Here is a 72,089-nt window from a genome sequence, read left to right on the forward strand (position 1 = left end):
ACAATTTCATGTAATTATTACACATACTTATTCAATATTCAAATGGTAGCAGAAAAAAGTTAGTGAACCCGTGGAATTAATAACAAATAACTTGTTCTTAATAATGACATGAAAAATCAGATTATTTTATGTTATTATTTTAGGCAAATTATATTTGTTATTAGGCGGCACAGTGATGTAGTGGCTAGCACCTCCAGGGTCCGGGTTCGATTTCCGGCCAGGCTTGATTCCTGTCTCTGTGTGCATGGAGTTTGCCTAAGATATGCAGGTTAGGCTAATAGGCTGTCCCAAATAGCCTGTAGTGTGTGTGTGTGTGTGTGTGTGTGTGTGTGTGCCCTGCGATGGATTGGCACCCTGTCCAGGGTGTACCCTGCCTCGTGCCCTAAGCCTCCTGGGATAGGCTCCAGGTCCCTTTGACCCTAAATACAGGATAAAGCGGTATAGAAGATGAGTGAGTTGGTGAGATATTTGTCATTACTCTTGACTTAGATGAAGATCAAATCACATTTTATGACAAATGAATACATAAAACAATGAAATTCTAAAAGGTTGACATACCTTTTCTTGCTCCTGTATAAAAATATCTACAAGAGTGCAGCTAGAATTACTGTGGTTTTAATGTGCCTAAATATATATTGTGGCGGGGGCGGGGTTTCGCTTGGGAACCATCATGCTTTGCGGGATGGGGCTGTTATGTGTTCACCCTGTTTGGAAAAGGTGTTTGGGTTATTGGTTTCGGCCAGGGATGTGTGTGTGTGTGAGATGTGTGTGTTTTAGCCTTCTCATGTGTGATTGTTGCGAGATTGTGCTACAACATAATAAAGTACTCCCAGCCATTTGCATTGGGCAGCAAATAAGCTCACTCGTCTCTCCACCATCCTTTACGGCGATAAAAACGCTACATTGGTGTCAGAAGTGGGATGGAGAGTTACGGGTTAGAGCGCACGCGGAGGGCATCCGGAAGATTCAGGCAGGCCGCCAAGTATCAGAACAATTAAGGAGGAGGAAAACCCTCCCTGACGGGGCCAGCGCAAGCAAAGGGCGACGACCTGAGCGGAGTGGAGGCGTGGAGGTTCCGGCCCTGGAACTCGGGGGGAAGTCCTACTGTGACGCAGCGCAGGCACCGGAGCAAGCTACAGCACCATGCGCCGTCAGCCAGCAAAGCGAACTGCGGCTGCCTTCCTACAACGGCGCCGTTGAGCCCCACGGAGTTCCTCGCTCAAGTGGAGCTAGCCGCCAAATTCGGGGGCTGGTCCCCGGCGGAAACAGCCGTCCGGGCGGCCCTCGCGCTGGAGGGCGCCGCGCTCCGCGCTCTGGAAGACGTCTGTGCTGATGAGCGGGAGGACTGGGCGAAGTTGCGGGAGGCGCTACACCTCCGGTTCAGCGCACCTCCGGTTCAGCGCGGGTGACCGTAGGGAGACAGCGTACCCCAGCAGCCGTTAAACTAGCTTCGGGGGGCGCCGAGGGGAACCCGCCTCCCGCAGCCATCTTTGTTTCCCCAACTGCCGGATTTAACTTCCGGTCGGGACGTGTCGGACATCGCGCGGGGGTCTATGTGGACTGTGGCCTGGACAACGTTTCGCTAAGGGCGCTCGTAGACACCGGATCTACAGTTTCGCTGCTGCGCAGGGGATTGTTGGAGCGAGGAGAGTGCGGTTGTGTGCTGCCGGAACCGGCTGTGAACATTCGCACTGTGTCGGGGAGTTATTTGAGGATACGGGCCTGTCGCACAGTGCGAATACAAGTAGGTGCAATCATTCTTTCTCACCCATTCTTTGTGGCGGACATCGAGGATGATTGTATCTTGGGGTTAGACATTTTGGAAAGGTGGGGTGCCATGTAAACATCCGGTAGCCGACCGAGCGAGAATAATGGCCGAGCTGATGCGGCGTAGCAGTGTGGGGCTAAATCAGACACAGACCGACACCGTGAAGTCCCTTTTGCACGAGTTCGCGGATATTTTCGCGGTAGATGAGCTCCTGTTCGGTTACATCCGCGACGACTCCCGTTAGCTAAACGAGCTAAAGCCGAGCAGAAGCTGCGTCAGATGGCCGACTCGGGCGTCATAGAGCCAGCATCCGGACCGTGGTCTTCACCCGTTGTACTTGTGCGTAAAAAGGACGAATCGTGGCGGTTTTGTGTGGACTACCGGTGGTTAAACGAGGTGACGCGCAAAGATTCTTATCCGTTACCGCGAATAGATGATGCGCTGGAACACGTTGCGGGCTTGGCGTGGTTTAGCTCGTTGGATTTGCGTAGCGGGTACTGGCAAGTAGAGCTCGCCCCGGAAGCACGACCCAAAACCGCGTTCTCGATCGGGCAAGGGCTATGGCAATTTCGGCGCATGCCGTTCGGCCTCTGCAACGCTCCAGCTACGTTCGAACGATTGATGGAGAGAGTATTGGATATCCCTCGAAACCGTTGTGTCGTCTACTTAGACAATTTACTGGTGCACGGCAAGGAATTTGCGGTCGCGCTAGCTAACCTACGGGAGGTATTTCTAGCTATCCGGCGGGCGAATTTGCGGCTCAATCCCAAAAATTGCCAGTTGTTGCGGCAAGAGACTCTCTTTCTGGGACACGTGATTAGCGCTCAAGGGATTGCCACCGATCCAGCCAAAATTGCTGCGGTACAAAATTGGCCTGAACCGTTAAATGTGTCGTAGCTACGCAACTTTCTCGGGTTAGCGTCGTACTATCGCCGGTTTGTGAGGAATTTTGCCACGATCGCCAGCCCGCTGCACGCGCTCACGAGAAAGAATCAGCCGTTTCGCTGGGACAGGGAGCACGCGCGTGCGTTCACTTGGTTATGGGAAGCTCTGGTTACGTCGCCCGTTCTCGAATATCCTGATATAGCTCGTACATTTATTCTCGACACGGACGCGAGCGATGTAGGGCTGGGGGCCGTCCTGTCACAGGTTTCGGAGGGCAAAGAGCGTGCTGTCGCTTACTTCAGCCGCGCGTTGTCTGGGCCGGAGAAGAATTACTGCGTCACGCGGCGCGAGCTGCTAGCGGTCGTCGCGGGCCTTAAGCATTTTAGGCCATATTTATACGGGCAATCCTTCTTGCTACGGACCGATCACGCTTCGCTGGTGTGGCTGCTCAGTTTTAAAGAGCCCGAGGGGCAGTTAGCGCGTTGGCTCGAGCGGTTGCAGGACTATAACTTTACCGTTCAGCACCGAGCGGGAAAATTGCATGCTAACGCCGATGCGTTATCCCGCCGGCCGTGCAGCAAAGAGCGTTGTCGACACTGCGAGCGGGTTGAAGAGCGTGTAGGTGGTCACGACATCGAACACACCCCGACCCCCGTGAATCAGAACATTTTCCCTGCGCAGTCCTCCGAAGCCCCCGTCAGTAATCGGCCATCCGAGCCGGCCTGCAGCCGAGTTACTGCGTCACCTAACCCATCGCCTGTGGTCGTTTCGCCTGTGCCACAGATGGACTGCGATCAGCTAATGGCCGAGCAGGAGAAGGACCCGGTGCTGCAGCGGGTATTAGGTTGGGTTAACGCGGGGCAGAGACCGGATTATGCCGCCGCTGCCCACCTGGGCCCAGAAGAAAAAGCTCTCCACTAGCAGTTTAACCGACTAGCGTTGCGGGGGGGTTTACTCTACCGCCAATGGGAACGGCCGTGTGGCGCTGGCGAATTTTTTCAGCTGCTGGTGCCGCGGACTTTGCGGGCATGTGTGCTGGGGGTGGTTCATGGGCATACAGGTTCGGGACACTTCGGGGTAACCAAAACACTGCGGCGGTTGCGTGCTCGGTTCTACTGGACGGGCTGTCATACTGATAGTGAACTTTTTGTTCACAGATGCGACGTCTGCATGGCAAAGAAGGGCCCTACCCAGCGCTCGCGAGCACCGTTGCAAGACTTCCGGGTGGGGGCGCCCATGGAACGTATGTGCGTGGACATTCTGGGGCCGTTTCCCATCTCTGATCGCGGGAATCGTTATTTGCTGGTGGCCATGGATTATTTCACCAAGTGTCCGGAGGCGTTTGTGTTCCTGATCAGAGCGCTTCCACCACGGCTCGAGTGCTGGTGGATGAGGTGTTCAGCCGATTCGGCGCCCCGGAGCAGTTGCACAGCGATCAGGGGCGTAACTTCGAGGCGGAGGTGTTTACGGCGGTGTGCGAGCGCCTCGGGGTGAAAAAGACCCGCACCATGCCCCTGCATCCACAAAGTGACGGCCTCGTGGAACGATTCAACCGAACACTCGCCGTGCTTACCAGCGACCGGCAGAAAGATTGGGACGAGCATTTGCCTCTCGTGCTTTGGGCTTATCGTACAGCAGTGCAGGAGTCCTCACAACTGACGCCAGCTGCGTTAATGTTCGGTCGCGAGTTGCGCACGCCTGTGGATCTGGTGTTCGGGCCCCCTCCACAAGTGGACTTACCCACGAAACCGGGTTTGGATTATTTTTGTTCTTTGAAAGACAAACTGTTCCGTATCCACGAGTTGGCGCGTAGACACTTGGCGGACGCCGGGGTTAAGCAGCGCCGCGTGTACGATACTCACAGCCGGGGGCGAGACTTTGCTACTGGGGAGCAGGTTTGGGTGTATTCCCCCGGAAGGAAAAGGGGGCTCTCGCCTAAGCTTATGTCGCACTGGGTGGGCCCCTGCACGGTCGTTGCACAGCTCTCTGATGTGGTCTACCGGGTGCGGTTGGCGGGGCGGTCGCGATTGGTCGTGCTCCACCGGGACCGTCTGGCTCCTTATCAGCCCCACGCCAGGGCATCGTCGGATTCTGTGGAGGCCAGTCCGCCTCAGGAGGAGGGCGACGGCCCCCTTTCCCCCGCACAAAGACTCCGGCGTTCCCAACGCCAGCGCCGCCCACCGTCACGCCTGCTAGACTGAGTGCGCCATGGTGACCGGGGACGGTCACAGCTTGGGTGGGGGCAGTGTGGGGGGGGGCAGGGTTTCGCTTGGGAACCATCATGCTTTGCGGGATGGGGCTGTTATGTGTTCACCCTGTTGGGAAAAGGTGTTTGGGTTAGTGGTTTCGGCCAGGGATGTGTGTGTGTGTGAGATGTGTGTGTTTTAGCCTTCTCGTGTGTGATTGTTGCGAGATTGTGCTACAACATAATGAAGTACTCCCAGCCATTTGCATTGGGCAGCAAATAAGCTCACTCGTCTCTCCACCATCCTTTACGGCGATAAAAACGCTACAATATTTACTGAAAACTCTTAATGTGTAGCAGCATCTTGTGACCACTAGGGCGGTGTAACAGCCAAACATTTACTTTCATGTCAGTATTATGTGGTGACCAAGTGCTGATGGCTAATCATTTTGTCTATCTTCTTACCGCTTCTAAGTTTGTTCTGTTTGGTCTGGAAACTGTTATGTTTCATCTGCTCACAATGTGTGATACACTAGAGCAGTATTTCCTTACTTACTCACTCACTCACTCATTCTCTGTACCACTTATCCTAAACAGGATAAAGAGTGAAGCCTATCCCAGGGTACTCAGGGAACTATAGAGAATTTATGAGCTATTGACAAGAAGAAGATGAGAAACACAGACACAACAATACAGATGAGCCGAAGCCTGCTATCAAATCAACTTGGTCTTAAATAAAGACTCGGCAATGCAACAGGCTGAATGCCTGCATGCCATGAAACGTTGGTGCAATTGTTTGTGTTAAAGGGACCCTGACTAAGTATTTAGTGCATAAATTAACATCACCTTTAAATGTTGGATATTTTCGTAATGTAAATCATTTTTGATTGACCTTACTTAATATTTTGAGATACAGGATTTTGTTTGTCAAATTTAGTTAGTCTTTTTTTTTTTTGTAAGCAGTCTAAGAGTACGAGTACAAAAGAAGTAAAGCACTGAAAGTTTGGCTTATGGCTGCTTACAGTTACCATCTTGATCTTCTATTGTAGGTTCAGACTAAGGAAAAAAATCTAAAACCTAGAGAAAGAGAGGGAAAAAATCAGAGAAAGAGTGTGTGTGAGAGAGAGGTTAAAGGTTCGAAACAGCTTTCAAGAACCAAAGAAATCAACCGTCAGTGCTCTGTTCCCATGCTCCTTCACAAAATAATGTTACAAATAGCACAAACTACAGTATATAAGCCATGCTAATTGTTCAACATCTTTGACAAACAAAAGTGCAAAATAGTATACAGGATAATTGAATGTTATGGGATTATTATGCCCAACTGTGCATTGTTTAATAATCAGATGTCTTTACGTTTGCTCAGAAATATACGGTTTCACCTAAGTGGTATCACCAATTCTCCAGTGCTCATATTTTTATATTTTATACTTGTATATTACAGTAGTTAATCAAACAGTATTTAGGTCTTACATGTAGACTACAGGAAATGTCTCTCCATTTTGCACACAAACAGGAAGCCCGAAGTCCTTTCACTTTCATCCGTGTTGCATCTGCAGATTGGTCCACCACTTCCTCCTCCTCCTCCTTCTGCTTAGAGATCCCTCCTCTCCTCATAGTCACAGCTATTTCTTATACCAGATATAAATAGTTATTCTCTCACGAGGCTCTCTGATCTTGAAAATGAGCCACTTAATAAATATAAAGCTTTGCATGCAAATAGAAAAACAAGACATTGTCACACATGAAATATGAAATAGATATATAGTGTAAGAAGGGTCAGATAAGGATAAAACTATAGGGGTGTGATATTCAGACTTCCACACAATGCATGTTAGATTGTTGATGATTGCACTAAATTTGCTACAATTAAAAAGGATATGATTAGATTCATTATGCTTTCATTTATATGTATCCAAGTTTCCGGAGAATCTGGAGTAGATCAACAGATAATTTGTGAATGATTAAACAATTAATAAGTGTAATAAAAAAGTGTAATAAAGTGTTAAATGTAAGTAATAGGCAAAGCATCTTGCTCAAAATATGTTTCAAATATTAATGCATTTTTGGATGCCAAATTTCTGTCTTTTAATGTAATAATTAGTTTATAATTGAACGAATTGCTCCTTATTTCCAAATTAGGTGAGCCCGGTTTCCCAAAAGCTTCTTATCGCTAGGTAGTTCTTAAGTTGTACCTTAACCTCTCTATTAACGTTATGGCGCGATTCCTGAAACGTTCACACTCTATAGTATATCTTAGGTAAGTCACAAGTTCATAAGGTTGGTTCTTAGCGTTGTTTCAGCTCAAGACGCTAGTCGCCACCACTGTGCAGCAGCCTTTATAAATCAGCGGTGTATGGAAGTACATTATGGCATGTAACAGACATAGAAATATATAGTGTAGGCCTGTTTAAAATTTTTATTTTATTTGATATAAACTTATAGAGTAAATTTATTTAGCCTATTTCATAATGTGACTAATGCATTAAAATGGCAATCACCTTTTAATATTGAACAGGTGGCAAACAATTTGGCACACAATACGGCTAAGATCGTATAAATGGGTAATCATGGTGGCATCCAGAAAGCAACAGATATGGCAGCGATACAGCGTGTTGTTGTGCTAAACTCATTTTTTTCTTTAGGCAAAACTTCAGCCCTTTTCATATTTTGCCGAAGGTCTATTTCAAAAATGTTTCGCCCACCAAGGCAACAGATTATGGAGCTTCTTGACCTGCTCAGACCTGCGCCTGCCAGGCCAACGCTTCGTACTTACGCTCTACGTCCCGATGTCCAGCTGCTTGCTGCTTTTTGTTTAAAATATGTTTCATTAATCATTAGCCATCATCCTTGACTGGATGGACACGTTTTATTTTATGATGAAATTTGATTTAGTTAAATGGGAAAATAAACTTGGTAGTTTCAAACACCGCATCCATTCATTTTTCTGAGTGATTGTAATGCTTAAAACCCCAACCACTGGCATGCTTCTCCTAAAGTTGTATAGAGCTACACATTCAAATATCTCTGTCAAAAGTTGAAGAAAAAGTATAGAAGACCGCCCCTGTTTGTCAATCAACTATGAATGTATACCAGGTTTGTTTCACCACCACTACAGGTTACATGAAAATATTAGCAACAGTTTGGTCATTTAATTTATATATTTGTCTATTATGGCATGCTATTAATTAGTTAACCCATGTCGAAATAAATGTTATTAAAAGAATTTTGTGCTTCATAGATTTGAAGTATCTGATATTGTTCTAGAATGTAGGAAATTAATAATAATAAAAAAAAAAACAGAGAGACCGGAATATGCATTGCCTTTTTGATACCTGTTAAAAGGAGGTAAATTCCATTAAAAATGTGTGCATGGATGTCACAAAGGCCCAAACAATTGTTATTTGTGCCATAATAAAACTACAGAAATGTAAAGAGACAAACATATTTTTTCATTTATTGTAAATTTAATGGAATGGAAGCAAACATTTTTATGCCTATTTCTTAAAACTTAAAAATTCAAACATGCCATTGGTCAAGTCATTGGTTTCAGTGGAAGTTTCTCAGTGGTTCTTTTTTAATGAGTATTCATTAGAAAGCCATGTTTATTAAATCAGCACATTTGTTTAAATTTGTACTACACATTCTTTATCAATGATAGACAATAAACAGTATAACTGTAAAATAAAGTATAACAGATGTTTACAATCATAGTTAATATTTAAACTGTCCTGCAATAAATTACTAGTTTAAATAGTTTGTTTAATCAAGTAATTTATTTGAATTATGCAATGCAGGTTGATTGGCATTCTAATAAAGAAGCATACATTTAGAATTATAAAGGGCATACTGTACACTCTATAACAGGAGTGTGAACTATATAGCATATGAAGTTTGCATATAAACACAAACATTTACTGTATTAAAGTATTTAAATCAAAGACAAGTTTATATTATAATTAAACAATAAGACAAGCTTAATTATATATATATAATATTAAATTATGATGTAATTTAACTTAATAAAAATCTGTATGTTTGTTAATATAATGATTGTTTCTGTAAAGATGCATTTATTATGTATCTCGGATATATAAAAAGTATATTTTTCATAAATATATAAAACACATTTTTCACCACTGGTCTTTACATTTTGAAGCTAATTAAATTTAATTTGAATTAACTTATGACTTATAGTATATTACGTATACTTCAGTGCAGCTTTAAATGCAGTGCACAATTGAACTTTACCTCACTTTTACCACAACATTTCTCCATGGTTTCTGCAAACAAAAAGAAAAAGAAACAAAAAAAAGGAATCAAAATTACAAATGTTATTAAATGCTGTTACAATCAATACTGCTAATATACTATATTATATAATACATTATAAATAGCCATTAATCTATATAATTCAATTTGATTTATATTAATGTTCAAGATAAATACATCTACAACACAGACAGAGGGAACAGTTTACGTTTTTTTTTTTTTTTCATTTTTTCATTTTAAAATATTACTGAACCTACTGTTTTTAGCCATTTAGCAACTTTTTTCACTGCTTCCTTGTTCTTTGAGCATTTATATAATCCGTGATCCTCATGAAATACGCAGTCAACTGCGATCATGTTCTCTCTTTGTACAGCTCTGCTGCTGTCTGGTACAATACACTCTTGATCAATTGTATGGTGGAGAACCACTAGAATTGCTGGTTTGGTATCTGGAAGTCAGAGAATTGAAGATGAGCGCTAGTGTTCATAGGTTTTCTAAAATCTAGGGTGGGAGTGAAGGTGCAGAAAAAAGGTGATACTGTACACTGGTATTTCAATATATTGTCACGGTGACAAATTTATAGTAATTCTTAAAAGAACTTAAATGATAAAGATACACAGGTCAGCATAAATGTTTATTAGCTTTTATTAACCTCCTATGTACTTAAACATAAAGTTTTTTTGTAAAATTGCTATACATTTTACATAAAATCTGGAAAGGGAGTTCCTGTACTCCTAATTTACTTATATTTTGGGAGATCTTCTGATTACCTGATATTTCCTTTAGCTGATGCAGAGCAGCTTCAATATCAGTTCCTGCTCGGGAAACCACAGGGCAGAAAACAAGGCAGAATTTGCCACTCCTTGCTTTATCTGCTTGTTTGAGTCTGAAATTCTTTTTATGGAGTGTTTTTAAAAATTTCTTGTGGGAATCTCGAGTGTTGCCAGTCTGGAAGGTGAAGTACCTTACTAAAAAAAGTTGAAATTATGTAGCATTTGATATATGTACAATATATTTAGCAAAATATATCTTTAGATAAACACATACAAAGATGTTTTGCTATAGACAATCAAAAGCATTTTACCTCTCCACGAGGGAAGTTTTATCCACCGTGTTGTTGACTTCTCTTCTTGGTCATTGTCATTTCTGTTTTGACGTGTTTCCTTTTCCTCAGGCATGGTGTTAATTTCTCCATCCTCAATACTATCCTTCTTTACTTCACTGCTTTGTTGTCTTAGTTTTCTGGTTTTCTCCTTCTCATCTTGACTTTTTTTCTTTTCAAACTCCACATCAGTTCCATCTTCTTTTATATTATTTACTTCTGATTCATCATTCTTCTCACCTTGACCTGCATTATTATCTAGCAGTTTTATGTTTGTCTCACCTTCTGCTAAACTATTACCTGTTAGGTCATTTTTATTTCCTTCAGGTTCTCTAGTATCTTGGTTCTGTTCATGACTCTTTTCTATAGGTTTCTCCACCTGGTCTTCACCTCGCTCGTCTCTTTCTTCATTTGATAGACATGGCTCCAAACATTCTTTGGGTTTTTCAGCTTCACTTTGATTTTGGTTTCCGTCCTCTACATGACTTTTCTTTGTTTCAAATTCCACATTTGGTCCATCTTCTTTGATATTATTTACTTCTGATTCATCATTCTTCTCACCTTGACATGCATTCTTATCTAGCAGTTTTATATTTGTTTCACATTTTGCTAAAGTATTACCCGTTAGCTCATTTTTGTTTTCTTCAGGTCCTTTAGTATCTTTGTCTTGTTTGTGACTCTTTTCTTGGTGTTCCTTCACCTTGTCTTCATCTTTCTCATCTCTTTCATTTATTTTAATGCACGGCTCCAAACACTCTTTGAGTTTTTCACTTTCACTTTGATCTTGGTTTCCGTCCTCTACATGACTTTTCTTCTTTTCAAATTCTCTTTTTATCATCTCATCCTTTTTTATATTATTTTCATCTGGTTTCTCGTCCTTCTCACTTTGACTTCCATTCTTTTCGACCATATCTATTGTAATCTCTTCTTCTTTTACACCATTTTCTGTCAGATCTTGCTCTAATGTGTTTTCTTTCTGTAACTCAGCTTGATCCTGGTTCAGTTCCTCTACAGTAAGCCTCATTTGTCCATCTTGGCTATTTCTCTGATCTTCCTCTGTTACTGTAATTGAAAATTAATTAACAAAAATCATTAGTGTTCAAAATAAATTTTCATTGAATTCTTTAAATTTATTCTGAAATTAGGAGTGATCTATAAGATCTATAATCAAGCTTAGTGGAAATCCAATGAGATTGTCCTCACCTATTAAACATTTCTATGATCAGTTTGAGTAAATCAGCTAAATACAGCAAATTAGACTACAAACCTGATTCCAAAAAGGTTGGGACACTACAAATTGTGAATAGAAACAGAATGCAATGAAGTGGAAGTTTCAAATTTAAATATTTTATTCAGAATAGAATATAGATAACATAACAAAAGTTGAAAGTGAGACATTTTGAAATGTCATGCCAAATACTGGCTCATTTTGGATTTCATGAGAGCTACACATTCCGAAAAAGTTGGGACAGGTAGCAATAAGAGGCCGGAAAAGTTAAATGTACATATAAGAATCAGCTGGAGATCAAATTTGCAACTTATTCTGTCAATTGGCAACATGATTGGGTATAAAAAGAGCCTCTCAGAGTTCCCCCAATGCTGCAGCGAAAAATATTGGTGCGATATCAGAAAGGAGTTCTGATAGTTATCATCACCTACAATGCATAATATCATCCAAAGATTCAGAGAATCTGGAAAACTCTCTGTGCGTAAGGGTCAGGGCTGGAAGACCATACTGGATGCCCGTGATCTTCGGGCCCTTCGACAGCACTGCATCACATACAGGAATGCTACTGTAATGGAAATCACAACATGGGCTCAGGAATACAGTACTTCCAGAAAACATTGTCGGTGAACACAATCTACAGTTGCTGGCTAAAACTCTACATAGGTCAAAAAAGAAGCCATATCTAAACATACAGAAGCGCAGGCGTTTTCTCTGGGTGAAGGCTCATTTAAAATGGACTGTGGCAAAGTGGAAAACTTTTCTATGGTCAGACGAATCAAGTTCATTTTGGGAAACTGGGACGCCATGTCATCTGGACTAAAGAGGACAAGGACAACCCAAGTTGTTATTAGCGCTCAGTTCACAAGCCTGCATCTCTGATGGTATGGGTGCGTGTGGCATGGGCATTTTACACATCTGAAAAAGCACCATCAATGCTGAAAGGTATATTCAAGTTCTAGAACAACATATGCTCCCATCCAGGCATCGTCTCTTTCAGGGAAGACATTTTTCAACATGGCAGTACTAGACCACATACTGCATCAATTACAACATCATGGCTGTATAGGAGATCCGGGTACTGAAATGGCCAGGCTGCAGTCTGCAGATCTTTCATCGATAGAAAACATTTGGCGCATCATAAAGAGGAAGATGTAACAAAGAATAGCAAAGATAGTTGAACAACTAGAAGCCTGTATTAGACAAGAATGGGACAACATTCCTATTCCTAAACTTGAGCAACCTGTCTCCTCAGTCCCCAGACGTTTGCAGACTGTTATAAAAAAAAGAGGGAATTCCACAGATGGCCTTGTCCCAACTTTTTTGAGATGTGTTGATGCCATGAAATTTAAAATCAACTCATTTTGCCCTAAAAATGATAGATTTTTTCAGTTTAAACATTTAATGTGTCATCTATGTTAAATTCTGAATAAAATATTGAAATTTGAAACAGCCACTTCATTTCATTTTGTTTTTATTTACAATTTGATGTGAATAATGTGTCCAAACTTTTGTACATTAAGAGGTATAAAAACACATTGAATCATTAAATAAAACTTAGACTTAGTGTTGTGAATGTTTTAGTTAATTAAACTTACGATTCCTTTTTATGTCAAGTTTTTCTTCTTCATAGGCAGTTGTGTGAGAATCAGGTTCATTCTCTGTAACTTCTGTTGTTTTCACATTTTCTTCAAGTTCAGCCATCTTTCCCAGATGATTTAAAATCGAATCTAGAATCAGTTTTTATAAATGCCATAACTTTAATCACATCCCTGCTATAAATTAGTATGTGGCATGACAAGAATATTTCACTTTATTAATTATATAAATATGTTTTATATACAGTAATCCCACACACTATGAAGTCAAAAAAGTGTCTAACCAGTCCACAGGAAATTTGTTGGGTTTCAGCAAATCTTTCAAAATGTCTAGAAAATATTTTTAAAAACATCTTTTTCATATTACTGAAAATATTTTCTTTAGATGTGTTTGTAAAGAAAAAAAGCCGTTACTTACCAGTTGTTTTTTATTTCCCGTCCCGTCTCTACTTAGTATTTTGAACAAACCGTTTTTCTTTCAATTGTGTTGTTTGACAAGTAACCACAAACTACTTTCACTTTCCTTCTTACAAAAGTCAAAGAAGCAGGAGGGAAAAACACAACGGCCTATAGCTGATCCTATAGCATTTTGTCTTAGTTAAATGTTAAAATCACATTCAAATTTTATCCTAATTTTAAAAGTTGTTAATAATCCACTTTACAATTCTGTATGTACATTTATATATATTTATATATATATATATATATATATATATATATATAAATAATACTGTACCTGTAAACTGTAGATCTATATCCAGTGAGTGGCAATTCTCTGGGCAAAAATAACTTCTTGATGCCAGAGGCTAGAGGAGAATGTCCAGACTGGTTCAAGCTGATAGGTAACAGTAACTCAAATAAGATCCTGTTACAACTAACAAATCATTCCTTAAAAGCAGATAAGCAACAGCAGCAGAAGACCACACCGGCTGCCCCACTTGTTAGCTGAGAACAGGAAACCGAGGCTACAGCTACCATGAGTTCACCAAAATCAGACAATCGTAGATTGGACAAACGTTGACAGGTCTGGACTGGAATTCAATTCTCACTGTAAAAATGGATCCAAACAAATGCATGCAAAGTGTACCTAATTAAGTGACCAGGGTGTGTATGTACAACTAGATGTTTGCACACACTCAGTCAACCTGAATTAACTCTTTCAGTTAAAATTGAGTAAATAGATTCAATGTAAATCCTCTGGAATTCGAATATATTGAAAAAAATCAGTAAAACTAGAAAAGTATTTTATACTATGTTTTATACGAAAAAATACTATTTAATATAAGCTATAATATACTTGTTACGTTCCACGTGTTTGTGTGTGTTCTGTTGTTTTTTCTTCTTCTCTTACCTCTCGCTCTTTTGCCTTTTGCGTTTTCTCACTTCACATCTAGGTCTGAGTTTATTGGCTGACTAGACTGTCAATCATCATTATGACATTATGACAATCTTCCAATCCTCCAACGTACTGAATGTATTTGAGGCCTCGATTTTAGTGTGTGTGCGCCTCGCCAGTGTACCTTGGTGCTTGGACAATGTGTCCACAAATCCAGTTTAATTTTAGTAGTCTCCAGAGACTTATTGCATTTTCTGGCATTAGTACTTTGTGTTGTGTGATTTAGATCAATGAAAAGAATGAATGAATGATGAATGAAATGTCTCTGATGAGCAAGCCAAGGATGACGGGGACAGTGGCGAGGAAAAACTCCCTGAGATGACAATAGGAAGAAACCTTTAAGAGGAACCAGACACAATACACAATCAGGGAACCCATCCTTATCGGTAGATTTGCTTTTTGTCTATTGATTAGTATCGACTTATGCGTGTGTTTACACTGAACGTGTTGGAGTTTAGTTTGGCCTATTACATTCAAAGTTCAACTTCAAGAAGCATTTCGGTGCTATAATTTCCTCAAGCATTTAATTACTATTAGGTAAATTCACTGTTAGATTAAGTGTTACACCTCCCTTGTACTTTTTGTTTCTGTAGCTTAAAGGTGTTTAGTTAGGGCGGCGTATGCGCTGAAGATTTGGTTTTTTATTTTCATATTTCTTTTGTTAGTTAGGCAGGTATTAGTTAAAAGAATTGTTTTGTTTATTTCTTTCTTTTGGGTGACATTAATTTTTCTCCTGTAATTATACAATTTTTACAAAGTGAGTAAAAGACCTCATCCTTGGTCTTGGTTTCACAACCCGCTTACAATTGTCTCACCTGTCATGATTCCTATGTCGGCGTGTGTGTGTGCGTGGCATAATTGCAGGAGGCGAGCTGGCGGTTCAATATCGGTTTTATTAAAGCAACACATAAAATAACTCCGACATAAATCATATAATAAGTTCGACAACTAAAGCTAGACGCCTGACTGCGCTCCAGTCAGGCTATTTATAATTAACTTAATTAGCTTACCTCGGTTCAGGTGAATTCCTACGTCACCTGACCGAGGTGCAGTCTGGGACATGAAGTCCAACTTAAACAAAAACTACAACATAACAAAAACAAACCCAGGCGCTTTGGCGCCCCTTAGGGGTTAACCATTACAGTACCCCCCCCTAAAAAACGCTCCTCCGGAGCGTTACCGGAGGACCCGGACTCCCTCCCCAGCGGTCCCAGTCTGCGAGATCCACTCTCGCGAGCAGGACCACAAAGCCTGCGTAATCCAAGCGGAAGCGACGCTCGGCGGCGGCTGAAGAGCTGGAGCGACGCTCGGCGGCGGCTGAGGAGCTGGAGCGACGCTCGGCGGCGGCTGAGGAGCTGGGCGGCGGCGGAGCTGGAGCGACGCTCGATGAGCTGGGCGGCGGCGGCGGAGCTGGAGCGACGCTCGATGAGCTGGGCGGCGGCGGCGGAGCTGGAGCGACGCTCGATGAGCTGGGCGGCGGCGGCGGAGCTGGAGCGACGCTCGATGAGCTGGGCGGCGGCGGCGGAGCTGGAGCGACGCTCGATGAGCTGGGCGGCGGCGGCGGAGCTGGAGCGACGCTCGCTGAGCTGGGCGGCGACGGCGGAGCTGGAGCGACGCTCGATGAGCTGGGCGGCGGCGGCGGAGCTGGAGCGACGCTCGATGAGCTGGGCGGCGGCGGCGGAGCTGGAGCAGCGGGCCGTCCTCGAAGCCCGGCTGATGAGCCGGAGCGTCGTTCGCTGCGTCCGGCGGCGGCTGAGGAACCGGCGCGATGTCCTCAAAGCCGGGAGGCGGAGGAAGAAGCGTGCCGTCCTCGTAGCCAGGCTGAGGGGAAAAAAAGAGGGAATTCCACAGATGGCCTTGTCCCAACTTTTTTGAGATGTGTTGATGCCATGAAATTTAAAATCAACTCATTTTGCCCTAAAAATGATAGATTTTTTCAGTTTAAACATTTAATGTGTCATCTATGTTAAATTCTGAATAAAATATTGAAATTTGAAACAGCCACTTCATTTCATTTTGTTTTTATTTACAATTTGATGTGAATAATGTGTCCAAACTTTTGTACATTAAGAGGTATAAAAACACATTGAATCATTAAATAAAACTTAGACTTAGTGTTGTGAATGTTTTAGTTAATTAAACTTACGATTCCTTTTTATGTCAAGTTTTTCTTCTTCATAGGCAGTTGTGTGAGAATCAGGTTCATTCTCTGTAACTTCTGTTGTTTTCACATTTTCTTCAAGTTCAGCCATCTTTCCCAGATGATTTAAAATCGAATCTAGAATCAGTTTTTATAAATGCCATAACTTTAATCACATCCCTGCTATAAATTAGTATGTGGCATGACAAGAATATTTCACTTTATTAATTATATAAATATGTTTTATATACAGTAATCCCACACACTATGAAGTCAAAAAAGTGTCTAACCAGTCCACAGGAAATTTGTTGGGTTTCAGCAAATCTTTCAAAATGTCTAGAAAATATTTTTAAAAACATCTTTTTCATATTACTGAAAATATTTTCTTTAGATGTGTTTGTAAAGAAAAAAAGCCGTTACTTACCAGTTGTTTTTTATTTCCCGTCCCGTCTCTACTTAGTATTTTGAACAAACCGTTTTTCTTTCAATTGTGTTGTTTGACAAGTAACCACAAACTACTTTCACTTTCCTTCTTACAAAAGTCAAAGAAGCAGGAGGGAAAAACACAACGGCCTATAGCTGATCCTATAGCATTTTGTCTTAGTTAAATGTTAAAATCACATTCAAATTTTATCCTAATTTTAAAAGTTGTTAATAATCCACTTTACAATTCTGTATGTACATTTATATATATTTATATATATATATATATATATATATATATATATAAATAATACTGTACCTGTAAACTGTAGATCTATATCCAGTGAGTGGCAATTCTCTGGGCAAAAATAACTTCTTGATGCCAGAGGCTAGAGGAGAATGTCCAGACTGGTTCAAGCTGATAGGTAACAGTAACTCAAATAAGATCCTGTTACAACTAACAAATCATTCCTTAAAAGCAGATAAGCAACAGCAGCAGAAGACCACACCGGCTGCCCCACTTGTTAGCTGAGAACAGGAAACCGAGGCTACAGCTACCATGAGTTCACCAAAATCAGACAATCGTAGATTGGACAAACGTTGACAGGTCTGGACTGGAATTCAATTCTCACTGTAAAAATGGATCCAAACAAATGCATGCAAAGTGTACCTAATTAAGTGACCAGGGTGTGTATGTACAACTAGATGTTTGCACACACTCAGTCAACCTGAATTAACTCTTTCAGTTAAAATTGAGTAAATAGATTCAATGTAAATCCTCTGGAATTCGAATATATTGAAAAAAATCAGTAAAACTAGAAAAGTATTTTATACTATGTTTTATACGAAAAAATACTATTTAATATAAGCTATAATATACTTGTTACGTTCCACGTGTTTGTGTGTGTTCTGTTGTTTTTTCTTCTTCTCTTACCTCTCGCTCTTTTGCCTTTTGCGTTTTCTCACTTCACATCTAGGTCTGAGTTTATTGGCTGACTAGACTGTCAATCATCATTATGACATTATGACAATCTTCCAATCCTCCAACGTACTGAATGTATTTGAGGCCTCGATTTTAGTGTGTGTGCGCCTCGCCAGTGTACCTTGGTGCTTGGACAATGTGTCCACAAATCCAGTTTAATTTTAGTAGTCTCCAGAGACTTATTGCATTTTCTGGCATTAGTACTTTGTGTTGTGTGATTTAGATCAATGAAAAGAATGAATGAATGATGAATGAAATGTCTCTGATGAGCAAGCCAAGGATGACGGGGACAGTGGCGAGGAAAAACTCCCTGAGATGACAATAGGAAGAAACCTTTAAGAGGAACCAGACACAATACACAATCAGGGAACCCATCCTTATCGGTAGATTTGCTTTTTGTCTATTGATTAGTATCGACTTATGCGTGTGTTTACACTGAACGTGTTGGAGTTTAGTTTGGCCTATTACATTCAAAGTTCAACTTCAAGAAGCATTTCGGTGCTATAATTTCCTCAAGCATTTAATTACTATTAGGTAAATTCACTGTTAGATTAAGTGTTACACCTCCCTTGTACTTTTTGTTTCTGTAGCTTAAAGGTGTTTAGTTAGGGCGGCGTATGCGCTGAAGATTTGGTTTTTTATTTTCATATTTCTTTTGTTAGTTAGGCAGGTATTAGTTAAAAGAATTGTTTTGTTTATTTCTTTCTTTTGGGTGACATTAATTTTTCTCCTGTAATTATACAATTTTTACAAAGTGAGTAAAAGACCTCATCCTTGGTCTTGGTTTCACAACCCGCTTACAATTGTCTCACCTGTCATGATTCCTATGTCGGCGTGTGTGTGTGCGTGGCATAATTGCAGGAGGCGAGCTGGCGGTTCAATATCGGTTTTATTAAAGCAACACATAAAATAACTCCGACATAAATCATATAATAAGTTCGACAACTAAAGCTAGACGCCTGACTGCGCTCCAGTCAGGCTATTTATAATTAACTTAATTAGCTTACCTCGGTTCAGGTGAATTCCTACGTCACCTGACCGAGGTGCAGTCTGGGACATGAAGTCCAACTTAAACAAAAACTACAACATAACAAAAACAAACCCAGGCGCTTTGGCGCCCCTTAGGGGTTAACCATTACAGTACCCCCCCCTAAAAAACGCTCCTCCGGAGCGTTACCGGAGGACCCGGACTCCCTCCCCAGCGGTCCCAGTCTGCGAGATCCACTCTCGCGAGCAGGACCACAAAGCCTGCGTAATCCAAGCGGAAGCGACGCTCGGCGGCGGCTGAAGAGCTGGAGCGACGCTCGGCGGCGGCTGAGGAGCTGGAGCGACGCTCGGCGGCAGCTGAGGAGCTGGGCGGCGGCGGAGCTGGAGCGACGCTCGATGAGCTGGGCGGCGGCGGCGGAGCTGGAGCGACGCTCGATGAGCTGGGCGGCGGCGGCGGAGCTGGAGCGACGCTCGATGAGCTGGGCGGCGGCGGCGGAGCTGGAGCGACGCTCGATGAGCTGGGCGGCGGCGGCGGAGCTGGAGCGACGCTCGATGAGCTGGGCGGCGGCGGCAGAGCTGGAGCGACGCTCGATGAGCTGGGCGGCGGCGGCGGAGCTGGAGCGACGCTCGATGAGCTGGGCGGCGACGGCGGAGCTGGAGCGACGCTCGATGAGCTGGGCGGCGGCGGCGGAGCTGGAGCGACGCTCGATGAGCTGGGCGGCGGCGGCGGAGCTGGAGCAGCGGGCCGTCCTCGAAGCCCGGCTGAGGAGCCGGAGCGTCGTTCGCTGCGTCCGGCGGCGGCTGAGGAACCGGCGCGATGTCCTCAAAGCCGGGAGGCGGAGGAAGAAGCGTGCGGTCCTCGTAGCCAGCCTGAGGGGCTGGCACAAAGTTTGTGCAGCTTGGAGGCGGCAGATCGGAAGTGCCGCGCACGAAGCTTGGCGGCTGTGGAGCGGGAGCGACGTCCCCCATGTCGGGCAGAGGCGGCGGCGGTGGAGGAAACGTGTCCTCGTCGCCGTGCAGCCGCGGCGCGTAGACCTCCGCGTCGACCACAGGCGGGGGCGGGAGGAGGAGCGCGTCGTCCAGATTAGAGAGAGGGAGAGTATCCGGAGCTACAGCGTGGCTCTCTCGAACCTGGACGAGCAGCATTTGGAGCTGCGCCACCTGCTCCCGCAGGTCTGAAATGCGCTCTGTTTTGCTGCGCCAAAAACGTGTAGTCATCCACCGTTAGATCCTCGCCACCATCCTGCCAGGCCTCCTCGGCCCGTGCCTCTAGGATGATGCTTGGGACCATGTAGCTCCCCGCTGCCTCACCTTTAAATGGCGTCCGCCGAATGGCGAGTCTGCAGCCTTCCCAGCTGTGCCGCGCTCTTGTCTCTCGCTGCTCCTCGCTGTCTTCCAGCCAGTCCGCCGGTTCGACGAGTCTGCAGCCCTCCCAGCTCTGCAAGAGCTCTCTCTCTCCTTGCTCCTTGCTGTCCTCCAGCCATTCCGCCAGCTCGGGCGAGATGGTAATAGCGCCCCCCCCCAAAAAACATCTGGGGGAGCGACCTCCGCTATGCCACTTTTACGGTCTGGCTTTCTGTCACGATTCCTATGTCGGCGTGTGTGTGTGCGTGGCATAATTGCAGGAGGCGAGCTGGCGGTTCAATATCGGTTTTATTAAAGCAACACATAAAAGAACTCCGACATAAATCATATAATAAGTTCGACAACTAAAGCTAGACGCCTGACTGCGCTCCAGTCAGGCTATTTATAATTAACTTAATTAGCTTACCGAGGTGCAGTCTGGGACATGAAGTCCAACTTAAACAAAAACTACAACATAACAAAAACAAACCCAGGCGCTTTGGCGCCCTCTAGGGGTTAACCATTACATCACCGAAATGTTGCGGTTTTTATCCGATTTAATATCAAGCATGTTACAATAATATTGGCAGTAAATTATTAATATCAGTGTAGCGAATAACAGGGCTCCCATAGAGTGAACAGTCAATGGATCACAGTCAATTGTGTCCACATTAAAATGTCTACATTTATCGGTGAACAATGCAACCGTCATTCGTTGTCTTTATTATGTAAACCCTACATATTAATGATGAAGAATGCCGGCAGCCATTCATTGTCATTATTACGTTAAAATCCTACATCAGAATGTGAGCATAAGTTAGAGTCCTATTATTATCTGATATCTGACTAAGAAGAAAAAATTTGAATTTAACACTTCCTTTTTTTTACTATTTAACTGTTAATAATGAGAAAACCGTAATAAAACAGTATTTATTATTGAAAACTAAACATGTTCACATTCTTGCCACTGTATGTGGTAAAAGTATTTTATCAGTGGTAAAAGCCCTTCTTATATTTATGTTTATAAGTACTTACATTCAGATGAGAGACACTGTCATGCACACTCAATCGGCGACCGGCACTAGGACCCGGAAGTAAAGCACGCGCGAACCAGGAAGTATAAGAGGAGTAAACAAACCACGATTTAACGCTCAGTCATTGAGTTTGGCCCATGTCGGTTCTGGCTGTCCGTCCACCAATTCGTGAGTACTCACTTTCTTGGGTTTTGCTTTCTGATATTGAGTGTGTGTTTATAGGACGCGGGTTAAATTTGTGTTTTTCCCTTGCTCCCCTTTTGTGAGAGTCCTTAAACTAAATCGCGTGGTTATCCTGCCTACTCGCTTTCTTCCGCGTTTGGGTTCACCATCCACGCTACATTGGGCTAATCGCTAAAGCTAAGTCATCTGGTCTCCTAGGTTAGTTCATCCTGACAGAATGACTGAGCCTAACGCGGTGAACCCAGCGGATTATGCGCATCTCTGCGACGTGGTTGACCAGCATGCTGAGCTAATCAATAAGCTAACCGGGGAGACTCTGACTCTACTCCAGAGCGTCCAAGACGTCACGGCCTTACGCCGCGAGATTGCGGAGCTCAGTCAGGAGAACGCGGATCTCTGGGCGGCTGTTGCTGGCGCGGCGAGCCGGCCTCCCACCGCATCATTCCTCCCCCCCCCCCCTTCTTCTGATGTTTTTCTCTCATTACCAGAGAAATGGAATGGCACGGACGGGAAGTGTACTGTGTTTCTAACAGCGCTCGATCTGGTGTTTGAGTTTAATTTCACCAAATACTCCACCGATCGGCTACGCATTGCTCTCCTCGTCTCGTTGCTATCTGGGCAGGCAGCAGAGTGGGCCACGGCAGTTCTTAAATCAGACTCAGACACCGCCCATTCGTATAATGAATTCACACGCCAACTCAGAATCACCTTTGAACACCCTGCGATCGAGGTGGAGACCGACACTAAGCTTTATCACCTGCGGCAGGGTGGATTGTGCGTGAGTTGCTACACCGCGGAGTTTAGAACCCTCGCTGTACAGACATCTTGGGGAGACACCGCGCTCCGGACATCCTACTACGAGGGGCTGGCGTCACGTATAAAAGACGAGCTTGCCGGACGAGAGCTTCCAGCCACGCTGGAGGGATTAATCCAGCTGGCCCTCCGCATTGATCAACGCCTCCTCTCTCGTCCGAAGCCAACCCCGAAGACCCAGCCGCCTGCTCCCACCTATCACCGTACTGCACCTCCACCACCGACCACTTTCACCACTGCTACTACTGGACCTGTCGGATCTCCACCTCCGGCTGTGGTTGACACCGGAGCCGGGGAACCCATGCAATTAGGACGCGAGCGCCGGTATCGAGAGGGGTTGTGTGCCTACTGTGGGTCCGCAGCACACCATTGGGCGATCTGCCCTGTCTGTCCGGGAAATGCGTGAGAGACTCACCGGGCTCCCTCCAAATCTCCACCACTACTGACACCACCACCTCTCGCCTTACTGTTCAGGTAATCTTCCAATTTGGCCACAAATGGGTCAGAAGTGCGGCGTTCATCGACTCCGGTGCCGCCGGCAACTTCATTGACTCAACTTATGGGGGTAATCGAGGCGTTATCCCAGCCAGTGCAAATCACTTCTGTCGATGGTCGGCCCCTGTCATCCAGCCCCATCACTCACCAGACTCAAACCATCACTCTCATCATAAACCAACACCATGAACCAATTCAATTCCATCTCACATCCATCTCCTCACGTCCCATCATCCTCGGATACCCCTGGCTGCTGCAGCACGACCCTCTCATTTCATGGACCAAAAACCGAATCCTCCAGTGGGGGCCAACCTGCACTGAACTTGGGGCGTGTTCCACGGAGTCCAAGGCCCCCGATGTCAACGCCATTCCTCCTGCCTATCATGACCTGGCTGCAGTTTTTTGTAAACGAAGAGCCACCCACCTTCCACCACATCACCCTTACGACCTGGCGATAGAGCTGCAGCCAGCATCTGCCAGGAGGCCGGGCCGGCAGGTGCACCGCCTGGACGACTCTATGTGCCCCAGCGTCAGATATCACAAGTCCTCCAGTGGGGCCACTCCTCACCCGTCGCAGGGCACCCCGGAACCCGGCGAACTCTACAATTTGTAAAACGGGCATTCTGGTGGCCCACCATAAGGAGAGACATTGAGGAGTTCGTTCAGGCGTGCCCGGTGTGCACCAGGGCCAAGGACCTAAACCAACCTACCCCTGAAGAGCTCCAACCACTGCCTGTTCCCTGACAGCCCTGGACGCACATCGCCCTAGACTTCATCCCGGGCCTGCCGGTTTCTGAAGGTAAGAACACCATTTTAACCATTGTCGACCGGTTCTCCAAAGCCGTACACCTGGTGCCCCTCACCGGACTCCCATCAGCCAAAGACACCGCCGAGCTGATATTGGAACACATAGTCCGCCTGCATGGGTACCCCAAGGACATCACCCCAGTTTACCGGCCGGTTCTGGAAGGCCTTCGGAACGGACCAACCAACAACTGGAGCGCTACCTGAGGTGTTTTGTTTCGGATCGCCAGCGCTCCTGGGCCCGCTATCTCAAATGGGCCGAGCTGTCTCACAATCTCCACGTCTCCTCGGCCACCAACCTAGGCCCATTTGAGGTATGTTATGGTTTGACGTACCATCGGCCCAACAGTTGGTCTGTAGGTGTCGACGGCTGTGGAACCAAGCAAACCTCGCCATCCAACGTGCCAATACCCCCTACATCGCCCAGCATCGCCGCCGACACCCTCCGGGACAATTGTACCACGTAGGTGACAAGGTATGGCTTTCCACAAAAAATCTCCATCTTCACACAGAATCACGCAAACTATCTCCCAGGTTCATCAGCCCATACTGCATCACCCACCGGATAAATCCTGTCACCTACCGGCTCCAGCTGCCTGCGGCGCTCTGGATCCATCCAGTTTTTCACACCTCCCAACTAAAACACTTCACCACCTCTTCAATGAAAACCCTCCCCCCCGCTCCTCCTCATCGACGGTGGTCCCGCTTAAACTGTGCGCTGGATCCTCGACTCGCGCCCTTGGGGCAGGGGCACCTAGTACCTGGTTGATTGGGAAGGCTACGGCCCTGGGGAACGGTCTTGGGTCCTGGCCCGGTTCATTCTCGCCCCTGAATTAATTCGAGACTACCGTCATCGGGTATCCTCCACCCCAGGACCGTCAGGAGCCGGTCCTGGACAGGGGGGTAGTGTCATGCACAGTCAATCGGCGACCGGCACTAGGACCCGGAAGTAAAGCGGTCGCGAACCAGGAAGTATAAGAGGAGTAAACAAACCACGATTCAACGCTCAGTCCCATGTTGGTTCTGGCTGTCTGTCCACTGATTCGTGAGTACTCACTTTCTTGGGTTTTGCTTTCTGATATTGAGTGTGTGTTTATAGGACGCGGGTTGAATTTGAGTTTTTCCCTTGCTCCCCTTTTGTGAGAGTCCTTAAACTAAATCGCGTGGTTATCCTGCCTACTCGCTTTCTTCTGCGTTTGGGTTCACCATCACATTGGGCTAATTGCTAAAGCTAAGTCATCTGGTCTCCTAGGTTAGTTCATCCTGACAGACACATGCTTACTGGCTTACATTTAATATCATTTATAGGTTTATATTATTCTATAGGGCTGATCTTTTTTTTTCCTAGGAGCATATAATTCAAAAGGTGCATTTTGGGTCCAGAAACATTAAAATTTTCCCATTTTTGTTATCAATATTATATTATTGACAAAAACAGATTAGACAATAAAACCTCTTGTGGCATTAAAAATAACCCCAAAAGCCTTATTCAGTACCTGCACAGCTAGATAAACGTTCAGCAACATTTCTTTAATTTACAAACAAACTAAAAATATATAATATTCACAATTCTGATTAATCAGAAGAACTAAGAGGAGATTAATTAGTATAAATTTATATTCTTGAGCTCCAGCTGAGGTAACAACTGCTTTAATATGAGTAATAAAATATAAAAATTCAACTGGTAAATTTTGTTGTTCTTTTATTAATAAAATGTTAGTGATGATCGGTTGCTGTCGGGAGTTGTTCAGTGCATCTCCAAAAGATCTTGAGAAACATCAGATATTCTTCAGACCATGGTCTTCTCTGAAGTCATCATTTATCATGTTTTACTCATTACACATCTATACTTATGCACATGAAGGGAAATAATACCAAAGTCACCTCTATTCAATTCAATTCAATTTCCATTCAATTTTATTTAGATAGTGCTTTTAACAATGTTCATTGGCTTAAAGCAGCTTCACAAAAATTAAAGAAGTTAAAAAAAAGAACATTTATGGAAGTGTGTAAGAAAAATGTGTCTAGATAATTATGAGAAGAATGAATAATGAATGATATGTCTCTGATGAGCCAAGGGTGACCGCGACAGTGGCAAGGAAAAACTCCCTGAGATGGCAATAGAAAGAAACCTTAAGAGGAACCAGACTCAATCAGGGAATCCATCCTCATCATTCTCTTTACTTAGTGATGGCCATTACTGATAGTAATGATTGAAAATAAACAATTTTAAATGTGTATTTACAAGAAAAAATAAATAAACCAGCAACATCAGGCTGCAGCACACCATCTGTCATTAATCTATTGACATTCACATATGTATTGTTAAATATCACATGCAATATTAATAAATTGTATTGTATGACTTAGTATAACTAATTCTTATTACATGTATATATATATACAGAATTTATCACAGTCCATTGCATTGTCCTCTGATAAAATCAAAATACAAGTATTTGGAAGGCACAAATTAATGTAAAGCACGTTCTAAAGTTCTAAAGTGCTAATACCAGCAGTATTAAGAACATTAGTCGTGAGAAAGGAGGCAAAAGTTATCTAATTAAATCATTATATATTATATATTGTATATTATATATATTATATATTATCATTGTCATTTATTAAATCTGTGTTTTATTAGCTTGGTCAGTGGTATTCTGAACGATTGTGAGAAGAATCAGAGATTCTTCTGCGTCTGGCAGATGGTCCAGGCAGGTCATGGTCTTCTTTAGATTCATCAGTCGTCATGTTTTCCTTTTTCTATTGTCATTTAGATGAAGAGAAATAAAGCAAATGTCAAATCTAAAGCATAACCTTAATCTTTTGTCTTTTGTATGTTTTGATTATTGATAAGTTTTTTCAATAACTTTACATTCATTCTGCAATTTTATGTATTCAGAATATTATGAGTTCAGCAAAAGCTGAGTTAAAGTTTAATGTGCATATTTTTTTCAGTGGTTTTCAGAAAACAAAAGATTCATATGCTTCTCATTGGCTTAATGCTCCTAAAGCTTGTAACATTTAACAATTGTTTTTAACAATTAGGTTTTAATTAAAGTTTCCAGCAGAAATTATTTTTCCATTTTAAATATATTGTTGAATACTAAGCCTTAAATGTAATACAGTGAAACCTCAGATTATGAGTAACGCGGTTTAGGAGTGTTCCGCAAGACGAGCAAAGATTTTTTATTAATTTTGACTTGGAAAACGAGCATTGTCTTGGAGCACCGAGTATCATGTATTACGCATGCGCTTCTTGATTTAATGCCGAGCGTCACGTGATCACAACTGAGCCAACGTTTTTTCTCTCTCTTGTGCTGGGTAATCATCTCTCCTGCTGGGTCTTAGTGCTCGTCTTTTACTGGTATAATCAACATTCATGTGTGTGTGTGTGTGTGTGTGTGTCTGTGTCTGTGTGTGTTTCTTTTTCTTGCGCTGCAGTGTGTGTGTTATGTGTGTGCGCGCGTATTTTGACACCGCGCAGGTTCACACACAAACACACACTCTCTCTCTCTCTCTCTCTCTCTCTCGCTCTTACTGTGTTTGAGTGTGTGTGTGTTTTTTCATTCTCTTGCGCTGCAGAGTGTGTGTGTTATGTGTGTGCGCGCGCGCATAATTTCACAGAGAATGCTGGTTCACTCTCTCTCTTACGCCTTTAATGTGGGTGTGTGTGTGTGTGTGAAACAGAGAGGGCCTGCTTCACTCACACACAACCGGCACGGTGTCAAATTACACGCATGCACACACATAACACACATTAAAGGCGTGAGAGAGAGAAAGCGCAGCGCAGGAGAGAGAAAAACACACACACAGCGCCTGTGCGCATAAATGGAAACACTTATCTGTCTTGATTTATTTTTACTTTTTTTAAAGATAACATGCAGGTTAATTTGTTTTATTTTTACTTTATATTTTTTATTAATTATTTTTATGTATTTATTTTTTGGGCTGTGGAATGAATAATTTTAATTTCCATTATTTCTTATGGGAAAATGTCCTTTGATTTACGAGTGTTTTGGAACACGAGCACGTATTCTTACATATATCTTACATAAGCTTTGCCCATATTGTATCACAACTTATTGGCTGTTGTTTTTAAAATTAATGAGCTCTGTGATTTTCACCCCTATTAAAAGATAAACATAGCCACAACTATTTTATGGCCATCATGTGGCCAGAAGAAGATTTGAAAAATTAATCTATAAGCTTCTCATCTACAGTCAGACAGACAATTTTTTGCCCAGTACTACATTTTTTTGTATATTTAGGAGCCTCTGTAAACTTCCACAATAAATAAATAAATAAATTATATTTTATGGAATTGTAGATTTTCAGGTTCAATTGAAGGGGTTCAACAAAATGCATTAACTGCCTAGGAAATATTGCCATTTTATATCTCTTCATTTTCTAAGGCTCAAAAGTAATTGGACAAACTAACAATCAAAAATGAATTTTAAATACTTGGATTCAAATCTTTTGTAGTCAATGACTGAATGCCTGAAGTATTTTTTTCTTCTATTTTTTTTATGATTTTTCATCTTTTCATGAGCTCATTTTTAAACATTTACGATGTTTGAAAAAAAATACACATTCAGTTGTTGCTTATTTTGGGTCTTCTTAAGCGAAATGAAGCTCCATTGGTTTGAGGTTAGACTGAGGTCTGAGTGCCTGACTCAGCCTTTTAACAATATTTCTTTGCCTTTTTTTGCTTTTGTGGTGCACGTTGAGTTATTATTAACCCATACTTTGATGGATTGTCACTTTTGCAGGATTTAATAACAAAAAGTAAAGTTCTATACACCTCAGAATTCATGAAGTTACAACAACAATGAACACCATTTACCAGTAGTTCCATCAGTAGCACTAGCACTCATAACACTGCCTCCACCAGGTTTGATGATTGTGTGGTACAGTATACATTGGATCATGAATTCTTTCTTAGCACTGTCTAATCTAGGCCCGGTTTCCCGATAATACACACTTTTAGTTTCTCGAACTGTCCCATATTAGTCTTCTTAAGTCACTGCCTCTTACAGTACGTCCAATGTTACAAGGCGCTGTCTACAGTGAAGGTCCTGAATTAGCTGACATCGGTTGCTCAGGAATTGCGGTTTCACACGGTGGCCGTACATGTTCATCATGATTCAGCGCGAGTTTTGGTGCTGTGGTTACGTTTCCATCTTACCATGCGAAAAATAATCTTGTTTAACATGTGGAAGCTCGTGGACCTTGCAGATCTTCACGGCATCTCACGGTGCCGAACACCGTATCTCACGGTGAGTCAAACCGCATAGGTGTTATAGGCGTATAAACCTCTACTTTGTCATCTCATCGTATTTATTCCATAAGTGCGCTATACAACCCCAGCCACTGCTATGCTTCACATTGTTTCTGAAGATGGCGAAGAGTGTTGTCGGCTGTGGATGGATGCGGGGTTTAAAACTCCCATGTTTATTTTCTCATTTAACTAAATCAAATTTCATCATAAAATAAAATGTGTCAAATGAAAAGGGCATTCAGTCATGAATTATGGCTAATTATCAATAAAACATATTTTAAACAAAAAGCAGCAAGCAGCTGGGCATCAGGACGTAGAGTGTAAGTACGACGCGTTGGTCTGGCAAGCGCAGGTCTGAGCAGGTCAAGAAGCTCCATAATCTGTTGCCTTGGAAGGCGAAAAAAAATTTAAATAGCCACTTCAGGCAAAATATAAACAGGGCTGAAGTTTTGCCTAAAGGAAAAAATTACATGGACCACACGGCTCCGCGGACGGCGCTGTCTTTAGTTTAGCACAACAACACGCTGTATCGCTGCTAAATTGTTTCAAAACGTTTCGGGAATCGCGCCATAACGTTAAGAGAGAGGTTAAGGTACAGCTTAAGAACTACTTAGCAATAAGAAGCTTTTGAAAAACCAGGCCCTGAACATTTACTTTTCTTGAGTGTTACCATTGGTTTGCAATCAACTGTAGACCTTTAATCTCCTTTATTTGTCCTAATATAATTAGAAAACAGGCCATTAAATTGCTTTGGTCAGTTGCACAACTACTTTTGAGCCTGTAAACATGAAGGTACTTTGTGAAAACATTCTGTACTTCAATCATACTTTGATTTCAAATCAGTTGTGGTGGTGGTGTACAGTGGCAAAATATGAAAATTGTGTCAATGCTCAAATATTTCTAGACTTGATTGTATCTATTCTCATGAGTCATCTTTCCATTTTGTTTGCATAAAATATGATTTTTAGGTCAACATCAGAAAACTTAAATTAATTAGTAGGGACAATAAACAGAGATTAATATTATAGTTCACTCTTGAAATGTCTTATATATACTATATTACATATATTGTTTTGGAAATGCTAGTGTTGCATCTCTACTTATTTTTTTTTTCCCTACTTTACACTACCTATTTTAACTGAGAAAAGGTTATTGGACTAGGGTTGAGAATTACTGCTCTAGACAACGTTCTGAGTATGATATTTGGCAAAATTTTAAGTCAGGATCACAGATTGTGGGCCGATGTGTTATCTCATAACCAGTCTTAAAGGTATATACAGTATTTGTGGCCATAGCTTACTAAAAACAAATCGACTTAGAGGCTTCAAAGTGGTTTAGGAAGTTTTCAGTTTACATTAAACATATTTCCTTTCTTTGTCTTTGGTAAAACCTGGTTACCAGAAAAAAATAAAAATAAATTATATTAGTAAATAGTATAGTGTACCAAATCAAGGGCAACAATAGGAATGTTCTGAAAAGCAAACGCACCTGGGTCTTAATCCAGTCTGAAACTAGGATGTAAGCCTCATTATTCTTGTTGCATTGCAATAATCCATGATCTTCATGGAACAGACAGTCAACTGCAATCAGATTATCTCTCTTTACAGTCGTGCTGCTGTCAGGTACAATTTCCTCTGAGTTAAATGTGTGATGAAGCACCATCAAAGCAACAGGTTTGGTTCCTTTTGAGAGAGACATTTGAGTTTAGTGAATTTATCATTTTTCTATAATTAAATTAGTCACTTCTATTTAGTCAAAATAAAAGTAAAGCTAAGTATTTTAAAATTGTGATTAATCATAATTGATCACAAATTATTACTCTAATTAACTAGATAAAATGTTTTATCCAATTGACAGTGCTAGGAAAAAACGCAAGGTCCCACTTCAAGACTTTCTACGTCAGTTGGAATTAATTCATGACATAATTTGTATCATATATCATAATTTACATCACATGGCATACTTTACTTATGGATAAATAGTAAAATATGTTTTAAATACACTTTTTAAGATTCACAAAGTACACAAATGAGTGTCATATCTTATTTCACTTATTATAATTATTATTATATTATTATTACTATTTATTTCCTTATTTATTTATTTATTTATTTACTTTTTTAATACTACTTACTTACTTTTTTTGACCGCATCTGGGGCGGAGTAACACACTCGAAGGAAAGCGCTAGCCGCTCCTTCCGCGAGCTCACAGACGCTCCTGATTGGCTGTAGAGCCGTAATTAATGTGGCAGCGCGAGTACCTCTCATCCCTCCCCCCTGAGAGAGCTCGGCCAATCAGCTCTCTCTAGACCTCCGGCTGTGAAAGGAAAACAGCATCACCCAGGGTTCGAACCAGCGATCCCCGGATGATAGGGCGAGCGCTTTACCACTGCGCCACTCGGAGGCCATAAACCTTTTTTTTAATAGTACAGTCCATTACATAATAACTGGATAAAAATAACAATGATAATGAGATCTTATGTCATTTAAAACCTACTCTCATGAACTTGAAGACTCAAGCAGATGCAAACAAGAATAAAAGAAAGGCAGGAATTACCACAAATTCAAACTAAACTAAAAGCAGCTACTGTGTTACATACAAATATATATATATATATATATATATATATATATATATATGTATATATATACAGGTCCTTTTAAAAAAATTAGCATATTGTGATAAAGTTCATTATTTTCTGTAATGTACTGATAAACATTAGACTTTCATGTATTTTAGATTCATTACACACAACTGAAGTAGTTTAAGCCTTTTAATTGTTTTAATATTGATGATTTTGGCATACAGTTCATAAAAACCCAAAATTCCTATTTCAAAAAATTAGCATATTTCATCCGACCAATAAAAGAAATGTGTTTTTAATACAAAAAAAGTCAACCTTCAAATAATTATGTTCAGTTATGCACTGAATAGCCTACTTGGTCGGGAATCCTTTTGCAGAAATGACTGCTTCAATGCGGCGTGGCATGGAGGCAATCAGCCTGTGGCACTGCTGAGGTGTTATGGAGGCCCAGGATGCTTCGATAGCGGCCTTAAGCTCATCCAGAGTGTTGGGTCTTGCGTCACTCAACTTTCTCTTTACAATATCCCACAGATTCTCTATGAGGTTCAGGTCAGGAGAGTTGGCAGGCCAATTGAGCACAGTAATACCATGGTCAGTAAACCATTTACTAGTGTTTTTGGCACTGTGAGCAGGTGCCAGGTCGTGCTGAAAAATGAAATCTACATCTCCAAAAAGCTTTTCAGCAGATGGAAGCATGAAGTGCTCCAAAATCTCCTGATAGCTAGCTGCTTTGACCCTGCCCTTGATAAAACACAGTGGACCAACACCAGCAGCTGACATGGCACCCCCAGACCATCACTGACTGTGGGTACTTGACACTGGACTTCAGGCATTTTGGCATTTCCCTCTTCCCAGTCTTCCTCCAGACTCTGGCACCTTGATTTCCGAATGACATTTAAAGTTTGCTTTCATCCGAAAGCTGCTTCTCTGTATCCCAGGTCAGGCGCTTCTGCCGCTGTTTCTGGTTCAAAAGTAGCTTGACCTGGGGAATGCGGCACCTGTAGCCCATTTCCTGCACACGCCTGTACACGGTGGCTCTGGATGTTTCTACTCCAGACTCAGTCCACTGCTTCCGCAGGTCCCCCAAGGTCTGGAATCGGTCCTTCTCCACAATCTTCCTCAGGGTCCGGTCAACCTCTTCTCGTTGTGCAGCGTTTTCTGCCACACTTTTTTTTTCCCACAGACTTCCCACTGAGGTGCCTTGATACAGCACTCTGGGAACAGCCCATTCGTTCAGAAATTTTTTTCTGTGTCTTACCGTCTTGCTTGAGGGTGTCAATGATGGCAGCAGTCAGGTCGGCAGTCTTACCCATGATTGCGGTTTTGAGTAATGAACCAGGCTTGGAGTTTTTTAAAGCCTCAGGAATCTTTTGCAGGTGTTTAGAGTTAATTAGTTGATTCAGATGATTAGGTCAATAGCTCGTTTAGAGAACCTTTTCATGATATGCTAATTTTTAGAGATAGGAATTTTGGGTTTTCATGAGCTGTATGCCAAAATCATCAATATTAAAACAATAAAAGGCTTGAACTACTTCAGTTGTGTGTAATGTAATGTTTATCAGTACATTACAGAAAATAATGAACTTTATCACAATATGCTAATTTTTTTAAAAGGACCTGTGTATATATATATATATATATATATATATATATATATATATATATATATATACATTCTTGATTCTACAAATATGGTAAAAAACTAAAACTACTAAACTTTAGTAGAATAATAAGTATTTTTACCTGATAGGGTATTAAGCTTCTTCATTGCTGCTTCAATGTCAGTTCCAGCTCGTGAAACCACAGGGCAGAAAACCAGAATAAAATCACACTCCTCCAAATCCTGCACCTTCTGCAGACCTGGTACTAGTTCTTGAAGGTTCCTCTCTATGTCCGCATCATGTCCTAATGTGTTTCCAGTGTTTCGGCTGAAATGTTTTATAGGATGATGCTTTAACAGCTGGTTAGCAGTATGGTCCTGATCTAATGAAAAATTTGTTGAAGAGTACAGAAATAGATTTAACAAATGAAAAAAATTATAGTGGGTGTAACACTTTATACTGTAATAGAGTCCACCAGTGGATTGTTTTTTGTATCCCACCCATGTTAAATGTACAAATGTGTTTCTTAAATGTAATATTGAAAAAAAAAATCTTTGTAAAATACTAACTGTTTGTTAAGGGCTAAATGTTACAAATCATGGAATCATCTACATGATTTATTATGTTAATTTATTAACATTTGCCATTTACACTGAATTTAAACTGATTGCAATTAAGTGTGTGTTGTGTGTCCTTGTCTATAGCAAATTATGAAAATATTTTACACCTGAATATATGTTTAACAAAATTTTATGCTTTCTTTCTTTACTTATTATGAATAATGACAAATATATTCAAAAATTAAGAACAAACTTAACTGAAAATGGTAAATAATTCACCCCCCACTTAAAAGAAAAATGCTGCAGCACTTAATAAACAGCCATTTTTTTTAAAGTCAGTTTTTATTTCAAAATCCCGTTTTTCAAGATGGCCTATTTATTTCATAATGCGACTTTTTAGCAGAATGAGTCATTCTGTCAATCAAGAGCGATAGGGCGGAGCCAGCTGTGTGATTTGTTGCTCCTTTATTCAGACTTAAGTAATAGAAGTATGAAGTATCCATTTAGGTTTAATGGTGCAATACATATTCTATGCAGGAGGTGGCAGTACAGTGTCTACTGGTAAATTATCCCTCTCTATCTGATCTGCTAAAATGAGCAGAACTGACTGAAGTTCACACGAGTCCGCCATCATCCATGACTTTTGACTTAGCACACAACTTACTAGTAAAAAAAATATAACGCAATACAGAAATAAATGCTTTTTAAGCATAGTGTGGCGTGGGCGGGGTTTCGCTTGGGAACCATCATGCTTTGCGGGATGGACTGTTATGTGTTCACCCTGTGGGAAAAGGTGTTTGGGTTAGTGGCTTCGGCCAGGGTATGTGTGTATGGTTTAGGTGTGTTAGTAATGGTGGGAAGTGTTTGTGTGTTCCATATCTGCGGTGTGCTAAATAAAATACTCCCAGCCATTTGCATTGGGCAGCAAATAAGCTCACTCGTCTCTCCACCATCCTTACCGGCGTAAAAACGCTACATTGGTGTCAGAAGTGGGATGGAGAGTCGCGGGTTAGAGCGCACCCCGGAGGAAATCCGGCGGATCCAAATAGGCCGCCGAGTAGCAGAGCGGCTGAGGAGGAAGAAGACCCTCCCTGATGGGGCCAGGGTGGCCCTCTCGTTGGAGGGAGACGCGCTGCGGGCGCTGGAAGACATCCGGGCTGATGAGCAGGAGGACTGGGTGAAGCTGCAGCAGTCGCTCTGTTTTCGCTTCGGCGCAGGTGACCGTAACGAGGCCGCGGGCGAGGAGCTGGCAACCCGCGTGCGGAGCGCCTCCGAGCCATTGGGGGCATTCGCCATGGACCCGAGAGCTCTCGCGCGCATAGGCTACCCGGAGTTCGGGCCCGCCCAGCAGGAGGAGCTAGCGCGCCGTGCTTTCCTGCGGGGAGTCCGGCCGTGGCGGCTTCGGGAGCACATCCGGCTAGCGGCACCGGCTTCCCTGGCTGAGTCGCTGCGCGAGGCTGAGCGCGCCGAACCCATCATGGCGGAACGCCACGGCGAAAGAGCCGAGCGCCCTCCCGTGGCTCGGGGCCGCTCGGTAGGTAAACCTGGCCGGGGACAGGGCTACCCGTCGCGGCTAGGCCTCGACACCGCTCCCGAGAGTTCACGACGACGCCGAGGCCAGGGGCCGCCGGATTACCGCTGCAATCTTCTCAGGCCTGAGGACAACGTACCCCAGCAGCCGTTAAACTAGCTTCGGGGGGCGCCGAGGGGAAGCCGCCTCCCACAGCTTTCCTTGTTTCCCCGACTGCCGGTCTCAATCTCCGGTCAGGACGTGTAGGAAATCGCGCGGGGGTTTACGTTCAGTGTGGCCTGGACAACGTTTCGCTACGAGCGCTCGTGGACACCGGCTCTACCGTTTCGCTGCTGCGCTGGGGAGTACTGGCACAGGGTGATCGCGATCGTTTGCTGCCGGCCCCAGCCGCGAACATTCGCACCGTGTCGGGGAGTTATCTGGAGATACAGGCCTGTCGCACAGTGCGAATACAAGTAGGTGCAATCATTCTTTTTCATCCATTCTTTGTGGCCGACATTGAGGATGATTGTATCTTGGGGTTGGATATTTTGGAAAGGTGGGGTGCCGTACTGAATCTCGATGACGGAACGTTGCGTGGTAGCTTCGGGTTAGCCAGGTTGCTAGTGCCCAAAGCGCAGCCGGACAGGTTAGTAAAGCGAACCCGGGGGGTGGAACTTCCGGTGGGTGGAACTTCCGGTGGGCGCACCATGTAAACATCCGGTAGCAGACCGAACGAGAATAATGGCCGAGCTTATGCAGCGTAGCAGCGTAGGCCTAAATCAGACGCAGACCGATGCCGTGAAGTCCCTTTTGCATGAGTTCGCGGACATTTTCGCGGTAGATGAGCACGAGTGCACTCATACCAATTTGGTGCAGCACAGTATCGATACGGGTAACGCCGCTCCTGTTCGGTTACACCCGAGACGCCTCCCGTTAGCTAAGCGAGCCATAGCGGAGCAGAAGCTGCGTGAGATGGCCGACTCGGGCGTCATAGAGCCAGCGTCCGGACCGTGGTCTTCACCCGTTGTACTGGTGCGTAAAAAGGACGAATCGTGGCGGTTTTGTGTGGACTACCGGCGGTTAAACGAGGTGACGCGCAAAGATTCTTATCCGTTACCGCGAATAGATGATGCGCTGAAATACGTTGCGGGCTCGGCGTGGTTTAGCTCGTTGGATTTGCGTAGCGGGTACTGGCAAGTAGAGCTTGCCCCGGAAGCACGACCCAAAACCGTGTTCTCGATCGGGCAAGGGCTATGGCAATTCCGGCGCATGCCGTTCGGTCTATGTAACGCTCCGGCTACGTTCGAACGGCTGATGGAGAAGGTGTTAGCCGATATTCCTCGCAACCGTTGTGTCGTCTACCTGGACGATTTACTGGTGCACGGCAGGGAGTTTGAGGTCGCTCTAGCTAACCTACGGGATGTATTTTTGGCTATCTGGCGGGCGAATTTGCGACTCAACCCCAAAAAGTGTCAGCTGTTGCGGCGAGAGACCGGTTTCCTAGGACATGTAATTAGTGCTGGAGGGATTGCCACCGATCCGGCAAAAATTGCAGCGGTACAGAATTGGCCTGAACCACGAAATGTGTCCCAGCTACGCACTTTCCTCGGGTTAGCTTCTTACTATCGCCGGTTCGTGAAGGATTTTGCCACGATCGCCAGTCCGTTGCACGGCCTCACTAAAAAGAATCAGCCGTTTCGTTGGGACACGGTGCATGCGCGTGCTTTCACTCGGCTACGAGAAGCTCTGGTCACGTCCCCCGTTCTCGGATATCCTGACGCGTCTCGTATGTTTATCCTCGACACGGACGCAAGCGATGTAGGGCTGGGGGCTGTCCTGTCTCAGGTTTCCGAGGGTAAAGAGCGTGCAATCGCCTACTTCAGCCGCGCGTTGTCTAGACCGGAGAAAAATTACTGCGTCACGCGGCGCGAGCTGTTAGCGGTCGTGGCGGCCCTTAAGCATTTTAGGCCGTATTTATACGGGCAATCCTTCTCGCTGCGGACCGATCACGCGTCGTTGGTGTGGCTGCTCAGTTTTAAAGAGCCCGAGGGGCAGTTGGCGCGATGGCTCGAGCGGTTGCAGGATTATAACTTTACCGTTCAGCACCGAGCGGGTAAATTGCATGCTAACGCCGATGCGTTATCCCGCCGGCCGTGCAGCAAAGAGCGTTGTCGACACTGCGAGCGGGTTGAAGAGCGTGTGGGCGGTCACGACATCGAACACTCCCCGACCCCCGTGAATCAGAACATTCTCCCTGCGCAGTCTCCCGAAGCCCCCGTCGGTAATCGGCCGTCCGAGCTGGCGTGCAGCCGGACTACTGCGTCACCTAAACCATCGCCTGTGGTCGTTTCGCCTGTGCCACAGATGGACTGCGAGCAGCTAATGGTCGAGCAGGAGAAGGACCCGGCGCTGCAGCGGGTATTGGGTTGGGTTAAGGCGGGCCAGAGACCGGATTATGCCGCCGTTGCCCACCTGCGACCAGAGGAAAAAGCTCTCCACTCGCAGTTTAACCGACTGGCGTTGCGGGGGGGTTTACTCTACCGCCAATGGGAACGGCCATGTGGCGCTGGCGAATCTTTTCAGCTGCTGGTGCCGCGGACTTTGCGGGCATGTGTGCTGGGGATGGTTCATGGGCATGCAGGTGCGGGACACTTCGGGGTAACTAAAACACTGCAGCGGTTGCGTGCTCGGTTCTACTGGCCGGGCTGTCATACTGATAGTGAACTTTTTGTTCACAGATGCGACGTCTGCACGGCAAAGAAGGGCCCTACCCAGCGCTCACGAGCACCCTTGCAAGACTTTCGGGTGGGGGCGCCCATGGAACGTATGGGCGTGGACATTCTGGGGCCGTTCCCCATCTCCGATCGCGGGAATCGGTATGTGCTGGTGGCAATGGATTATTTCACCAAGTGGCCGGAGGCGTTTGCTGTTCCTGATCAGAGCGCTTCCACCACGGCTCGAGTGCTGGTGGATGAGGTGTTCAGCCGATTCGGCGTCCTGGAGCAGTTGCACAGCGATCAGGGGCGTAACTTCGAGGCGGAGGTGTTTGCGGCGGTGTGCGAGCGCCTCGGGGTGAAAAAGACCCGCACCACGCCCCTGCATCCACAAAGTGACGGCCTCGTGGAACGCTTCAACCGAACACTCACCACCCAACTCGCCGTGCTTACCAGCGACCGGCAGAAGGATTGTTAATGTGTTAATGTTCGGTCGCGAGTTGCGCACGCCTGTGGATCTGGTGTTCGGGCCCCCTCCGCAAGTGGATTTACCCACGAAACCCGGTTTGGATTTTTTTTTTTTGTTGAAAGACAAACTGTGCCGTGTCCACGAGTTGGCGCGTAGACACTTGGCGGACGCCGGGGTTAAGCAGCGCCGCGTGTATGATACTCACAGCCGGGGGCGGAACTTTGCTACTGGGGAGCAAGTTTGGGTGTATTCCCCTGGAAGGAAAAGGGGGCTTTCACCTAAGCTTATGTCGCACTGGGTGGGCCCCTGCACGGTCGTTGCACAGCTCTCTGAGGTGGTCTACCGGGTGCGGTTGACGGGGCGGTCGCGATTGGTCGTGCTTCACAGGGACCGTCTGGCTCCTTATCAGCCCCACGCCAGGGCATCGTCGGATTCTGGGGAGGCCAGTCCGCCTCAGGAGGAGGGCGACAGCCCCCCTTCCCCCGCAAAGAGACTCCGGCGTTCCCAACGCCAGCGCCGACCACCGTCACGCCTGTTAGACTGAGGCGCCATGGTGACCGGGGACGGTCACAGGTTGGGTGGGGGCAGTGTGGCGTGGGCGGGGTTTCGCTTGGGAACCATCATGCTTTGCGGGATGGACTGTTATGTGTTCACCCTGTTGGGAAAAGGTGTTTGGGTTAGTGGCTTCGGCCAGGGTATGTGTGTATGGTTTAGGTGTGTTAGTAATGGTGGGAAGTGTTTTTGTGTTCCATATCTGCGGTGTGCTAAATAAAATACTCCCAGCCATTTGCATTGGGCAGCAAATAAGCTCACTCGTCTCTCCACCATCCTTACCGGCGTAAAAACGCTACAATATTATTTGAAGTATCACTGAACATACACTACTGTTCAAAAGTTCCATGATGGTTCCTGATTTTTATTTCTTTCTACATTATAAAGGAATGCTAAGACGTCCAAAAAATGCATTAATCTCCTTTGAACAGTTGATATTGAGATGTGTCTGCTACTTATGCTCTGTAAAAACTTTATAACGCCTCTAATCTGAGGTGCTGTTAATTGGTCATTTTTAAGTCGGATAACTCTAAATGAACTTCTCGTCTGCGGCAGAGGTAGGTTTTGGTCTCGCCCTCCTGGGGCATAATCTGTTCATTTAAAGAATTTCACAGCAGCTGCTTTTAAAGCGTTTTCTTCCTGTCACGTAAATTTTCAGCTCCACCTTTTCTTTTTATAAAATTTTCATCCATGGCAATTATTCATTCTTTGCTGTATCGAGAAAGGATCCAAATCTCTCCTTCAATAAATTTAAAAGTGAAAGGGGGCGTGGTTTCAGAACACGTACGGAATAGAATTACAATACATTCACATGCAAACAAACTGTGCCGGTGCTGTGTCGAAGTTGGTTCCCCTATCAGGATGCGTTTTTTTAGCCCCACCCCCGTGAAAAGGGCACAGGGAACGCGCATTTAAGAGAAGGCTCGCCCGCGAAGGGTTATACGAGGACCACTGAGATTCTACGGAGCGCGGTAAAGGCCAAAAAGGAAATTGTTAGCGTTTTTTAATCCCCTGACGAGCTCTAGCCATCAGGATGTGTTTCCCTTGTTATCTTGGACATATTTAGAATGATGAACCTCGGCTGAGTCACTTGTAGGCTGTAAACATGTCAGTACATGCGTTGTATTGCTTATATTTAATCACTGGTATACACTACCCATGATTTGTTTATGCTATAAAAAAAAATACAGTATATATTTAATATAAAGAAATGGACCACTACGAGTGTTGATTTCTTTCATATGCAGTTTGGGTTTATTCAAATAGATGTGACCTAGTAAATTGACATCACGCGGATAAAATGCTTATTATCTCGCATAATGATAATAATAATTATTATTATTATTATTATTATTATTATTATTAATGTCTTGAGACTGTATCTGACGGGTCTCTATTTTGGCATTATGGTTTTGCTAAAAAGGCATATTTGATATGAAATATCAGACAAAATACTGACATGTTTACAGCCTACAAGTGACTCAGCCGAGGTTCATCATTCTAAATATGTCCAAGATAACAAGGGAAACACATCCTGATGGCTAGAGTTCGTCAGGGATTAAAAAACACTAACTGTCCTTTTTATTCTTTACCGCGCTCTGTAGAATCTCAGTGGTCCGCGCATAACCCTCCGCGGGCGAGCCTTCTCCTAAATGCGCGTTCCCTGTGCCCTTTTTACGGGGGTGGGGCTAAAAAAACGCATCCTGATGGGGGAACCAACTTCGACACAGCACCGCTTTGTGCCGGATAGCCGGGGAAAAAGAGCTCAGAGCCAACAATAGCTTTCAGCACCAAACCTTTATCAGCCTTCTTCAGCATCACAAAAATATAATACAAAACATAAAGTAAAAGTAAAGAAAAGGGTAAAACAATATAGCGTTTAGGGGGGGAGCAGCACACCTGAGCTTCTGCTCTGTTCTCTCCTTCTCACATGCACACCTCCTCAGCGGACACGCGCAGCAACTCATAAAGGGCAACATACAGTGGCTTGCAAAAGTATTCAGCCCCCTTGAACTTTTCCACATTTTGTCACATTACAGCCACAAACATAAATCAATTTTATTGGAATTTCACATGAAAGACCAATACAAAGTGGTGTACACTTGAGAAGTGGAACGAAAATCATACATGATTCCAAACATTTTTTACAAATAAATAACTGAAAAGTGGGGTGTGCGTAATTATTTAGCCCCCTGAGTCAAAACTTGGTAGAACCACCTTTTGCTGCAATTCCAGCTGCCAGTCTTTTAGGGTATGTCTGGGCCATTCTAACACATGGATATATTTTGTTTTAAAACTACACAACCATATTTGACAGTGGGGATGGTGTGTTCAAAGTGATGTGCAGTGTTAGTTTTCCGCCACACATAGCGTTTTGCATTTTGGCCAAAAAGTTCCATTTTGGTCTCATCTGACCAGAGCACATTCTTCCACATGTTTGCTGTGTCCCCCACACATGGCTTGTGGCAAACTGCAAACGGGACTTCTTATGGTTTTCTGTTAACAATGGCTTTCTTCTTGCCACTTTTCCATAAGGGCCAACTTTGTGCAGTGCACGACTAATAGTCACTTGAGCTGAAGATCTCTGCAGTTCGTCCAGAGTCACCATGGGCCTCTTGGCTGCATTTCTGATCAGCGCTCTCCTTGTTCGGCCAGTAAGTTTGGGTGGATGGCCTTGTCTTGGTGGGTTTCCAGTTGTACTCCTTCCATTTCTGAATGATCACTTGAACAGCGCTCCGTGGGATGTTCAAGGCTTTGGAAATCTTTTTGTAGATTTCTCAATAACTTCATCCCTGACCTGTCTGGTGTGTTCTTTGGACTTCATGGTGTTGCTGCTCCCAATATTCTCTTAAACAACCTCTGAGGCCGTCACAGAGCAGCTGTATTTGTACTGACATTAGATTACACAGAGGTATACTCTATTTGGTCATTAGCACTCATCAAGGAATGTCTATGGAGACATCATTAGAACATCACCCTACTTTTCTAATATCGTTATTAGAAACACCTGTTAATTTTCTCATTAATGCAATTATCTAATCAACCAATCACATGGCAAAATGTGAGTGCACTCAGGGGCTGAATAATTACGCACACCCTACTTTGCAGTTATTTATTTGTAAAAAATGTTTGGAATCATGTATGATTTTCGTTCCACTTCAGCAAAAAACAGCACATTCCAGGGTGGCCTTTTATTGTGGGCAGTATAAGGTACACCTGTGCACTACTCATGATGTCAGATCAGCATCTTGATGTTGCACACCTGTGAGGTGGGATGGATTATCTCAGCAAAGCAGAAGTGCTCACTATCACACATTTAGACTGATTTGTGAACAATGTTTGAGAGAAATGGTAATATTGTGTATCTGGAATGAATTTTAGATCTTTAAGTCCATCTCATGAAAAATCGGAGCAGAAACAAAGGTGTTGCGTTTATATTTTTGTTGAGTGTACGTAAATAAATGTAAGAACCTAAATATAAGAACTACTGTGTGGAAATCGGCTGCTTCAAAAGTAAACACATTTTTACATTTCAACATTTTAATTATTAATAAGATATTTAGCGGCGGCACGGTGATGTAGTGGTTGGCACTGTCGCCTTGCACTTCCAGTATCTGGGTTCAATTCCCGGCCAGGCTCGATTCCCGCCTCTGTTTGCATGGAGTTTGCATGTTCTCCCCGTGCTTGGTGGGTTTCCTCCGGGTACTCCGGTTTCCTCCCACAGTCCAAAGACATGTTGGAAAGGTTTATTGACGTTATCAAAGTGCCCGTAGTGTGTAAATCACTTTAGTCTAGTTTAAGCTGCTGTAAGATAGGCGCTCTCTAAGAGAATTCTAAGAAGCTTTGTGAATACGGGCCCAGATCTCAACTCAACTGAAATGTTGTGGCAAGACTTTAAGAGAGCTCTGCATAAGCAAATGCTCAAAAACCTCAAATACCTGTATGCAATGTTCTAAAGAATAATCAATCAAAATGACATGAGAGACAGAGAGAGAGAGAGAAAGATATTTATATATTATAGTATATAGTATATGTTACATATAATTAGAGCTAATTATTTAACAAAAAAATCTAATCTAATTAACAACAACAAAATAAATAGATGTAATAATTATGGTTTCTATTACATTGTTCATAATAAATGGTGTAAAATGTAACTTACTTAGATGTTTATTTGGTACATTTTCCTGTAAAATATATAGTCAGCAAATTTTAGCAAGCTCACTGCTAATACATGTAGACATTTTCATCAAAACATTTTGCTCGTTCTATCATTTTTTATTGTACTACTGTATAAATCAATAAAGCTACACTGTATTGATAATCAAAATCAACATGGGGCACCTTTAGAAAAAAGTAAAGACAAAAAAAATCTTACCAGAAAAGAAGAGAACTGGTTTTTAACTTTGGACAGTGTTTCATCTGCGGAAATACATGTTTATTAGGAAAAAAAAAGAATAATCATTACATTAGTAAATATTATAGTACACCAAATCAAGTGCAACGATATTAGAAAAGTAGGGTGATGTTCGAATGATGCACTGATGATTCCTCAAGTGGGTTGTTTTTGTGTCCTACTAATATTTATTATATTAACAAATACAATATGTGCGTAAAATAAAGTTTTAAAAGAAATTTTAAAGACAGATTGCATCTCTATTACAATTGGCTGTGTTAATGTTTGAGATATGCAACAATGACTCAATTGTTAAAAGTAATATACAAATAAAATTGAATAAAATTAAATTAAAGCATTAATAAAATCTAAAATAAAAATATTTCTTAAAATCCCTTAGAATAAATAACTCATACTATCATAAGAATTATATTAATTTATTATTAGTATATATACTCAGCAAAAAAAGAAATGTCCCTTTTTCAGGACTGTGTATTTTAACAATAATGTTTTAAAATCCAATAAACTTTACAGATTTTCATTGTAAAGGGTTTAAACAATGTTTTCCATGCATGTTCAATTAACCATAATCAATGAATTAACATGCACCTGTGGAATGGTCGTTAAGACCTTAACAGCTTACAAAAAGTAGGCATTTAAGGTCACTTCTAAAAACGCAGGACACTAAAGAGACTTGTCTACTGACTGTGAAAAACACCCAAAGAAAGATGCCCAGGGTCCCTGCTCATCTGCGTGAACGTGCATTAGGCATGCTGCAGGGAGGCATGAGGACTGCTGATGTGGCTAGGGCGATAAATCGCCATGTCCGCACTGTGAGACGCCTAAGACGGCGCTACAGGGAGACAGGAAGGACAGCTGATCATCCTTGCAGTGGAAGACCACGTGTAACAACACTTGCACAGGGTTAGCACTGTCGCCTTGCACTTCCAGTATCTGGGTTCAATTCCCGGCCAGGCTTGATTCCCGCCTGTTTGCATGGAGTTTGCATGTGCTCCCCGTGCTTGGTGGGTTTCCTCCGGGTACTCCGGTTTCCTCCCACAGTCCAAAGACATGTTGGAAAGGTTTATTGACGTTATCAAAGTGCCCGTAGTGTGTAAATCACTTTAGTCTAGTTTAAGCTGCTGTAAGATAGGCGCTCTCTAAGAGAATTCTAAGAAGCTTTGTGAATACGGGCCCAGATCTCAACTCAACTCAAAAACCTCAAATACCTGTATGCAATGTTCTAAAGAATAATCAATCAAAATGACATGAGAGACAGAGAGAGAGAGAAAGATATTTATATATTATAGTATATAGTATATATATGTAATTAGAGCTAATTATTTAACAAAAAAATCTAATTAACACCAACAATATCAATAGATGTAATAATTATGGTTTGTATTACATTGTTCATAATAAATGGTGTAAAATGTAACTTACTTAGATGTTTATTTGGTACATTTTCCTGTAAAATATATAGTCAGCAAATTTTAGCAAGCTCACTGCTAACACATGTAGACATTTTCATCAAAACATTTTGCTCGCTCTATCATTTTTTATTGTACTACTGTATAAATCAATAAAGCTACACTGTATTGATAATCAAAATCAACATGGGGCACCTTTAGAAAAAAGTAAAGAGAAAAAAAATCTTACCAGATAAGAAGAGAACTCGTTTTTAACTTTGGACAGTGTTTCATCTGCGGAAATACATGTTTATTAGGAAAGAAAAAGAATAATCATTACATTAGTAAATATTATAGTACACCAAATCAAGTGCAACGATATTAGAAAAGTAGGGTGATGTTCGAATGATGCACTGATGATTCCTCAAGTGGGTTGTTTTTGTGTCCCACTTATATTTATTATATTTACAAATACAACATGTGTGTAAAATTAAGTTTTAAAAGAAATTTTAAAGACAGATTGCATCTCTATTAAAATTGGCTGTGTTAATGTTTGAGATATGCAACAATGACTCAATTGTTAAAAGTAATATACAAATAAAATTGAATAAAATTAAATTAAAGCATTAATAAAAGCTAAAATAAAAATATTCATTAAAATCCCTTAGAATAAATAACTCATACTATCATAAGAATTATATTAATTTATTAGTAGTGTATATATATACTCAGCAAAAAAAAAAAAAAGTCCCTTTTTCAGGACTGTGTATTTTAACAATAATGTTTTAAAAATCCAAATAACTTTACAGATCTTCATTGTAAAGGGTTTAAACAATGTTTTCCATGCATGTTCAATTAACTATATTCAATTAATTAACATGCACCTGTAGCGCAGCCACATAAAGGGCTTTTTATAGGGGGGAAAAAGATGGCTAAAGCTTATAAAGGTAAAGCAGCTATGCCCTGTTAAGGTGTCCTTTAGGGTTGTTTTACCCCAAGCAATAGGAGGTTGTCCCGAAAAGAGGCTCTCGCGAGAATTTGCTAACAGGTAGCGAGAGGTCGGCACTGACACATAAGGTCACCTGGTCCGCCTTTAAAGCACTGCCGCGAAGAAGCGGGAAGGGGAGAGAGATGAGGAGTAAACAGCGCTGTATTTTTGTTAAGAGAGAGTGGAGATCGTGACACATTGGATTACCGTTTTTCTGGATTAATCGTTGTCGGACATTTCCACTACCATCTTATTCCGTTGTCGTGCTCCCGGAACATTTTATTATTGCCGGTGAGACCGACTCATCACTCTCAACACACACACGTTTTCAATAATCCGGACTTTGGACATTTATCTTATTCACTCGCGCACACATACACACACACACAAACGCGTAATTAGATTTGTGAGCGTTACACACCTGTGGAATGGTCGTTAAGACCTTAACAGCTTACAAAAAGTAGGCACTTAAGGTCACTTCTAAAAACGCAGGACACTAAAGAGACTTGTCTACTGACTGTGAAAAACACCCAAAGAAAGATGCCCAGGGTCCCTGCTCATCTGCGTGAACGTGCATTAGGCATGCTGCAGGGAGGCATGAGGACTGCTGATGTGGCTAGGGCGATAAATCGCCATGTCCGCACTGTGAGACGCCTAAGACGGCGCTACAGGGAGACAGGAAGGACAGCTGATCATCCTTGCAGTGGAAGACCACGTGTAACAACACTTGCACAGGATCGGTACATCCGAATATCACACCTGCGTGACAGGTACAGGATGGCCACAACAACTGCCCGAGTCACACCAGGAACACACAATCCCTCCATCATTGCTCAGACTGTCCGCAATAGGCTGAGAAAGGCAGGACTGAGGGCTTGTAGGCCTGTTGTAAGGCAGGTCCATACCAGACATCACCAGCAACGACGCCACCTATGGGCACAAACCCACCTTTGCTGGACCAACCAATATTATAGTTTCCGTCATTTTTAAAATAAATTTACGTACTGAGTGGCCTGGCCACATTGACCAGCAGCCCCCTGGGAAAACGCCCAGTGCTCCAGATGGCCAGTCTGCCAATGCCTAGCACGTTATTGCTAGCTGTAGCATCGGTCCGCGGAGCAGGTATCTAGGGAAACTAATCAATCTGAAAGGATCAGCCAATAGGCGCGCAGGTCCAACCCACTGGCACTGATTGACAGAACGACTCATTAGAAATATTCTCCAAACACTAAACATGAAGCCAAAAGTAAACACTGCTCTTCTGTCCAATTTTAGTTTTCTTGTTTTATTACCTCCGTCCATCTCTCTTGGATTGTTGACTACATACCATCCAAAAGTGTAACTTAAACAGAATGTCCTGCAATCATGTAAATTAGTAAAAGTTGAGCCATTTTGCTCCCATCAAGCTGAAATGGACCACAAGTAATAAAATGTAATAAATAAATATGTAAATAAATGTAAGAATGTAAATATAATAACTACTGTGTGAAAATAGGTTGCTTCAAAAGTAGACACATTTTCACTATTAATAAGATATTTAGCGGCGGCACGGTGATGTAGTGGTTAGCACTGTCGCCTTGCACTTTCAGTATCTGGGTTCAATTCCCGGCCAGGCTCGATTCCCACCTCTGTGTGCATGGAGTTTGCATATGCTCCTAGTGCTTGGTGGGTTTCCTCCGGGTACTCCGGTTTCCTCCCACAGTCCAAAGACATGTTGGAAAGGTTTATTGACGTTATCAAAGTGCCCGTAGTGTGTAAATCACTTTAGTCTAGTTTAAGCTGCTGTAAGATAGGCGCTCTCTAAGAGAATTCTAAGAAGCTTTGTGAATACGGGCCCAGATCTCAACTCAACTCAAAAACCTCAAATACCTGTATGCAATGTTCTAAAGAATAATCAATCAAAATGACATGAGAGACGGAGAGAGAGAGAGAAAGATATTTATATATTATAGTATATAGTATATGTTACAAATAATTAGAGCTAATTATTTAACAAAAAATCTAATTAACAACAACAATATCAATAGATGTAATAATTATGGTTTGTATTACATTGTTCATAATAAATGGTGTAAAATGTAACTTACTTAGATGTTTATTTGGTACATTTTCCTGTAAAATATATAGTCAGCAAATTTTAGCAAGCTCACTGCTAATACATGTAGACATTTTCATCAAAACATTTTGCTCGTTCTATCATTTTTTATTGTACTACTGTATAAATCAATAAAGCTACACTGTATTGATAATCAAAATCAACATGGGGCACCTTTAGAAAAAAGTAAAGACAAAAAAAATCTTACCAGAAAAGAAGAGAACTGGTTTTTAACTTTGGACAGTGTTTCATCTGCGGAAATACATGTTTATTAGGGAAAAAAAAGAATAATCATTACATTAGTAAATATTATAGTACATCAAATCAAGTGCAACGATATTAGAAAAGTAGGGTGATGTTCGAATGATGCACTGATGATTCCTCAAGTGGGTTGTTTTTGTGTCCCACTAATATTTATTACATTTACAAATACAACATGTGTGTAAAATAAAGTTTTAAAAGAAATTTTAAAGACAGATTGCATCTCTATTACAATTGGCTGTGTTAATGACTCAATTGTTAAAAGCAATATACAAATAAAATTGAATAAAATTGAATTAAAGCATTAATAAAAGCTAAAATAAAAATATTAATTAAAATCCCTTAGAATAAATAACTCATACTATCATAAGAATTATATTAATTTATTAGTAGTGTATATATATACTCAGCAAAAAAAAAAAAAAAGTCCCTTTTTCAGGACTGTGTATTTTAACAATAATGTTTTAACAATCCAAATAACTTTACAGATCTTTATTGTAAAGGGTTTAAACAATGTTTTCCATGCATGTTTAATTAACCATAATCAATTAATTAACATGCACCTGTAGTGCAGCCACATAAAGGGCTTTTTATAGGGGGGAAAAGATGGCTAAAGCTTATAAAGGTAAAGCAGCTGTGCTCCGTTAAGGTGTCCTTTAGGGTTGTTTTACCCCAAGAAATAGGAGGTTGTCCCGAAAAGAGGCTCTCACGAGAATTCGCTAACAGGTAGCGAGAGGTCGGCACTGACGCATAAGGTCACCTGGTCCGCCTTTAAAGCGCTGCCACAAAGAAGCGGGAAGGGGAGAGAGATGAGGAGTAAACAGCGCTGTATTTTTGTTAAGAGAGAATGGAGACCGTGACACATTGGATTACGGTTTTGCTGGATTAATCGTTGTCAGACATTTCCACTACCATCCTACTCCGTTGTTGTGCTCCCGGAACATTTCATTATTGCCGGTGAGACCGACTCATCACTCTCAACACGCCCACCATACACAGGTTACAGGCCTACACACCTGCTTCATCACACTCTCCTGCTCTCCATACACCCAGTACGCCAATCACTACAGCTACAGAAAGAATACAACATCAAAGAAGTCACATAACCTATGACGTCCCTCCTGGAGTTCCAGCCCCTTCATCTACCCAGCTTTCCTCCTCAGTTTCACCAACTACTTCCTCCTTTTATGCTCGACCACCCATCCGCCTGGAGTTTCCCTCCTTCGGCGACGCCTCAGAGACAGCAGACGTTCTTAACTTCATTGAGCAATGTGAGAACTATCTGGAGATCAGGCCACTGCCCAACCCTGAGCTGATAGGAACCCTCAGCACAGTGCTACGAGGACCGGCTCTGAGCTGGTAAAAGGCAGGAAAAGGCAAAGTCAAGGATTGGGAGTCTTTCAAACAGGCATTCCTGGCCGCGTTCTTACCCGATGCCTACTTGACCGAAGTGGAAGACAAGTTAAGGTCTCTGGTAAAACAGCCGGACCAACACCTAAGGGACTTCGCCTATGACTAACGGGCACTCTGTCTAAAGTGGAAGCCTGATATCTCGGAGCAAGAGCTGGTAAGCAGAGTGCTGAACAACATCAACCCCAGAGTACAGTAGCTGGCTGTCTCAGAGGCACAGTAAACACCGTGGAATAGCTGGTGAAGGTGGGGTCGATGGTAGAGAAGGACTGCATGGGAGCTAAAGATTACTGGAAAAAGGTGGAGAGTCAGCACAGCAAGGAGAAGAACAAGAAGCAAGCTACAGAGCGACCTCCATCGAAACATCTCGCTGGACTTTCCATTGCACAGCACAGGGGGGGCTGAACACACTGCTGAGGCTCCTAGCCTGGTGGCCCAGCGTGCGCAAGGATGTCTGGCATTATATCAGAACATGTGAGGCAAACTGATTTGGCCAAAGCCGCCCCCTCACTCCTCGGCCCAGCAACATTGAGTCAGCTAAGCTAGCGCAGCCACATAAAGGCCTTTTTATAGGGGGGAAAAAGATGGCTAAAGCTTATAAAGGTAAAGCAGCTATGCCCTGTTAAGGTGTCCTTTAGGGTTGTTTTACCCCAAGCAATAGGAGGTTGTCCCGAAAAGAGGCACTCACAAAAATTCGCTAACAGGTAGCGAGAGGTCGGCACTGACGCAGGTGGTCACCTGGTCCGCCTTTAAAGCGCTGCCGCGAAGAAGCGGGAAGGGGAGAGAGATGAGGAGTAAACAGCACTGTATTTTTGTTAAGAGAGAGTGGAGACCGTGACACATTGGATTACCGTTTTGCTGGATTAATCGTTGTCAGACATTTCCACTACCATCCTACTCCGTTGTTGTGCTCCCGGAACATTTCATTATTGCCGGTGAGACCGACTCATCACTCTCAACACACACACGCTTTTAATAATCCGGTCTGTGGACATTTATCTCATTCACTCGCACATACATACACACACACACCCACACAAACGTGTAATTATATTTGTGTATATTTTGTAAATATTGGTTTTTGGTGCACCTTTTGTTTGTTTTTTCACTTAATACATTGTGGGGTTTTGCTTTGAACTGTTGTGTCGCGTCTTTCCTTGTCCTACGTTGCGAAGTTAGATTCTAGAACCCGTATTAGTGTGACTATCTTAAACATAAAATCTGAGCGTTACACACCTGTGGAATGGTCGTTAAGACCTTAACAGCTTACAGAAAGTAGTCATTTAAGGTCACAGTTCTAAAAACGCAGGACACTAAAGAGACTTGTCTACCGACTGTGAAAAACACCCAAAGAAAGATGCCCAGGGTCCCTGCTCATCTGCGTGAACATGCATTAGGCATGCTGCAAGGAGGCATGAGGACTGCTGATGTGGCTAGGGCAATAAATTGCCATGTCCGCACTGTAAGACAGCACTACAGGGAGACAGAAAAGACAGCTGATCATCCTCGCAGTGGAAGACCACATGTAACAACACCTGCACAGGATCGGTACATCCGAATATCACACCTGCGTGACAGGTACAGGATGGCCACAACAACTGCCCGAGTCACACCAGGAACACACAATCCCTCCATCAATGCTCAGACTGTCCGCAATAGGCTGAGAGAGGCTGGACTGAGGGCTTGTAGGCCTGTTGTAAGGCAGGTCCTTACCAGACGTCACCAGCAACGACACCACCTATGGGCACAAACCCACCTTCGCTGGACCAGACAGGAGTGCTATTCACTGATGAGTCACGGTTTTGTCTCACCAGGGGTGATGGACGGATTCGTGTTTATCGTCGAAGGAATGAGCGTTACACCAAGGCCTGTACCCTGGAGCGGGATCGATTTTCTAGGTATGGGGTCTGTCATGGTCTAGGGCGGTATATCACATCACCATCGGACTGAGCTTGTTGTCATTGCAGGCAATCTCTATGCCTTGCGGTACAGGGAAGACATCCTCCTCCCTCATGTGGTACCCTTTATGCATGCTCATCCGAACATGATCCTCCAGCAGGACAATGCCACCAGCCATACTGCTCGTTCTGTGCGTGAGTTTCTGCATGACAGCAATGTCAGTGTTCTGCCATGGCTAGCGAAGAGCCCGGATCTCAATCCCATTGAGCACGTTCAATCCCATTGAGCACGTCTAGGACCTGTTGGTTCGCAGGGTGAGGGCTAGGGCCATTCCCCCCAGAAATGTCCAGGAACTTGCAGGTGCCTTGGTGGAAGAGTGGGGTAACATCTCACAGCAAAAACTGACAAATCTGGTCCAGTCCATGAGGAGGAGATGCACTGCAGTACTTCAAGCAGCTGGTGGCCACACCAGATACTGACTGGTACTTTTGATTTTGAGCCTCCCTCCCTTCCCTTCCCTACATTGTGAAACATTTTTAGTTTATGTCTTATGGTATTGACTCTTTTAGTGTTCATACAAATATTTACACATTAAGTTTACTGAAAGTAAAAACAGTTGAAAGTTAGAGGACGTTTCTTTTTTTGCTGAGTATATATATATACAGTGGTGTGAAAAAATATTTGCCCCCTTCCTGATTTCTTATTCTTTTGCATGTTTGTCACACAAAATGTTTCTGATCATCAAACACATTTAACTATTAGTCAAAGATAACACAAGTAAACACAAAATGCAGTTTTTAAATGATGGTTTTTATTATTTAGGGAGAAAAAAAATCCAAACCTACATGGCCCTGTGTAAAAAAGTAATTGCCCCCTGAACCTCATAACTGGTTGGGCCACCTTTAGTAGCTATAACTGCAATCAAGCATTTGCGATAACTTGCAACGAGTCTTTTACAGCGCTCTGGAGGAATTTTGGCCCACTCACCTTTGCAGAATTGTTGTAATTCAGCTTTATTTGAGGGTTTTCTAGCATGAACCGCCTTTTTAAGGTCATGCCACAAGGTCCATCTCAATAGGATTCAGGTCAGGACTTTGACTAGGCCACTCCAAAGTCTTCATTTTGTTTTTCTTCAGCCATTCAGAGGTGGATTTGCTGGTGTGTTTTGGGTCATTGTCCTGCTGCAGCACCCAAGATCGCTTCAGCTTGAGTTGACGAACAGATGGCCGGACATTCTCCTTCAGGATTTTTTGGTAGACAGTAGAATTCATGGTTCCATCTATTACAGCAAGCCTTCCAGGTCCTGAAGCAGCAAAACAACCCCAGACCATCACACTACTACCACCATATTTTACTGTTGGTATGATGTTCTTTTTCTGAAATGCTGTGTTACTTTTTTGCCAGATGTAACGGGACACGCACCTTCCAAAAAGTTAAACTTTTGTCTCGTCGGTCCACAAGATATTTTCCCAAAAGTCTTGGCAATCATTGAGATGTTTTTTAGCAAAATTGAGACAAGCCTTAATGTTCTTTTTGCTTAAAAGTGGTTTGCGCCTTGGAAATCTGCCATGCAGGCCGTTTTTGCCCAGTCTCTTTCTTATGGTGGAGTCGTGAACACTGACCTTAATTGAGGCAAGTGAGGCCTGCAGTTCTTTAGATGTTGTCCTGGGGTCTTTTGTGGCCTCTCGGATGAGTTGTCTCTGCGCTCTTGGGGTAATTTTGGTCGGCCGGCCACTCCTGGGAAGGTTCACCACTGTTCCATGTTTTTGCCATTTGTGGATAATGGCTCTCACTGTGGTTTGCTGGAGTCCCAAAGCTTTAGAAATGGCTTTATAACCTTTACCAGACTGATAGATCTCAATTTCTTTTGTTCTCATTTGTTCCTGAATTTCTTTGGATCTTGGCATGATGTCTAGCTTTTGAGGTGTTTTTGGTCTACTTCTCTGTGTCAGGTAGCTCCTATTTAAGTGATTTCTTAATTGAAACAGGTGTGGCAGTAATCAGGCCTGGGGGTGACTACAGAAATTGAACTCACACACTTCACACAGGGCCATGTAGATTTGGAGTTTTTTTTTCTCCCTTAATAACGTAAACCTTCATTTAAAAACTGCATTTTGTGTTCAATTATGTTATCTTTGACTAATAGTTAACGGTTTTTGATGAGCAGAAACATTTAAGTGTGACAAACATGCAAAAGAATAAGAAATCAAATAGGGGCAAATAGTTTTTCACACCACTGTGTGTATATATATATATATACTACCGTTCAAAGGTTTGGGGTCACTTGCAAATTTCTTTGTTTTTGTTTAGTGATTTATTTTTATTTTAAAACAGTTAGTTGGTATTTTAGGACACAGAGATCAGCCCTTCTGTAATAGTTCTTGCAAGAACAGTATTGTCAAGTACATTTGCAAAATCCGTCAAGACTTTGGTAGCAAAACCTACCTCTGCCGCAGAAAAGAAGTTCATTCAGAGTTATCAGCCTAAAAAATGACCAATTAACAGCACCTCAGATTAGAGGCGTTATGAAGTCTTTGCAGGGCATAAGTAGTAGACACATCTCACTAGTAACTTCAAAGGAGTTTCTTACAATGTAGAAAGAAATAAAAAATAAATAAATAAAATTCAGGAACGATCATGAAGTTAGAAAGTGACCCCAAACTTTTGAACGGTAGTTGTATATATATATATATATATATATATATATATATATATACACAGTGGAACCTCGGATTTACGAGTGTTCCGCAAGACGAGCAAAGATTTTTAATAAAATTTAACTGAAAAACGAGCCTTGTCTTGGTTTACGAGCACCGAGTATTATGTTTTACGCATGCGCTTCTTGTTTTGACGCCAAGCGTCACGTGATCACAGCTGAGCCAACGTTTTTTCTCTCTCTTGCGCTGCGCAATCGTCTCCCCTGCTGGGTCTTAGTGCTCGTCTCTTACTGGTATAATCAACATTTATGGATTTACTAAATTCCTTTGTGGTTAAACAAAATATACAGTAAATGGAGCAACTGACCGCTGTAATCATACGCTAGATTTAATTATATCCCATTATATAGATGTCTCTAATATAGATCATCACTTCCTGATATATACTCTACCTGTAGAACAAATTAGCTGTGTCTCCCTATGTTATCGATTTGTTAGAAATATGAATCGGACTACTAAATACAGATTCACAAGTAATCTGCCGGATCTGTCCCAATTTCTTATTAGACCCCTAAATGCATACGATCTGGATGAAGTGACTAACAGCATGGGCACAATTTTTACCAGTACATTAGACACTGTTGCTCCCATCAGATTAAAAATAAGTCAGAGATAAAACACTTGCACCATGGTACATTAGTCATACTCGCGCCCTAAAGAGAGCAACGCGTAACCTCGAGCGAAAATGGAGAAAAACTAAATTAGAAGTTTTTTGAATTGCGTTTAAAGACAGTATGTGCAGCTATAGACAGGCTCTAAAAACTGCTAGGACCGAGAATCTTAGCCAACTGATAGCAAGAAACCAAAACAATCCCAGGTTCTTATTTAGTACAGTGGCTCGCCTAACAAAACCTAAGATGCCCGCAGAGAATATCCCATCACAATTTAGAAGTGAAGACTTTATGGACTTTTATAATGAAAAAATCGATTGTATCAGGAAGAAAATAACGGAGGTTCAACCCTCTAATAGCATCTAATGATCCAGTTCAGCCTAAAGCTTCACATTTAGTTTTTCAATGCTTTACAGGTATAGGACAGAAAGAGCTGTATAAACTTCAACGCTAAATCAACAACGTGCCTGTTAGACCCAATCCCAACCAGATTTTTAAAAGAAGTGATGCATACGGTTGGAAAACAACTTCTAAACATTATTAATTTCTCATTATATCTAGGTCACGTCCCTAAACCATTCAAGTTGACAGTTATTGAGCCGCTTCCTAAAAAATCTAATTTGGACACGAATGAAATAACAAATTACAGACTAATTTCAAACCTTCCCTTCATATAAAAAATATTAGAAAAAGTAGTATCAGCTCAAATATGCACATTCTTGCAGGAAAACAACATCCTTGAAGAATTTCAGTCAGGTTTCAGGCCCCATCATAGTACAGAAACTGCACTAGTTAAAATTGCTAATGACTTGTTTTTAGCTTCGGACCAAGGCTGCATCTCAATACTAGTCTTACTTGATCTTAGTGCTGCATTCGACACTATAGATCATAATATTCTCATAGATCGCTTACAAAATCACATAGGTATTCAGGGACAGGCATTAAAATGGTTTAGATCATACCTGTCTGATAGATACCATTTTGTAGATCTAAATGGAGAACAGTCTGGTGTAATGCCAGTGAAATATGGGGTCCCATAAGGGTCAGTTTTAGGACCTCTGCTGTTCTCAATATACATGCTTCCCTTGCGTAACATCATTAGAAGACATGGGATTAGTTTCCATTGTTATGCTAATGATACCCTATTTTATATATATATATCTCAACAAAACCAGACGAAATACCCAAGTTGTCCAGATTAACCAAGTGTGTCCAGGACATAAAAGATTGGATGACCAATAACTTTCTTTTACTAAATTCAGATAAGACAGAGTTATTACTCATCAGCCCAAAAACCAGCACACAACAGCTTTCACAATTCATCCTGCGTTTAGAAGGATGTACTGTTACTACTAGCTCGACAGTAAAAGGCCTGGGTGTAATATTAGACAGTAACTTGTCCTTTGACAATCATATTTCCAATATCACAAAAACAGCCTTTTTCCATCTTAGAAATATTGCCAGACTTAGGAGCATCTTATCCATATCTGATGCAGAAAAGCTAGTTCATACATTCATGACCTCCAGACTGGACTATTGTAATGCATTATTAGGTGGTTGTCCTGCATCCTCAACAAACAAGCTTCAGTTTGTCCAAAATGCAGCCACCATGGTTCTCACTAGATCCAGAAAATATGATCATATAACCCCAATATTATCATCCCTGCACTGGCTACCTGTTCAGTTTAGAATTAATTACTTACATACAAGGCTTCTGATACGCTACAATCCACCACGCTAAATAAGATCACAAAACTCTGAACTTCTGGGCCTCCGAGTGGCGCACAGGTAAAGCGCTCGCCTTATCATGGGTTCAGATCATACCCATACGGGTGATGCTGTAACCTCTCACAGCCGGAGGCCTAGAGAGAGCTGATTGGCCGAGCTCTCTCAGGCAGAAAGGAAGAGAGGTACTCAGTGTTCCCACATTAATGACGGCTCTACAAGCCAATCAGGGGCGTCTGTGAGCTCGCGCAGGTGGAGGGAGCGGATAGCGCTGTCCCTGCAAGTGTCCCCCAAACGGTGCGTGAGCGAGCAGTTTGAAAAGATGGTCGGTGACTTCTGTTGGATCGGAAGAAACACGTGGGAGCCTCCAGTGACTGGGAGGAATTGGACACTACTAAATTAGGGGAGAAAATCTGAAAATTCGGAAAAGGGGGATAAATAGAAAAAAAAAAACTCTGGACTTCTGGTAATTCCCAGAATTTCAAAATCTACAAAAGGGGTAGGGCTTTTTTATATTTAGCTCCAAAGCTTTGGAATAGCCTTCCAGACAGTGTTCGGGGCTCAGACACAGTTTCCCAGTTTAAAAGTAGACTCAAGACGCATCTCTTTAATCTGGCATACGCATAACTCATCCCATAACTTCATACTTCAGTACGTCTATCCTGAATGACAACTACGCCAATTCTCTCCATCTGTTCTGTACTTTTCTACCCATCCCGAGGCATCTGGAGATTGTGCCAGCTTCAGTAGACAAAGGCCAACGCTGCAAGTTTTCTAAGGCATCCAGAAAAGGACCAGCTCCAGCTGGATTCTGTTTTATGATGGTTGGAGCTACACATCCTGCTCCTGTGCTTCCAGTGATCCAGACCCCATCTGCCCTCTGCACCTGCTGACTCATCCCTATGCTGAACTGGACTTCATGTTAATTTGAAGAATTTCTGTTATATTGAACTTTCAGCTGCATAACACACATGATGTTATATCATCTCTATCTGTTATTATCCAAATGAGGATGGGTTCCCTATTGAGTCTGGTTCCTCTCAAGGATTCTTCCTATTGCCATCTCAGGGAGTTTTTCCTTGCCACTGTCGCCATCACCCTTGGCTTGCTCATCAGAGACATTTCATTCATTTATCTCATTATTATCTAGACACATTTTTCTCACACATACACACTTCCAAATATTTTCTTTTCTAATAAATTCTTTCATTTTTGTGAAGCTGCTTTGAGACAATGACCATTGTTAAAAGCGCTATATAAAAAAAATGAATTGAAATTATTATCTAGACACATTTTTCTCACACATACACAATTTTGTTTTTTTATTGAAATAGAAAAAAAAAATTCTTTAATTTTTGTGAAGCTGCTTTGAGACAATGACCATTCTTAAAAGCGCTACAGTATATAAATTAAATAAAATTGAAAATTTTAATTATATATATATATATATATATATATATATATATATATATATATATATATACACACACACATATGCACACATACACACTCAACAAAAATATAAACGCAACACCTTTGTTTCTGCTTCGATTTTTCATGAGATGGACTTAAAGATCTTAAATTCATTCCAGATACACAATAATACCATTTCTCTCAAACATTGTTCACAAATCAGTCTAAATGTGTCATAGTGAGCACTTCTGCTTTGCTGAGATAATCCATCCCACCTCACAGGTGTGCAACATCAAGATGCTGATCTGACATCATGAGTAGTGCACAGGTGTACCTTATACTGCCCACAAACTAAAGGCCACCCTGGAATGTGCAGTTTTGTCTCACAGCAAAATGCCACAGATGCCACAAGCATTGAGGGAGCGTGCAATTGGCATGCTGACAGCAGGAATGTCAACCAGATCTGTTGCTCGTGCATTGAATGTTCATTTCTCCACCGTAAGCCGTCTCCAAAGGCGTTTCAGAGAATATGGCAGTACATCCAACCGGCCTCACAACCGCAGACCACGTGTAACCACACCAGCCCAGGACCTCCACATCCAGCAGGTTCACCTCCAAGATCGTCTGAGACCAGCCACTCAGACAGCTGCTGAAACAATTGGTTTGCATAACCAAACAATTTCTGCACAAACTGTCAGAAACCGTCTCAGGGAAGCTCAACTGCATGCTCGTCGTCCTCATCGGGGTCTTGACCTGACTCCAGCTCGTCGCCGTAACAGACTTGAGTGGGCAAATGCTCACATTCGATGGCGTCTGGCACGTTGGAGAGGTGTTCTCTTCACGGATGAATCTCGGTTTACATTGTTCAGGGCAGATGGCAGACAGCGAGTGTGGCGTCGTGTAGGTGAGCGCTTTACTGATGTCAATGTTGTGGATCGAGTGGCCCATGGTGGTGGTGGGGTTATGGTATGGGCAGGCATCTGTTATGGACAAAGAACACAGGTACATTTTATTGATGGCATTTTGAATGCACAGAGTTACCGTGATGAGATCCTGAGGCCCATTGTTGTGCCATAGATCCATGAACATCACCTCATGTTTCAGCAAGATAATGCACGGCCCCATGTTGCAAAGATCTGTACCCAGTTCTTGGAAGCTGAAAATGTCCCAGTTCTTGCATGGCCAGCATACTCACCGGACATGTCACCCGTTGAGCATGTTTGGGATGTGCTTGACCGGCGTATACGACAGCGTGTACGACAGCGTGTACCAGTTCCCACTAATATCCAACAACTTCGCACAGCCATTGAAGAGGAGTGGACCAACATTCCACAGGCCACAATTGACCATCTGATAAACTCTATGCGAAGAAGATCAAATTCAAATTCAAATTCAAATTCAAATTTTATTTGTCACATACACAGTCATACACAGTACGAAATGTAGTGAAATGCTTATACGACTGCCAGTGATCCTAAAAGAGAATTAAAGTTTACAATAAGAAATAAATATGAATAAAAGAAATATGATATAAAAATTAAATAGAAAAATTAAATTAAACTAGGAAAAATAGAACTAAAAATAAAAATAGAAATATACTGTACAAATTGAAATATACTGTACAAATTGAAATATACTGTACTGGGTGTGCAAATATGCATAAAACAAAGTGTCTTTGTGCAAAGGTTATTAAAGTGTCTCTGTGCACTGGTCCAGGATGTAAACGTAAACATGTAGTGTAGTTGTGAAGGTAGGTGTGCAAAGTTATTAAAGTGTCTTTGTGCAATGGTCCAGATGTGTTGCACTGCATGAGGCAACTGGTGGTCACACCAGATACTGACCGGTTCTGAGTCCCCAGACCCCCAATAAAGCAAAAAACTGCACATTCCAGGGTGGCCTTTTTTGTGGGCAGTATAAGGTACACCAGTGCACTACTCATGATGTCAGATCAGCATCTTGATGTGGCACACCTGTGAGGTGGGATGGATTATCTCAGCAAAGCAGAAGTGCTCACTATCACACATTTAGACTGATTTGTGAACAATGTTTGAGAGAAATGGTAATATTGTGTATCTGGAATGAATTTAAGATCTTTAAGTCCATCTCATAAAAAAATCGGAGCAGAAACAAAGGTGTTGCGTTTATATTTTTGTTGAGTGTGTATATATATATATATATATATATATATATATATATATATATATATAAATATATATATATTTTTTTTATGAGGCCACTCTGGTCCTTTAGCAAGGATGCTAGTTACCCATATTTTGTATATTTACTACTGAAATAAATGAAGAAAAAAAATGTTTTGGAATTTCACACCCTCATTTAATAACAAATGTAACAAAGAAACAGTATTAAAATGTTAACTGTTTCCAAAGATGGTTTTGTGTATTGTTAAATTACTAAATACTGTACAAGATATCTTGTACGGTTAAACAATGGTATTTATTTGTAATACCACTACTACTACTACTAATACCACTACAACACTATTTGTAATACCACTAGTAGTAGTAGTAATAATAATGATAATAACCTGGCACCCAAATCATTAAATCACCAATATAATACATCTAAAACATCCATTTTTTTCACATCCAACATTTTTTGTGAACACAAACATTTTCTAGTGAATCAAATTGGTAAAAGAAGAGCACTCTGAAATACTAAGTTTGTGCATTTACATTACAATTAATCCCTGAGTCACTTCAGGAGGATTATAAAATTGAGGCAAAAATTAAACAATAAATTTTGAAAAAAACAATTACCCACAGCAACAGTGATTATCTAATAGATTTACAAACATCTAGTGGGCGATTTAAGAGTCTTAAAAAACAAAACATATTTAAATGAATAAATTATATTATGTTTTTTCATTATGTATAATAAACTTGGGGTAAAATGGAACTTACTTTGAGTTTGTTTTGCTGGCCTAGTAAGAATTCTCTGTAAAATATAGTATATTCTATTTTTATTACATTTCATTTTAATCACTATTGACTGTTTTAGACATACAGTATGTAGCCATTTTTTTAAAGTTAAAGCTGTATTATACTATAAACCAATAAATGCTGGATATAGTGCATTATAATCAGGATCAATCTACAGAGTCATCTTGGCAAAAAAAGAAACACCTTACCTCGCGATAAAGCCAGTTTATAACTTCGGACAGTGCTTCTTTATTCTTAGAGCAGTGCAGTAATCCCTTATCTTCATGAAACAGACAGTCGACTGTGACTGTATTCTCTCTGTTTACACTTCTGCTACTATCTGGTACAACATTTTCTGGATCAAACGTGTGATGAAGCACCACCAGAACTGTAGGATGGTTACCTTTAAATGATATTTAAAAGTGCAAAACTTATCAGTTACTAGCACAGAACGTTAAGGCATTACTGTTTATCAAAAAACTGCTTTTCTCTCCTTCTCTTTTAAATTATGCCTAATTATTAACTAATATGCCTAAATTAACAAAAAATATTAAGTAAAAATTAAACAAATTAACCTGCAATTTACCTTAAAAAAAAAGTACAAATAAATCCTGACAGATAAGTGTTTCCGTTTATGCGCACAGGCAGTGTGTGTGTGTGTGTGTGTGCGCGCGCGTGTGTGTGTGTGTGTGTGTGTGTGTGTGTGTGTGTTTGGAATCAGATCCTCTCATCTCCCCCTTCTCATCTTACACAGTAAACTTTTCTCACAAACACACACACATTAACGGAAAGACTTGCTCGTTTGCCAAGTTAAAATGTATTAAAAATCTTTGCTCGTCTTGCAGAACACTCATAAACCATGTTACTCGCAATCCGAGGTTTCACTGTATAACTATACTATTTTGATTTCCCACTGATTCTTTACATGCTATCAAGTCCTTAATAAAATTTGCTTTACCTGGCAGGATATTAAGCTTATTCACTGCTGCTTTAATGTCAATTCCAGCTTGTGAAACAACGGGGCAGAAAACCTGAATAAAATAACACTTCTCCAAATCCTGCACCTTTTGCAGACCTGGTATTAGTTCCTGAAGTTTTCTCTCTATGCTCACATGATGTCCTAATGTGTTTCCTGTTACTAGAGTGAAGTGTTTTGGATGAGAATTCCTCAACAGCTGGTTAGATATATGCTCATGAGCTGAAGAAAAATAAATTGCAGCGCACATATCAGTTTAAGTAATATCATTTATTCCTGGAACTAGCTATTCTATTTTCAACAAAATATGGTAAAAAATATGGTAATTTGTGCAAAAATCACACACTGACATAAACAAAAAATAAAACAAATACATGGTGCTGTTTCAGTGTACAAAATAAACTGGCTTTAGCAATATGACTTACTTTGTCTTCGTTCCATGTTCACGTCCTGGAAAATATATCTTGTTAGCATTTTTTGTAATATTATAGCTTTCTTTTTTAAGATAAGGATTATTCTGTTTAATCTTTTGCACTCCTAAACAGATATACTGCACTGGTAATACTTAAAATCATATCACAATTTTGAAAGAGGGAAAAAAAAGGAGAAATCCTCACCTCAGGATGAATCCAGTTTATAACTTTGGAGAGTGCTAGATCATTTTGAGAACATGTCAGTAATCCTGTGTCTTCACAGAACAGAAGGTCCACAGTGATTGTATTCTTTCTGTTTATAACTCTGCTGCTGTCCGGTACAGTGCTCTTTGGATCATACGTGTGATGAAGCACCACCAGAATTGCTCGTTTGTTACCTTTTGATAGAGATGTTTGAAAATTAGTTTGAAGGAGACAAAATTCCTGCATCATTAATTCAGTCAAGAAACATGCATTTAAACATTTAGCAAGGCATCCAAGTTTAAAAAATAAAAAAGTTAAATAAACATGACAAAAAAATTAGTCTGTGTTTCTAATTTTTAAATGTTAATCAGCCTATACTCTATAATTTCCTCTTTTTGTTTATGCCCCAAGGTGTTCTCTGGATAATAAATAAATGTGATAAGATTTATGTAAATTATTACTTAAAAAAAAAAAATTAGCTGTTTATTGAATTAGGTATTTTACTTAAAACAAAGAGCAATAAAACAAAGGTTAATTCATTTAAAATGTAAAGGGATATGCACTAAGTCAAATTCTATTTAAAAATATAATAGAAATGTGGTAAAATAGCTGGTGTGAACCATAAATAGCTAAAGTTGTCATGTACAAAGAAACGGTGTATTCACAAATGTTAAAACATTAATGGTAAGTAAACACAAACAACTTGAACAAAATAACCAAATGACAAACAGACTTTCCATGAGACTACAACAACAGATGCGACACAACAGCTAAGCCAAGGACAATATTATTTAAACTTTGAAAAATTAAGCAGAACAAGATTTTTGTGATTTAAACAAAGAGACCAAAGTGTTTTTTGTAGCTTTAATTTCGATGATTACAGCATACAGCTCATAAAAATCAAGAATCTGGCATGTCAAAATATTCCTAAGTTTCCTAGGATCAAACAAAAAAGGTTTACAACACCCATTAAAGTGTGACATCATACTGTGGCACTTAAAGACCAAGTTGCTTTGATAGCAGCCTGTCTGTTTCTCACCTTCATCCTGACAAATGGGGTTCAGGTTAGGTGAGTTGTTTGGCGAATTTAGCACAGTTACATTATGATCAGCAAACCAGTTAGTGGTAGTTTTGGAACTGTGAGCATGTGCTCCTAGAAGTCCTGCTGAAAAAAGAAATCAGCCTCTCCTTAAAGCTTCTTAGCAGATGGAAGGATAAAGTGCTCAAAAAATTCCATTGACTTTGCACTTGATAAAACAGTGGACAAACACCAGCAGATGACATGGCACCACAAATCATCCCTGACTGTGGAAGCTTCACACTGGATTTATGGTTTATTCCATACCCTAATCTTTGATAAATATAAAATGTAAGTGCAAAGCTGATCAAATCTCATTACTGTTCTATCAAAGTAATTTGTGTTAAGTTATCTTAAACATAACTTTTAGAAGCAGCAATTTAAAAGAAAATTTTAGTCAAGTATATATGAGCTTGCTGCAAACGTCATCACCTATTTATAAAGCTTTTATTTTGAAGAGGATGCACAAGGAAGTCCTTCATCTTCAACTCGATTATCGGCATCTGCATCATCAAACTGAACAGTACTTTTTACTTTTTACTTTTTTCTTTATTTTCTTGACAGAAATGTATTCATACAGATCTGGCCTTTAAAAACGCACGTTTTCGGAAAAGGGATCCCACGACTTGCCGCGGTTGCGCGCGGCAAGCTGTGAAAATGCCCTTCAATACCTGTAGGGGGCAGTCGTGTTTCAGTCTAAAGTATTGTGTGTCTACTGAAGCCGAAAAATGTTATGTCTCTTAGGCGCCCATTGACAGCAAGCGACAGAGCTCAAAAACGTGTCAAGCTCAAACTGTTATGTATTTATTCATCATTTTCATTCAGAATTATTATTATTAGTAGTAGTAGTTCTCCAACTTTATTATTATTATTACGCACCCGCGCGTGTGCAAAAGGACTACAAAGATGTATGACATTGGCCTATAACAGTATTGTTTTATTGTTTTTATGCGCTTTAAACGCAGACGGGTACTGGTGGCTCAGTAGTAGGTGATTTGCCCGCCATGCGGGAGACCCGGGTTCGATTCCCAGCCAGTGCTCAATATGCTGGTGCTATTCGCTAAAATGCCATAGATATAGCCATTACATTATCAAGTTATGCTTAAGTACTAAATGCATGTTTGCAATTGAGAATTTTTTTTTGCTTAAGCTATGAAACATTAGCACTCACCTCACAGTTGCTATAATTTAATGATTATCATAAGCAAAAAGTGTAAAACAAAGGATTCACATTTATTACATTTTCACCCAGAGCGGGATTCGAACCAGTGTCTGGACGATTTTATAGGATATACGGATATTATACGGATATTATTTAAGCAACGCCACACCACGTGGAAAGCGGCAAAAATGCTTCAATTTCATTGGCTGTCACTGAGTGTCAGCTATTCACGGCTGTCAGAATCCCCGGGCTTTGACTGCGCTTTCTCCATTCGTTATTACAGGGGCGGACTGGGACCAAAAAGTGTCCCTGGACTTCCTGGCCCACAGCAGCCCACACCATAATACATTGGCTCATTAATGTAGAGATACATTTTTAACACCAGTTACTAGTATAAAAATATAACACAATACAGAAATCAATGCTATTTAAACATGTTATTTGAAGTATCACTGAACATATATTGGGTCAAAGAAACGAAAAAAAAAAGAACATCAAGACAAACAACATATAAATCACATATTTATATTTATGTCATATAAAAGACAATAATTTAAAAGGAATGGCAATAAAACTGAACAGGAAAGCTGAAATAAAATCAGTAGCAGCAGTAGCTCACGCTAGTAAACTAGTTACTTATTTTAATTATTATGGTAGTCAATATTAACACGAAATAATGCTGAGAAACATTATTTCAATTAATATTGACCACCATCATAATAACTAGCACAAGTTAATGCTGCTACTAATTTTATTCTGTTTGATTGCCATTCTTTTTACTTGGCTCTGGTAGATCAGGGGAGACGTGTTGGTCATCATCAGCATGTATTATGATGTGGGATGTGGTGCGCTGCTGGATCCAGCCTCACTGTCCCTGACCTGTTATAGGCAGAATCTGTTCATTTGAAGCATTTCACAGCATTTACCTCTAAAGCTTTTTCTTATTTTCGTGTAACCTTTTCTTCTTCCTCCTTTTCATTCATGGAAATTATTATTAATTTACTCAGAAAATTCGCTGCATCGAGAAAGGATCAATATCTAAAAATGTAAAGATGCCCACGTGTGTGGACAAAGAATACAAAAGTGTATAATCTTTAATAAAGTTAGTCTAATACAATATTGTTTCCAATGCTGAAGCAAACATGATTTTGTTTTAGTCTATTCATTGAATACAACGCAACAGCGCGCTCCGGGGTGAAGCGCACCCACAGTTACTGTAATCCCCCATCTCACCTTTACAACAGGTGTGAAGTCATCAAACCGGTTTCGCTGCTGGGGGAATTCGCAGAATTGGGGGTTTTTAAAACAAATTAACAAGACCAAGCAGACGTCAGACAGGGGGTTTGGTTGGTTAGAACTGACGGGGGGCGGGAGGGAGTCTCGCCCGGGGAGCAATTCAGTGTAGAACCGCCACTGCCTATTTTCCACCACATCACGTACTTCCCTGATCTCGGACTAAACTCCGCGCTTTGCTTTTATAATGTGGAGCAAGCCCGAGATCATATTAACGTAGCATTCATCATTCAAAGTTATTCATATCAGTGTATAGTTAGTGTGATTTGAAAAGTGCTATAACTCCACCTGCCACAGTTTCAGCCCAGTGGAACAATCTGACTACATGTGAAGTGCCATAAAAAAGTATTTGCCCTTCCTATTTTTTTTCTTTGCATATTTGTCACACTTGTATAGGTGGAATTTTACCTAAACACTTTAGGTGAGAACGTATAGGTTAATATGTATAGGTGAGAACAGCTGATTCACACTTGGGGAGAGTGAATAATTTGCATTTGAATGTTGTCTGGCATTGTAAGCACACGCAGTGACACTAAAAGAACAATAGGATTAATAGGAATAGGAGGCACTAAAGAGGAGGATTTTAATTTGGACTATAAAAAATTAACCTGCGTCTATTTTTAGGCGTGCCAGCTGCCACTTTTTAGTCTTATAATGCCCACATGACACGCTGGTACAGAGCTGGACATAGCTCATCCATGCCAATGATCCCGGGTTTGCACCCTGCGCTATAAAATACGAGTACGACGGCCATCCGCGGACAGCAGCTCCTGCCTCCGTCCGCTCGCGCTGGCTCTTCTTTGAAGTCCCTGGGGCGCGTTTCAATTGCCCCGCTTGCATGCCGCACTTCCGCGTTGTGTGCGCGCGTCTCACTCACACCGCGTAGTAAAATCCACTGTAAACCAACAAACCCCGAGTATTTTATAGCGCGGATTGGAAGCCCAGGATTATTAGCAAGGAGAGCTCTTCTTCACTATTCGTGCCTAATTCCGCAGCCCCGCTTCTTCGCATATCTGAAGGAGAGGCCGCCTAACTAGTGAGCGAGGAGCGATATTAATTTGGGCGCACGCCGTGACAGGCTGAAAAAAAAATATTGTCCTCAAAAATGTAACAGATGAGGACTCTGATTAATGTGCAAAAACTATATAATAAAACTATATAAGACTACATGCCTTTATAAGACTCAACTTTTATTTAAGCGCACTCACAATAACGAAAAAACGTGATTTTATAAATGTTTGAAAGCAAATAAGCTGCGCTGCTCTGTATTGTTTTTGGTGAACTTGAGCGCGACAGAAAATGAACGCAAATGTTTTTTTAAATGGTCAGAGTCAGTCTGCTTGCTGTTTTCCCGACGCGTTCATAATCATTAGTCTACTTCTGCCGGTGCGCTCTGGAAAACGCGGCTGAGCGCTGATTAAAACTATGGAGTAAATTAAAGAGGAGAATCACGATGCCGAATCGAAGTCCTGAGCCCAAACCTCATTTAAATTAAATTAACAAATACTATAAGTAAAAAAAAACAATAGCTCACGTTTAGAAACCGTTTATAAATTCTTTCCGACATGAGTTGGCCCGGTGTTATGCGCAGAGCGCCGGGAGATTTCCTGAAGCTCCGAAATCACTGGGGCATTTTTTCTAAATAGATGTTATCTTTAATAACTGATGGAGGTTTTGGGCTGTATACACACGCATTTTTGAGGGGTTTAAAACAAATTAGTCCGAGCAGACCTACATGAAAGGTGAGAAGTGAGTAACTGCGCGCGCTGTCGCGGTGTATATACTGTACAACACACGTTTATCAACCTTTTGATAAAAACGCTGCCTTTTGTAAAGTGAAAGTACTTTACAAAAGACAAACTGCTTTATTTCAGTCATGAATTCACAATCACATCACATTCCAGCTATTATTTTCAGCCGTGGTTAAATAATGTATGAAATAATTATTAAATGCTGGACACAAACAGCAAATATGATGATTATTATAAAAAGCCCGAAGAAGTTCGTAGTCATAAAATAATATTTACTTAATAATATAATATATATAGTTCATTCATGTCTTCTGATGATGTCGACACATTTTTTAAGTTTTAAATAAGATATGTTGGCATATTCACGAATCAGGACATTTGCATAGTTAAGACTCTCAGATAGCCTACTATCAGGAAATTAAATTAATTTCAACACCATGTAAACCGAGACATTGCCATGTCTTTCACTGTTTTGTCCCTGTTAAAACATTACAAAAAATATATAAGAAACTTATTAAGAATTTTAAAGCACGAATTTGGGCATCTCATTTCATCATTATGAAAAAAATATGAAGCACATGTACACACATTTATCATGAAAGATCTGTTGTAAAGCAAAATAAAATTCATGTTTGCTTCAGCATTGGGAACAATATTGTTTTAGACTAAGTAATTATACACAATTCTTCGTTGTACAGTACCTGGTCCGGCGTTTAAATAAAGTCCTTCCATGCGCCATCTGGCGGATATTCAGTGAAGCACAACACATTTATTTAAATTCCTGAATGTTGCTTACGGCACGTCGCGGCGCGCCGCGCGCTAAATTGAGGCATCCCGCGGGAAAACACGCGCAGTCTTAATGGCCACATCTGTAGGATTTATATTTTAAGGTGTTTCTGTTTAGCAAAAACCCTGTTTAGCTCTCTTTCTGACTTAAAATTTACCTTTAATTAGTTTTTAACTCGCACCGCTAAGAGCAAGCTCTTTCATACAACTATACAGTGAAACCTCGGATTCTGAGTAACACGGTTTGCGAGTGTTCAGCAAGACAAGCAAAGATTTTTTTGGGGGGGGCTTGGAAAATTACGGAAGCTCATTGCATTCACAAAAGAAAAAAAAAATCACGGGACTTATGTCATAATTATGACTTAATATCTCATAATTATGACTTACTAACTCATAATTATGAGATAATATCTCATAATTATGACTTACTATCTCATAATTATGACTTATTATCTCATAATTATGAGATAATATCTCATAATTATGACTTACTATCTCATAATTATGAGGTCCTGATCTGATAATTATAACTTATTATCTCATAATTATGAGATCCTGATCCTGATCCTGATCTCATAATTATGACTTATTATCTCATAATTATGAGATCCTGATACTGGTATGATACTGGTATTATTGTCATTGGGTAATTTGGATGATATTATCATTAGTATGTCAACACTAAGCAGGTATCTAAAGTGCTTATGACTGTTCAGGAAGAAAAGCACATTCTGTCCTTCTCGAAGTGGCTCTCTTCATTCAGGAGCAGCTAAACCTGTAACGATGCGGGTCTTACGAGGGGCAGAACAACGCATAAATACCAATATTCTGAACGGGCATGTCCGCAGAAAAGAAAGACAAACAGACAGAAAAGTGTGCTGCTTAGAGACAGAGGCAAAGCCCCAGCCTCTCCCTGTCTGAGACGCCGGCGAGAGTGAGAGAGAGGGAGCGGCACGCATCAGTCCAGCGCGCGCACTCAGGTTAAGTACAGTATGAAAGTACAAAAAAAGACACAAACCCCCCTCTCTCTCTTATAAATCCTCGGTAAGGGCGAACGTTTTTTTAGTTTCCCGAGCACCGTCCGTTCTCGCGTAGACGGCGGGGCTCTGTTCATTTTGTGTTTTCAGTTTTAATTTTGTTTCCTTTTAAGTTCCTAATTAATAACCCCCGCTATGTCCAAACGATAAGGTCTTCCCGTGTGTATCATAAGCACTCCCACAACAACTCCTATTTCATTCATCCCCTCTAAATCCCAGCCTTAGGGCTCTTATACACATCATAACATTTCGTGGTGCGGCTCTCCATACCGCCCCACGTAACAAAACCAATATGGAATACTTCATGGATACAAAATCATCCATTTAAAATGCATCCAAGCTGGCTTTGTGGTATCTCAGAGAATCATCTGGCACCTATTAAAAATTCTGGATCCTCGTTTACGAGCAAAAGGATGCAGTAACTTTCGTTTCCGATGTCATGCGCTAAAATGCCCCCTTTCACAAACTGCCTCCCCTTATCTCATAATTATGAGATAGTAAGTCATAATTATGAGATCAGGATCTCATAATTATGAGATATTAAGTCATAATTATGACATAATTCCTGAGATTTTTTTTTCTTTTGTGAATGCAATGCGCTTCCGTAGAAAATAACCAAGTCTTGGTTTATAAGTACAGAGTGTCATGTATCACGCATGCGCTTCTTGTTTTGACCCAATGGTTTTTCTCTCTCTTGCGCTAAGGAATTGTGGGTAATCATTTCCCTTGCTGGGTCTTAGTGCTCGTTTCTTACTCATATAATCAACATCCGTGCACACGTGTACCACGTGTGACCACGTGTGTCCACGTGTGTGTGTGTGTGTAAAACATATTTTATTTTGTGTCTGTATGAATGTGTGTACAGCGCGCGTGTAAAGCAAAAGCAAGTCTCATTAGAGAGGTTAAAGATCAATTTTCTCTTTCTGTATCAGCCTGCTCTTTGTGTCTGTGTGCGCATGCGTCATTGGACACCGTGCCACACACACACACAGACTCCTCCTACTTTCACCTTCACAGACACTCTTTCTCTCTGCTCTACACAGAAACACTGCTCTGTCACGATTCTTTTCAAAGGTAAAGTGTAGGTTAATTTGTTTTTTTTTTACTTTATAGTGCTGATTCCGTTTGTGGGTCGCTCAATCGAGTGTCATTAGAGAGATTTCTTGTTTATTTTACCTATAAAACAGTGTTTCTGTTGTGTGCTCGCGTGTGTATGAAAAGAGTGTAGGAAGGGTAACTGTTTAAGATAAGAAGGGTGAGGGGCTACTTACACACACACACACACACACACATGCACACTCACACAAACACACAGCGCCTGCGCGCACAAACGAAAACACCTATCTCAAGATTTTTTTATTTATTTTTTTAAGGTAAAGTGCGGGTTAATTTGTTTTATTTTTACTTAATATTTTGTGTTATTTTTATGTATTTATTTTTTTGGGCTGTGAAACGAATCATTTGAGTTTCTATTGTTTCTTATGGAAAAATTAGATTTGATTAGTGTTTTGAAATACGAGAACGAATTATGCTCGTAATCCAAGGTTCCACTGTACTATCTTGATCCCACACTAATTCTATAATCAACAGCATTTTATTTAAATAATGAGTGTTTCACCTGGCAGGGTGTGAAGCTTCTTCACTGCTGCTTCAATGTCACCTTCAGCTTGTGAAACAGCAAAGCAAGTAAGCAGAGTAAAATCACACTCTGCCAAATTTTGCACCATTTGCAGATCTGATATTATTTCCTGGAGCTTTCTCTCTATGCTTGCATTAAGTCCTAATGTGTTTCCACTTGCTACAGTAAAGTACTTCAGAGTTGAAGGCTTTAACAACTTGTTAGTGTTGGGTTCCTCAGCTAAAAAAAAATTAAAAAGAAAGAATTTAATTGCAAAGAACAGGTGCACCATATGATCAGATCATCAAGCAATCAATAGCATTTATTATTATTTTAGACTTTTTTTTCAGGAAAAGCACTTTACCAAACATTTTTAATGTAAACTTTAACACAAGAAGTCTCATGTTAATCAACAAAAAAATCTGTTTACAGAATAAACTGCCTATAAGAATATTACTGAGCTGTTACTTACTCTGACTTTGTCTTTGTCCCATATTCTGTAAAACATATTTTGTTATAAAAAAGAATTGTAATACTGAAGTATTAAGTATTGATTATTGTTTTTTTTAAGTAAGGATTGTGGTATGTAATCTTGTGTACACCTAGACAGTTATACTGCACTAGTAATCAAAAGCTATATTAAAATCTACTATAATTTTAAAAGAAAAAAAAAACCTCACCTCAGGATGAATCCAGTTTATAACTTTGGAGAGTGCTAGATCATTTTGAGAACATGCCAGTAATCCTGTGTCTTCACAGAACAAAAGGTCCACAGTGATCGTATTCTTTCTGTTTATAACTCTGCTGCTGTCCGGTACAGTGCTCTTTGGATTAGACGTGTGATGAAGCACCACCAGAATCGCTCGTTTGTTACCTTTTGATAAAGATTTTGAAAATTATGGAATGAATACGATGAGATGACAGAGTAGAGGTTTTAGGCATTACAATTACTCAGAAAAATAAACGGATGCGGGGTTTGAAACACCCAAGTTGATTT

At 41.6% G+C, this 72,089-nt stretch overlaps 1 protein-coding gene across 1 annotated transcript; it reads right to left on the reverse strand.

Moving 5' to 3' along the window:
* Window positions 1-8,289: 8,289 nt before the first annotated feature.
* Window positions 8,290-13,162, reverse strand: LOC128512368 (midasin-like). Its single transcript, XM_053485613.1, has 5 exons — window positions 13,036-13,162; window positions 10,195-11,274; window positions 9,881-10,078; window positions 9,368-9,558; window positions 8,290-9,121 (listed from the first exon to the last, which is right to left on the reverse strand). Exons 1-5 carry the CDS (start codon window positions 13,139-13,141, stop codon window positions 9,086-9,088), a joined length of 1,611 nt encoding a protein of 536 aa, XP_053341588.1. The 5' UTR covers window positions 13,142-13,162; the 3' UTR covers window positions 8,290-9,085.
* Between the last annotated feature and the right edge of the window lie 58,927 nt (window positions 13,163-72,089).

The sequence above is a fragment of the Clarias gariepinus genome, chromosome 24 (assembly GCF_024256425.1).
Source record: "Clarias gariepinus isolate MV-2021 ecotype Netherlands chromosome 24, CGAR_prim_01v2, whole genome shotgun sequence".
Lineage (NCBI taxonomy): Eukaryota > Metazoa > Chordata > Actinopteri > Siluriformes > Clariidae > Clarias > Clarias gariepinus.

Excerpts from the sequence above, each read along its gene's own strand:
- LOC128512368 (XM_053485613.1), bottom strand. The coding sequence starts at position 13,141 with ATGGCTGAACTTGAAGAAAATGTGAAAACAACAGAAGTTACAGAGAAT. Across the intron at positions 11,275-13,035 it reads ACTTGACATAAAAAGGAATC|TAACAGAGGAAGATCAGAGA; the intron begins GTAAGTTTAATT and ends TTTCAATTACAG. Across the intron at positions 9,122-9,367 it reads TTGCTAAATGGCTAAAAACA|AAACCATGGAGAAATGTTGT; the intron begins GTAGGTTCAGTA and ends TTTTGTTTGCAG.